The sequence below is a fragment of the Anolis carolinensis genome, chromosome 3 (genome assembly GCF_035594765.1).
Source record: "Anolis carolinensis isolate JA03-04 chromosome 3, rAnoCar3.1.pri, whole genome shotgun sequence".
NCBI lineage: Eukaryota > Metazoa > Chordata > Lepidosauria > Squamata > Dactyloidae > Anolis > Anolis carolinensis.
Window position 1 is genome coordinate 155,290,571 of NC_085843.1, and position 72,089 is coordinate 155,362,659.

A 72,089-nucleotide genomic window follows, 5' to 3' on the forward strand; every position below is an offset into this window, starting at 1 on the left:
CAGGGCTGCTGGTCACAGCTGATCTCCAGCTAGAGCACTCAAGGGCTTCCCAGTTTTAAGTGCCCATGCCACAGTTTTTAAGGTTAGCTCTAGGCCCATCTTTAAATCTCTTTTCCTGTCAACCAATATTCTGTTTTCTGTTCTTGAGGTGGGAGAATAGTAATTGCTTTGGGAGATGGTGATCAGGTATTTGGACAATGTGGCCAGTCCAGCGGAGTTGATGGCATAGGAGCATTGCTTCAGTGCTGGTGGTCTTTGCTTCTTCCAGCACGCTGACATTTGTCCGCCTGTCTTCCTAAGAGATTTGCAGAATTTTTCGGAGGCAACGCTGATGGAATCTTTGTAGACAGTCCACGTTTCACATACATACACACAACAGGGTTGGGAGGACAATAGCTTTATAAACAAGCACCTTGGTATCCCTATGGATGTCCTGATGCTCAAACATTCTCTGCTTCATTCTGAAAAATGCTGCACTCCCAGAGCTCAGGTGGTGTTGTATTTCAGTGTCAATGTTGACTTTTGTGGAGAGATGGCTGCCAAGGTAGCTGAAATTACACCATTAAGCTGGTTTTTTTTTGGCATTGCAGAGGGATTGGCTGGTAACTGCTAGAAGAGCATTTTTGTTTTCTTGATATTCAATGAGAGGCTGATCTTCTCGTATGCTTCTGCAAGGGTGTTTAGAGTGGCTTGTAGGTTTTCTTCTGAATGCGCACAGACTACATTATCATTGGCATACTAGAGTTCTATAACAGATGTTGTGACGTTGGTTTTGTCTTTCAGTCCTCTGAGGTTAAGTAGCTTACCATCTGTCTGATAGATGATTTCCACTCCGGTGGGAAGCTTCCTATCAATAAGATGTAGTAACATGGAGATGATGGAAAATAAGGTTGGGGCAATAACATAACCTTGTTTGACAGACACCTGATTCCACCTTAAATGGGTCACTTTGGGAGCCATTGCTGTCCAAGACTGTTGCCATCATGTCATCATGAAGGAGCTGCAGGGTGTATATTTGCCTTTTTCATTTTTATAAGTTGGAATTGCACAATTGCTTAATTTGGATGCGATGTGTTTTTATTTGAATATAGTCAAGAATGACAATATTACTCTTGAAATTAGCCCTGACATGTTTTGGCTACAAAATATTTGGATGGCCAAGGCATAGACTAAACAAATACAATAATACACACACACACACACACACAAACCAACACATCACATTAACTATATCAATCAATCAATTTAATTATTTCTGGGTAACAGAGAGGAAGCTCAGGGAATGGATCAAAGCCTATTTTTTAAACTACAGGAGTGAATTCCTGGTATTTGGATCTCCAGGCATGTGCACCACACAGTGGGATGGGAACAACTTGGAGAATGGGTTTTTCCTTCTGCCCTGTGCCCCTTTCATGTTCCCTGAAAAGCTCTGACAGCTAAACGAGTTGTCAGAATTTAAAAACAATCTATTGACCTATTGTTGTAGATCAACCTGAGACTGATGGGTTCACTGATATTTTAAAGGGGATTGTGGGATTGGTCTGTGGCATGAAGTGATGAAGATTTCAGTCAAGGGAACGATGCTTCTTTCAGTGAGAAAGCGGATTGGGAAAGTGCAGGCCTTCAAGGTCAGGCAGAACAGCCAGAGACATTAGATAAGGAAGAGTTGAGCGGGGAATCAATACAGGTCTTTGTTAACAGATCAGAGGCATCACAGGGCACAGCACTTGCAGGGTAAAATTGGGGAAAGATTTCAAGGGAGACAAAATGCTTTCATGGTCGGTTTTTAATTGGCAAGTTGTTTAATTTCAAGTTAGTTTAGGAAACGTAGCATATGGAGTAAGAAGCTAGGCCTGAGTTTCTGGTTAATGTTTCAAGTCAAGTCTTTTGGTTTTGGGATTCAATTATCTTGGGAGTTTCTTTTTTCCTGTTTTATATTCACGATCAAGTTTTACAAAGGATACCTTTTGCTTGTGGACTTAAGTGATTCTTGGCTATTCCTGGACTGTATTACCTTTGAATCTGTTTGAGATATTTGGATTCCTATTGGAATATTGCTTATTGCAAAACGTTTTTGGATATTGTATATCTTTTCTTTCTCTATTTCTGCATTTTTAAATACTTTTGATATATTTTACAATAAATTGTTTGTTATATTCTTGCGTGGTGCTGTGATCATAGGGGGTTCCCAGGCCTGGGGTGCAATGCATATCTCTTCTGGCAGGCCTACCCAGTCAGTTTTGAAGCATGAATTTTAAACAAGTGTCCTTTGTTTAATCTCTGTTTTGTGTATTTTAATATGTATTTTATAGAAATACATTTTAATATGTTTATATGTGATTTTTTTACAATGTTATGTGTTTTAATTAGTCTGTAGCCCATCTTGAGCCATGGGGAGAAGCAAGTAAGTAATAAATTATGATAATTATGATAATTATGATTATTAAGCTATAAGGGAGAAGACAGGAAGGAGATGCCTCACTGTACAAATTGATATCTACTTACGCAATCATGGTTGGGGCTCTTCTCAAGTTATTAAAAAAACAAACAAACAGCAACAGGATTCTGTTGTGCTCTTACGCACACACTTTGGCCTCAGACATTTAGAACAAGCAATACAACAGATTTTCATGCAGTTAACGGAAACATATTGTGTTTATAAACTCAAATACCTTTGTGGGAGTAGAGAAAGAGATCTAATTACAGGAAGATAGATGGTTGGAAACTCAAACTCATTTTTTATGCTTAGAATAGATTTTTGTCTTTATCCTGTGGAACTCAATTGCCAGGGTAAAAGACATCCTGATCTTTACTGAAAGATGTACACAGCTTTTCCACATCTGTTCTTCATAATCAGTCTGTCTCTTGAGAGGTTAGAAATTAGCACTACAATTACACTAAATTACTAATCCTAATTATACCAAAATTGCGGTATTGTGATATGAGAAGAATCTAGTACAGGTAGACTTCAGTTACAAAGATGCTTTTAAAAAATGAAGTATTTATTTAGATCTGCCAAACCGCCTTCTCTTTTGTGTAGCTGGAGGTTTTTTAAGCACAATTGAGATTGGGGATTGGTGAAGATTGGCAAAAACACAGTCTTTCAGGGTAAGCGTAAGCCCATCCAGAACTGAGTGACACACCTCCATCCCCAGATTAGAACCCCTGATGGCAAGCACCTCTGTTTTGTCTGGATTCAGTTTCAATTTGTTTTTCCTCATCCAGCCCATTACCTCCTCCAGAAATTCATTCAGAGACACGCTATCCTTAGCTGAAGCTGTTTTTGAAGGCATGGAGAAATATATTTGGGTGTCATTAGCATACTGACAACACCTTGCCCCCATTTCTATGGATGATCTCTCCTAGAGGCTTCATGTAAATATTAAAGAGCATTGGGGATAGAATGGTACCTTTTGGGGCACCACATAACAGCTCCTTTTTGGAGCAGCAGCTATCCCCAAGCACCACCATCTGGAACCTACCCGAGAAGTATATCTGAAACCACTGCAGCACAGTGCCTCTGATTCCCAGCCCCTGTAGGCGTTCCAGAAGGATACCAAGGTCAATGGTATCGAAGGCCATTAAGCGGTCTAAAAGTACCAACAAGGACATGCTCCCCCTGTCGATGTTGAGATTGAGATCATCAACTAAAGCAACCATAGCAGTCTCAACTCCGTATGCTGCTCTGAAGCTGGTTAGAAGTAAGTCAGGAAAGTGTGTGTCATCCAAGACTGCCTGGAGTTGGAGGGCAACTATCTTCTCAATCATCTTGCCAAAAAAAAGGAAGGTTAGACACTCGTCCACGGGACCCAGGGAGGGCTTCTTCCCCTCACTGAGAGATGCATTAATAATTGGTTGTATTTCAGATCAAATTGAATCTACTCCATGGACGACCAGCCAAGAAGGACAGGGATGAAGGAAGCAGGTTGTTCTCCTTAGCTGTCCAAGCAGTTTGTCCACATCAACAGTACTCACCAATTGAAACTGATCGGTGTAACCCCCACTCACAGAGTTGCTGGACACTTCATTGCTGGCTTCTGCTCCCATGACAACATTTAAATCGGCTCTTATGGAAGAGATTTTAATCTGTGAAATACATCTGTACATTGATGGTAGTTACCCTCCTGCTCTCTACACTCCTGATTTTCCCTCAGAGAAGAAGGAGAAAGCACCGACTGCATAGTATGCAGCCTCCTCTTCTTGGGTCCATGCCATGTCAGCAGAAGGGTGGCTAACTCTTCCAAGTTCCTTTGCCAGTCACATAGCACAGAACCAGAGATAAAGCACCATGTAATGGGTGCTTTATCTTTCTTATCTGGGAGAAATTAGGGCTGCAGAGAGGATGAAAACTGAATCCATACCCAATCCTGCAGAACCAGCTTTGGCATGGCCGGGCTGTTGAGCTGGTGCTCCATCACCGAGGCAGCTCAGAACATCCTTGCATGGCTTTAATGTGGCCCAAAACCGGGAATTTTTCATGTCACCCATGTGGACAATATTAGATTTTGAATTCTGGAATTTCAGATATGTAATGCTCAGCCTGTATAATTAACTGTATAACCTCTTCTTCCCTGTCCTCCTCAAACCTTCAGTGAACGTGTTCTCCAATTAGTGGGAAAATGCACCTCTTTTCCCCCATGAAGTAAATGTAGGTTGGAGGTGGGGGTGGCGCAATCATGGCAGTAACATCACAATCACAACTATACAGTCATTTATAAGTTGACCTCATTTGAAGGCAGATTTGGGGGCCAAAACAATGGATTTTGGCATGATCTACAGCTCTGTTGACGGTACAACTTCAGAGCTAATTACAGGACTCATCAAGATGAAAGATCGGTAAGGTCTTGAGCCGCTGCAGGGAGGAGGAAGGGGTCCAAGCCGAATTTTAAGTGTTGGTGCCGAGGGACCTTTTGCTGAAGGGAGATTGCTAATTTCTCATCTTTTGCCTGCCTTCTCCAGCTGCACTTTGCCAACCCCACCACCAAGTTGTTTGCAGCTAACTTCTCTTCTCTTCCTGGCCAACTCACTTCTCTTCTCCTCCTGTCTAACTTCTTTCAAGAAGCAAACAGACTGACTGTGAAGTTGAGCCAGAGAAGGCAGGCAGGCAGGCAGGCAAAAGATTAGAAATCTTTTGGGTGGATGTCAAATAATCCATTGGGGAGAACCTATTGTAACTGACCCCTCAGCTCTTTCTGCCAATAAAGGTTAGTTAATTTCAAAAAGCTCCTTCTGGCATTCAAAAAGGTCAGAAGTGGTGCTAGGGCACACATAGGTAGCATTTTAACCTGTATATAAGTCAAATACTGTTTTGGGAGACAATTCTTTGGCATTTTTTAAATTTATACATGAATATGTATGGTAAGAAGCAATTATGAATACAAAAGCTTACAAATGGGTAAGTCGCAGTAACAATTCCATATTCATGATTGAAAATGCCTAGAGAGGATTATTTTATTGCACCCGGGCAATCAAAGCACCCCCAATAAATGGTCATCCAGCCTCTGCTTAAAAGCCTCCAGAGAAGAAAACTCCGCCACCCTTCAAGATAGTATATTCCACTGCCAACAGCTCTTACCGTCAGAAAGTTCTTCTTAATGTTTAGCAGAATTTAATATTTAGATGATATGAAACAACTTGAACTCATTTCATTTCACAAGTGCATACTGTTGGCTTTCGGTTTTAAAATATTGAAAGATATTGAACTGCTCTTCCTTTTATGTGATTGGACCATATCCTTCTTTTTTTCACATTTATACCTGGCTCAAGTACTAAATTGTCTGCCTAGGAGCACAACTATTTGGTTAATTGTGATGTTCCTGTACTCAGATATGCTTGCTTTACTTCTGTGCTGTTCTTATGTTCTAAGAAATAAAAGACCTACTCTGTTAAGTGAGGTAAGTCTGTCATTTCTGCAACTGTCTGTTCTGTATATAGAACCTATAATTTGGTGTATAACTGTCAGAGTTTACTCCTTATCACATCCTTCAATCATTTCTCATGACAGTTCCTGGAAATAAACAACTTGGTATTTTTCTTCTTGACACTGAAGATCTTCTTTCCTCTGCCTTTAAAAGCAATTGCTTCAAAGAAAAGTTTACTAAAGGGAAATCACTTTTTCTAGATGTAACACTGCCTGTTCTGAGAATAAATCTGAACTTAGCATCTAGTATTGGAACTTTCTCTTTTACCAAGATGATTCACCAACAATATAGGTTTCACACCTTTTCCTGCTAGGTTTCTGGGTTTCTAACAGCTGAATGATAGGCAGTAGTTATTTCTGAGCTATATCTCTTCCTGTATTTAAAAACAGCACATCTTAACCTTTCCCATGAAGATTCTTGAAAGATACCTAATGTCAGATCAGATTTCTTTCCTTCATATAGCTCAGGGTGAGCAGCTTGTGACTCTCCAGATGGTCTAAAGCTCTCTTAAACACTACCCAGCATTATCATTGCTGAGGGGGAATGACAGTCATTAATAGGTTGGGATCCGACTATCTGTCAGTTTAATTTCCTTTGCATTTCTCAGAATCCCAACAAACTGTTATAGTTTGTATTAGAATAAAAGACTTCCCCCACAACTTACTACATAGATGTTTGTATATTTTAAGTCGTTTCTTCCCCAAGATGAATCCATTTTGGTATGCAAATGCAATATATTTCCCCCATTGATGGAAGTATGCTTATGCACATTTTAAAAATACATGTATTATGAGTTTTAAAATATGAACTTTTTTGCTTATTTTCTTTCCCTGTTGAAACACAAATTTCAGAAATGCAATTATCTTTAGGAAAAATAAACTCCTTCCCATTTTCAGTCTCTGGAAGTGCAAATTGGGCACTTTTCATAAAAAGGAATCCGACAAACCTCTTTTCTTTTCACAGTGAAGGTCAGAGCGGGGCATAATGTGGCCAGAGGCTGCATGCCCAGAGCCCTTCAGAGTCAACATCTTTTGCCCTAAAATACTGAACAGGAATTGACTTCTGCTCACAATTGCTTTTTCTGTCACCAAATCCACTCTTTTTATGATTTTTATTTGAGCAGTCAAACCTATGCTTCTTTTTACATGTTAGGGGCAGCTGATCAGGCAGGCTTATCCATTCTCCACCATTCACACATGCTCAGTATGGTTTCCGTGAGGTACACACTGCTTCTCTTGTCTGTTGTTGACAGGCACACATGGCTATAGACAGATTAGCTAGAGAATAATCACATTCTTTATCAGGCCAAACTTTATTTCTTTTTTACTATTGGCATGTTGCTACAACCCACCATCAAACATTTTATGCTTCATCATCTTCCCAATGCTGCTAAAAACACTTCTGCTGCACTGAGGATCAATAGGTGGGCTAGCAGAATAACAGGTCTTAAAAGAAAGGAGCTTAACTGTCAAAGCTCTGTTAGCTGAGGTATACTACTACCCTGTTTCCCTGAAAATAAGACATCCCCAAAAAATAAGACCTAGCAGAGGTTTTGTTGAATTGCTAAATATAAGGCCTCCCCCAAAAGTAAGACCTAGCAAAGTTTTTGTTTGGAAGCATGCCCGGTGCCCGCCAAACAAAACACCAGAACTTGCAGGATCGGTAAATGTACATACCAGTTGTACATGGAAATAATGGTAATAATATATTAAAATGTTATATTATTTATATTTATACAGTAGTAACAAGAAATTCTTGACAGGAGTCATAGTTTGTCTAGTTTGGTTATGTTGGTTTGTGATGACAACTACTGTACAGTATATAATAAATGTTCATTTTTTTGTTCAACAATAAATGTGAATTCTTCTTCATGGAAAAATAAGACATCCCCTAAAAATAAGACCTAGCACATCTTTGGGAGCAAAAAATAATATAAGACACTGTCTTATTTTTGGGGAAACACGGTAATTCAGAGATTCCCAAACTTATTTGATCTATCACCCCATTTTCCAAAAAAAAAAATAAAAAATCAGCCCCCCCCCCCCCCCCCGAAATATATATTTAGGTGAACAAATAGAAAGATGTAGTGACAAATTTGTCTTGGTATATCTATATTTCTACCGACATCCTACAACAGGGTAAAATGTTGTAAGTAAAATACCTTAAGCTTGCAATTATACATTTATTAAAATCAACCATAGTAATACAGAAAACTAAGTTAAAAAAGGATCATATTAAAACAAAAATTAAGAATAACATTTAAAATAATGCTAAATGAAAGGGATGGTCCTGATGTGCTGCTATCAATTTATTAATGTTTGGTTCTGTTTTTGTCAGCAGCATGAATTCTAATTCTAAATGCTTACTGCACTATTTTATTTTTAACTGCTTGTCACTCAATTCTAAAACAATCTAAATTAACTTTAATACATGTCACTTATTTGTACTTGTATAATGTTGTGAAAAAGACATTACATGCACCAATTCCTGCCGATACATACTGGACCTTCCGACAATGCACGAGCCACTTGCTGCCAAGTGAGCACTTACAACTTGCATTTTGTTAGTCCATTTGTAAAATAAAATGATCATTATGATTTTAACTCTGTTACATAACAGATGAAACATGTATGAATAGATTTTTAAAATGTTCCTTCTTTCTTTATGCAATCGTTGACCTCTTATTTTTCTATAAAGCTCTCCAATTACACCCCAGGCTACTAGAGTCACCCTGGATCTTTACTGCAGCTCCCAGGGGACAATATCACCCATTTTGAGAAGCAGTGCTCTAGTTATACAGGACAATGCTAAAATTCAGATTCACTAGCTAATGCGCATGACAAAGGAATCCTCCTAGCAGGTTGTAAGCAATTTAGCTCTGCCTGTGGAGCTCCACAAGTGGAAAGCTTCCACCAGTAGACTTCCCACTATTGACAATGAGTGAGAGAACTTTATCTAAAGCTCTCCATTCCCTGACAGACCAAGCTGGGACCTCATCATCTCACATAAACATTAAAATAAAAAGGATGCTTCTTAATAACATTTTCTACACACACACATCTTACTTTCCTTCCAGTCCAGTGCAAGCCATGGTTTCTTCCTATCCACGAGGACAGAAGGTGGGCCAAAGCTGGTATACAGGCTCTTCTTGGCACTGCAGAGTTGAAAAAAATGAAAGAGACAGTGAGCATGGTGGCTGGCAGTTGGTAATGTCAATGAAAAGGTACAAAGTAAGGATGGAAAGACTATTTGAAACTAGTTGAAAAACATGCTCTCAAGAAAAACATTGTTTTCAACTTTAAGAGTAATAATGATGAGAACATTCCAACTCTGAGGCTTTTTCTGCACAAAACATACTTTGTTTTGCACATTTTCTGCATTTTCTACACAGGAAACAGTCACACAGAGAGAGTAGGAAGATATTGTTTTGTTGTTGATTTGCACAGAATGAGTCCCAAGGTATAGTTAGGTTTAAAAAACTGAGTGCTTTGGGGGAATTCTCTCAATGGGAAGAAAATTGTTTAAATGATTAGTTGCTTCCTCTGAGAATATTAGTGAAGAACTACATCTGGAGTACAGGGTAAAGGATGGTCAGAAGAGGAAATTACCGTTTTGTGTGAAAGAAAAGGAAGTGAACCTACAGCTATGGTATCTCCTGAAACTGGCCTACAGCAGCTGAAAAAAGTGTTATACTTTCATTAAGTACATACAGTGTTGGCCTCATTACTATACTGTGGGTATCTTCTCTCATTCCTGCAATAACTGTGGAATAGAAAGGTTGGTAAGAAAAGGAAAGGACCTCCACCTCTAAGACTGGAAATATGCACATATTTCATGGAAGATAACTGGAAGACAGAACTCGCAGGTAGATTCCATGCTCTCTGCAAAATAATGTGAATCAGTATATAGAAGAATTTGGCATGCCTCTGAAAAACACAATGTCTGGAGTGTGTGTATGGGAAACTAATCTTCTTTAATTCTATCCTCTCCTATTATGGGGGAGCTAAGCGGGAGCCTTTGATTTTCTGGCTGATTATCTGTTGCTCTTCCTTTACTATTATAGTTATAGACTGCAAAGCAGCCCATCCACTAGCTCACACCTCCAGAAACAGTCCAAGGGCGCATGGGGCATTTAACTCACAGATCTTGTGTGGAAAGAAAACAAGGCAGAAACAGCAGATTTGAAAATACAGATGATCAGAAGTGGGTGCCCTCAAGGAACCAGTTTCAGCTGGTGTGTTTGGCAAGGTCTGGACTCCCTGAACCTTCTGCAAATGGGTCTGGGCAATCCAGAATGTTGCACACAACAGGCTTAGTTTTACAGTTACAAACATCTGACTTACAAATGAATCACAGTTAAGAATAGGGGTGAGACAACAGGAAGTGAGAGAAACCGACCTCTTGGAAGTGTGATGACTCATGGGCCATGTAGTCCCGTTCCTAACGCTGTTGTGACAGATGAAGAGGAAAACTTGGGTTTTCCACCATTTCAGCCAGAATTGGAACTTTCCCAGCCTGAATTGGAGCCCTTGCACCTGCAAGAGGTTTGTCTTCCAGAAATCTGCCAAACAAGCCCTGAGTCAAAATCTCCCCCATTTTCTCGCTGTAATTATTATCAACAACAAAAAGGAGTTCAACAGGCTAATCGCAGAAGCCTGAGAATCGCAGCCAGGCATTCAGCTGATTAAGACTGCTTTCATGAGAAAGTTTAGGGAGTCATGCATCTGGACACAGAGATTGACTTTCGGTTCTGGTTCCCCAGAGAAGTGTTCTTTGGTGGGAAAACGAGACCCTATTTAGGTTCTTTGCCCTGTAGGAATCTTGCGGAGTCAATTCGTCAGCTACCGGAGTAGGTTGTGTGTGGACAGCGCTACTCCCGTTTCCAAGCCTTCGTTCCTGTTTCCAGCCTTGTTTTGCTTCACGGACCTTGCCTTGCTACCTAGGACTCAGCCTTGCTTTCCAGGACCTTGCCTTGCTTCCCGGACCTTGCCAAGTATTTACCACGGATTTTGTCCCTGTTCCTCGTTCCTTGTTGCCTTGAATCAAGCTTTGTGTACCAAGAATCAAGTTATTTCCTTGCCTTGCCTAAGTTTCATGGACTAAAGGACCTTGTCATCTCCCCTCACTTTGCTTGGCAAAGTGAGTGTTTCGGTTACTGGATTACAACTTTGGACCTTACTATTTCATATTGGACATTGTTTTCCTGGACTATATTTGACCTTTCCTGAAAGGTCATCTTCTGAACTATATTCTACACTTATTTTTATTGCCTTTACTTATTTCCTTAATAAAGATATTAGATAGATTCTGGCCTCTGTGTATGGTTATTGGTGCTCTGCAGCCTGGGTCGTGACAGGAAGGGAAATTCACTCCTCAAAGAGTTATCATGGGGAAAAGGGGTCTCCACTGAAGCTTTGTCACCAAATTTGTCAAAATCCCATTATCACAGGGACAGAAAGTGAGGTGACATCTTTGGAACTGGGGCACAGACAGCAAAATAAACACCACAGGGGTGTTAACCCTTCTCTACCCTAGCCAAAGCTAAAGAAAACACACACACACACACACACACACACACACACACACACACACACACACAGGGGGGGGGGAGTTGGAGTTATATTTTAAACATGAGCCGGTTCCGATTTACAAACAAATTCAACTTAAGAACAAACCTACAGTAACTATCTTGTTTGTAACTTGGGGACTGCCTGTACTGTTGGTCCATAGCATGTTGAAACATATTTTAATATGTGTATTTTATAATGTTTATGATGATTATGAGTTTTTAGCTATTTTGTAACCCGTCTAAAGCCATGAGAGTAAGAAATAAAATTATTATGATTATTATTATCAAAATTATTATTATTGCACAATTTTTATTCTTGGGTTATACATGTCTTTTCTTAATTGGTTTTATCATAAAAGCATGGGAAACATGGAAAAAGTTTATTAAACTGAATAAAAATTGTTTTTGCAGGACATCCAGCAGCACAACTACTTTCAAAAGAAGTACCACATGATTAAACAGGAAATAACACTTTCATACCAGGAAGAGAAAAAAATCAATTTTTTTTACGAAGTGTTATTATATACAAATGTGTAATAAAATGGTGCCTGTTATATAAAATGGCAAAATCCTGCTTTTTTAGATTTTTGGGAGGACTACAGACAATCTTTTATCTGAAATGCTTGGGACCCGAATTGTTTTGGATTCTTTAAAAAAATAGTAATACCTGTATTTGCATAAAAATGAAATATATTCTATTCGATTTGATTTGTTGTTGATCCATTCCTTTGGGCTTCACACAAATCTTCCTTTTGCCAAAATATACGATCCTATGCTTTTCTTTTCCATTTCTGGCTGAATAACTCCATCGTATCTTGTCCACCAGCAGTTCGGTGCCCCTCCCTCAACTCCAACTACTACTCTGTGGCCACAGAGTAGAGAGGAGGCAGCCAGAAAGACACAGCTCCAGTGTGTCTCATCACCAACAGTTGATACTGAGCCCCAGAACTGAGGGAAGGACAAGTGGTTATATGGGCAAACTTCGGCCCTCTGGGTGTTTTGGACTTCAACTACCACAATTCCTAATAGCCAGTAGGCTGTTAGGAATTGTGGTAGTAGAAGTCCAAAATGCCCGGAGGGCCGAAGTTTGCCTAGGTCTGCTATAGGGTCACAAGGGCTAGCAACATGAATGACACTACCGCAAAATTAAATTGCTAAAATACCACAGTCAAAATATTACCCGAACAATTCCTGGAATAGAATATATTGTAATTTGTAATTTAAAAATCCCTAATAAGGTATCTTGTAATCCATAAATTTTAAAATACCTGTATTTATGTAAACACACCTAAGGAGATATCTTGGAGGGGATCCCGGTTTCAACGTCGAAATTCATGTATGCTTCAAGTACAGCTGATACACATTTTTTAATTGTTGTTTATTCATTCAGTCGCTTCTGACTCTTCGTGACCTCATGGCCCAGCCTACGCCAGAGCTTCCTGTTGGCCGTAGCCCCCCCCCAGCTCCTTCAAGGTCAAGCCACTTCGAGGATAACATCCATCCACCTTGCCCTTGGTTGGCCCCCTCTTCCTTTTTCCTTCCATTTTCCCCAGCATCATTATCTTCTCCAAGCTTTCCTGTCGTCTCATTATGTGGCCAAAGTACTTCATCTTTGCCTCTAATACCCTTCCCTTCAGTGAGCAGTTGGGCATTATTTCCTGGAGTATGGACTGGTTTGATCTTCTTGTGGTCCAAGGCACTCTCAGAAATTTCCTTCAACACCACAAAGTTTGAAATACTTTGGTACTTGAAACAAGGTTTGGGCACACCAGGAAGTGACAATATCACTAGGGCCCCTTCCACACAGCTGTATATAATCCACATTAAACTGGATTATATGGCAGTGTGGACTAAGGGCCCTTCCACACAGCCATATAACCCAGAATATCAAGGCAGAAAAACCCTCAGTATCTGCTTTGAACTGGGTTTTCTGAGTTCACACTGCCATATATGCCAGCTCAAAGCAGATAATTTGGGATTTTATTCAACTGTGTGGAAGGGGCTTCAGATAACCCATGGCCTTTCCAGTCAGGCCCTATATCCCAGGATTGGATCCCATGTTTTGTTTATCCCAGATTATCTGTTACTGCGGACTCATATAATTCAGTTTAAAGCAGAAAACCTGGGATCAGATACTGGGATAGAGAGCCTGTTTGGAAGCCCCCCCCACTTCAAAGCAGATATTGTGGATTATCTGCTTTGATATTCTGGGGCCCCTTCCACACAGCTGAATAAAATCCCCCATTTTCTGCTTTGAACTGGAATATATGGCAATGTGGACTCAAATAACCCAGTTCAAAGCAGATATTGTGGGATTTTTTACCTTGATATTCTGGGTGAGATGGCGGTGTGAAGGGCTCTAACATGGTTATCTGAGTCCACACTGCCATATACAGTAGAGTCTCACTTATCCAAGACTCGCTTATCCAAGCTTCTGGATTATCCAATGTATTTTTGTAGTCAATGTTTTCCATATATCGTGATATTTGGGTGCTAAATTCATAAATACAGTAATTACAACATAACATTACTGCATATTGAACTACTTTTTCTGTCAAATTTGTTGTATAACATGATGTTTTGGTGCTTAATTTGTAAAATCATAACCTAATTTGATGTTTAATAGGCTTTTCCTTAATCCCTCATTATCCAAGATATTTGCTTATCCAAGGTTCTGCCGGCCCGTTTAGCTTGGATAAGTGAGACTCTACTGTATTTCAATTCGAAGCAGAAAATGTGGGATTATCTACCTTGATATTCTGGGTTATTTGGCTGTGTGAAAGGGCCCTCAATTCAAAGCAGATATTGTGGATTATCTCCCTTGATAATTATCTCCCTTCCAGCCTGTATGGAAGGCTTAGCTCTGGGCATTTCCATCCAGCCCTACAACCCAGAATATCAAGGCAAAAAATCCCACAGTATTCTGCTTTGAACTAGATTCTCTGAGCCCAGTGCCATATATTCCAGTTAAAGGCGGAAAATGTGGGATTTTATTCAGCTGTGTGGAAGGAGCCCTAGTTCAAAGTAGATATTGTGGGGTTTTCTGCCTTGATATTCTGGGTGATATGGCTGTATGGAAGGGCCCCCAGTGAGTAAGTACAGTAGAGTCTCACTTATCCAACATAAATGGGCCAGCAGAATACTGGATAAGCGAATATGTTGGATAATAAGGAGGGATTAAGAAAAAGCCTATTAAACATCAAATTAGGTTATGATTTTACAAATTAAGCACCAAAACATCATGTTTAACAACAAATTTGACAGAAAAAGTAGTTCAATACACAGTAATGCTATGTAGTAATTATTGTATTTACGAATTTAGCACCAAAATATCACGATGTATTGAAAACATTGACTACAAAAATGCGTTGGATAATCCAGAACGTTGGATAAGTGAGACTCTACTGTATATAGGATGGCTTCATTCACAAAAAGGGCCTGTCGCGGTAGAGCAAAGCGGGACCTCGTCGTGTCCTCTGAGGGGGGCTCCGTCAGGGTCCAGTGGCGTCACGTGGCGTGCAGGCGCGCGCCGTCCTCGCGCAGCTGTAATTCCCGCCTTGGGCACGCGCGCGCCGCAGAAGGGTTCCCGACGCTCCCTCGCTCAGGGTTAGAGCCTCAAACTTTCCGGCCACTTCTTCTCTTTCGGGGGCGGGCGGAGCTTAAAGTTCTCCGGGGGGCGTGGCTATTGGGAAGGGAAGGACGCGATTGGCTGCCTCGCCGGGCTGAGTTGATAAATGTGGCGGCGGGGCGCGGAGGACGCTCACCGGCCGGGAGAGCTGCTCGTCGGAGCCCCCGGAGATGCGGCGCGCCAGCCGAGACTACTCCAAGTACCTGCGCGGCGCCGAAGAACTGGGCGGGGGCGGCCCCCACGAGAGCGCCCCGCCGACGCCCCCGGGCCCAGGCGGGGCGGCCCCGCAGCCCCACGCCGCGCCCGCCGCCTCCAGGACCCTCCTGGCCGCCTTGGCCGTGCTCGGGCTGGGACAGGTCGTCTGCAGCCTCGCCCTCTTCCTCTACTTCCGAGCCCAGGTAAGCGCGTCCCCCGCGAGAACGGGACTGACACCTGCTATTCGACTTCTATGGGATTGAAGTTATTCCACAGGTATACTATTTAATTTAGTCTTTTTTTGTGTCACGACAGGTATTAGACATGGTCAGGGTTTGGTTTTGTATTTTTGGAACATACATGTAGGACACCACAGTGCTCTCTGGGTGGGGGTGAACTACAACTCCCATCTTCTTCTGTCAGTCCTCCCAATTCCTGTATTTCATGGGTATGTCTCCAAGTTTGGTGGACATCCCATCACACTATGGAACGTTTGAAAATGTTTCTCTTCCTGATTTGAAGGTGTTATTTCCTGCTTAATTGTGTGGGAATGACTTTGAAAGTACAGTAGAGTCTCGCTTATCCAACGTTCTGGATTATCCAACGCATTTTTGTAGTCAATGTTTTCAATACATCCTGATATTTTGGTGCTAAATTCGTAAATACAGTAATTACTACATAGCATTACTGCGTATTGAACTACTTTTTCTGTTAAATTTGTTGTTAAACATGATGTTTTGGTGCTTAATTTGTAAAATCATAACCTAATTTGATGTGTAAGGCTTTTCCTTAATCCCTCCTTATCCAAGATATTTGCTTATCCAAGGTTCTGCCGGCCCGTTTATATTGGATAAGTGAGACTCTACTGTATTTGTTGTACTACTCCAGAAACTTTGTTTTTGTGGCTGCCGCAAACTAGGTTGAATTGGGTTGCTGTGAGTTTTCTGGGCTGTATGGCCATGTTCCAAAAGAATTCTTTCCTGAAGTTTCGCCTGCATCTATGGCAAGTATCCTAAGAGGTTGTGAGGTCTGTTGGAAACTAGGCAAGGGAGGTTTATATATCTGTGGAATCATCAGAGTGGGAGAAAGAACTTTTGTCTGATTGAGACAAGTGTGATTGTTGCAGTTGGCCACCTTGATTAGCATTGAAAAGCCTTGCAGCTTCAAAGCCTGGCTGCTTCTTGCCTGAAAGAATCCTTTGTCAGGAGGTGTTAGCTGGGCCTGATTGTTTCTTGTCTGGAATTCCCTTTTTTTAGTGTTGTTCTTTATTTACTGTCCTGATTTTAGAGTTTTTTTTAATACTGGTAGCCAGATTTTGTTCATTTTCATGGTTTCCTCCTGTCTGTTGAAATTGTCCACATGCTTGTGGATTTCGGTGGCTTCTCTGTGTGGTCTGACATGGTAGTTTTTAGAGTGGTCCAGCATTTCTGTGTTCTCCAATAATATACTGTGTCCAGGTTGGTTCATCAAGTGCTCTGTTATGGCTGACTTCTCTGGTTGAATTAGTCTGCAGTGCCTTGATATACCATGCAGCTGTGGACAAGTCTACATAGAGACCACCAAATGCAGCGCCCAAACACGAATCAAGGAACGGAAAGGAGAAAACCATGAAAATGAACAAAATCTGTCTTCTGATTTTAGAACTTCTAAAATCAAGACAGTAAATAAAGGACAACATTCGGAAAACGGGAATTCCAGACAAGAAATAATCAGGGCCAGCTAACATCTCCCAACAAAGGATTCCCCCAGGCAAGAATCAGCCAGGTTTTGAAACTACGAGGCCATTCAGTCCTAATCAAGGTGCAACATTCACACTTGCCTCCAGCAGACAAGAGTTCTTTCTCCCACCCTGGACTTTCCACAGATATATAAACACCACTTGACTAGTTTCCAACAGACCTCACAACCTCAGAGGATGCATGCCGTAGATGTGGGCAAAACGTCAGGAGAGAAGGCTTCTGAAACATGGCCATACAGCTTGGAGAACTCACAGCAACCCAATGATTCTGACCATGAAAGCCTTCGACAACACAATGCAAAAACCTTGTTTTTGCAGGACATCCTGCAGCACATTTTGCTACAGTTTTTCAATGAATATCTTGGTAGAGTCTTAACCCATTCAACATAGTTTGTGGCCGCCATAAAAATGAAATTTCTGGAGTATAACAACTACTTTCAAAGTAACTACCACACAATTAAACAGGAAATAACACTTTCAAATCAGAAACAGAGGTTTTTTTTTTTCAAATTTTGTTATATAGTGTTGTTTTTTTAGGTGTGGCCGGATTCCAGCCACAGTCTGTTGTTTATTGGAGTAGTAGAGTCTTGGCATCCCGGTTGTTTGGGCAGGTTTTTTGAACCAAATCAGTCACTGAGAGGCTCCAAATTAGTACAGAACTAAATGAGCACGCTGTAGTAGGTGGGCAACGGGCCATGTGCACGTGGCAACATTATTCAGCAGGTTCCCAAAACAAAAAAGTGTGTGAACTGCTGTGATTTCAATACAAGTGCTGCTTCCTTGTCTTCGTGTTAGTGAAATGATCATAAGGTTGGCTTTCTGCAGTGGATTCTTGGCTGTGCTTGAAGTTTGTGGGTTTGTTACAAATTCTTTGCTGTGCTTGAAGCCTACAAGTTTGAATCTTGTGTTTGTTTCTGACAGTATCTGGAAGATTGGCACAATAAGGGCAGAAGGTGGGCTGATTAAGTGTAACCACCACAGCGCTTGCCTTTTTAAGTACCTTCAGTTATGTGCTTTTGTAGATATGGCAATGCTGAGAATGTCATGGTTACGGACAATACCTGCGGAGGTTCGCTCCTTGTAGTATTGCATTTTTTTTTGTTTTATAATGCAGTTAACGGTAAGAAACTGCATCTCCATGGGGATTACGTTCCAGATACAGAGGGAATAACCTTAATACAAGAAATTGAGTGAATGCAATCCTTTGGGAAATACCTCTCATATATTTACTTTCTAGTAACATTTGTTTCCCGCCTTTCCTTTGGTGAGCTCAAGGTAGTGTGTATGGCTCTTTGTCTTCTCCATTTTGTCCTCATAACAACTCTGAGGTTTAGAGACAGAAAGCAACACACAATTGCTGCAAGATCCAAGGGGCTTGGCACATTCAATATCATACCAGACAGATTCTGAAGCTTTGTCTTGCAAACGTGGCAAAAAAAAAAACCCTCCTGAGATGCTGCTGCTTTTCTTGTTTGAGGGATGCCAACCATGTCGTGTTATCTCATTTTTGCAAAAGAAACCCCAAATCCAGCTGGCTATAAACATCACAGAGTGAAATAAGTTTTTGTTGGAGGCTTCACAACATATATTATATCTGAATTGCTGGGGCAGAGGATTGGAGGGAGGAGTCCGCCTGTAGTGTGGTTTATGCTTTGGGACTGAAAGGAATTGTTTTTTCCCTTGAAAATTACCCTGTTCATTGGCTGAGTTGGCTTTTGTTATTGCTTTGGTTAAGTGCTCTGAACTTTCTTAAAGGAAGCTGGAGACTTGCTTTTATTTCCCTTCCCCAAGAGATAAAAGCAAATTCTGGGGTTGGGTTTCTCTTTTTTAGATCTCTGTTTGAGAGAAAGAAATGCAGGCGGTAGAATACCATAGAAAAGTCTGCGTGTATTGCAGGAATATAAGCAGTTTGCTTTAATGGTATGAAAATACTGTAATGTGCTTGTTGATGTTAACAGAAGTAGACTGTAATGAATGAATAGCCACACTCTTAAATAAGCTAGTTTTACAGTCTTTTTGTAGACATCATGAAGCACTTTCATGTCCTCTTAATAATACAAGTATGTGTCCAATCTCATTCACTAAAAGTAGGTGTTATGATTGAGCCTCGTGGCTCTGTTTCTGACAGGCGTGGGCGTAAGACTCCTCGAGAGTCGGATACTCTCGAGGAGCGAGAGAGAAAAAGACTGCGAGACATATTTGCAGCACCCTCTGACGAAGAGTCTTTCGAAGGGTTCACGGAGAGAATGGAGGAAGGGCTGGTTAGCTCAGAGGAGGATGAGATGGATTGGACTCGGGTAAGGGAGGAATTGGGGGCCACTGGCCATGATGGGGCAGAAGATGAATGGGGACCTTCAGGATTAGACCCATGGCTTAGCTGGAGGGATGGGACGGGATCCACAGCTGGAGATGCTGTTGGGCGTAGTCAGAGGTGTTCCAGCTCTGACGAGGAAAGTGATGAGGAAACGCCCGGGTTAAGGAGGACAGCTGACAGTGATGAAGATTTGTAACTGGCATAAAATGGGGCTTGGGAGCAATTGCAAATTGCGTCGGGCAAGGTAATCTGGGCAAACGCTTGGGATTCGTGTGTGTGTGTGGGACGCTTCCCTGAAGACTTGTGTACTTTCCTGTGCTGAGACGTAAGTTGATTGGAATCCAGGGTCAGACGGCGGGAGGGATTGTGTGGGCATTTGTTTGTGCAAACCTGTGCTTACTCTTATTAGCTTGACCTTCCGTCGTCTTCTTGACGGACGCCATCTCCTGCTTTGAGAACTCGGATTGAACTGACCACGGCTTGTCTTCCCCCCTTCTTGGACTTGGAAAAACTACAAACGTCTGCTTCTGGCTTTGATCTACGGAACGGAACTGGTCTACTCTACTGCTAAAATCCCTGGCGGAATTGTTCGTGTTGGAATCCTGTCTGCTGTGTGTGTGGGAGCGACGCAAGTTACTCTAAACACAGTGTTGGCAGCAGAGAGGAATCTGCTGCCAATTAGTTGCATTCTTTGTATCTTTTGTTCCTTGGCTTTCGTTTTGTTTATACCCAGGCTGAAGACAGCAGTTTGTTTTTACCCGGATTAAACTCCGGTTTAATCCGGTTTATCTTTTGAACATTTACTTTTGCCCCTTTTTGCTCCTAAAGGCAAAAATTGCCTGGCCCTTGTGTTTTACGGGCATTTTTGAGTTCTGTAATCTAATAAACTCTGTTACTTTGAATCTTGTGGCGTTCTGTCCTTGACAGATTGCCCGACGCCCATAAAAGGTTTATTGCAGCAATAAACCCGTCAGGAAGACGATGGATGAGTTAAGGGTCAAATTAGATCAATTGCAAACGGCTTTTACCGTTAGCCAAACCGCTCATGCCGTGAAAGGACATGTTTTGACTCCTGAACGCTTTGACGGAACCAGGTGCAAGTTGCCAACCTTTTTGGCACAAGTGGAGCTTTATTTTTCTCAGCTCAGTGCTCATGCTTATCCTACAGACACTAGCAAGGTGGCCTTTATTTTGAGTTTGTTGACCGGTCCCGCAGGACAATGGGCCACTAATTTAATTTTGGGCAATGACCCAGTCAAGGACAATTTGAATGATTTCAGAAAGTTGTTAATTGATACTTTTGGGGATCCTCTCCGCACGGAGAACGCTGGGTGGGCTCTGTATCGGTTGAAACAGGGAAAGGGGACTGTTTTGGATTACTTAAATAAGTTTAACCTGTATCGCCACCAGCTGGATTGGGGGGAAAATGCATTCATGCTTTTATTTACTGCTGGGTTAAGTGATATGCTCCAGGATGAATTAGCACGTTTGGAGCCGGCTGAAAGTTGGGATACCTTAGTTGCTAAGGTGCTGCGCTTAGACGCCAGGTTCGAGGCTCGTAAGCACTCAAAAGCAATGTGTGCGCCACCCATGCATGTAACCAGGGCACCTGTGGTAATGGGGGAAGAGCCTATGGAGCTTGGGGTCTTTAAAAAGCTGTCTACCGAGGAAAAGAGCCGTAGGAGGCAGCTGAGCTTGTGTTTGTACTGTGGGAATGCTGGGCATTTTGCCAAAAATTGTAATGTGAAACCTTCCAAAACTTTCGGGAAAAGGCCAGCCCTAGTGCGACGTGAGACCAATGCACTAGGGCTCCTCAAGCAATCAACTGAGGGGAGGAAGCATGTTTTCGTACCCATTACATTATCTGTTGGGGGAAGGGAACTTGTTTCTACTTTGGCACTACTGGACTCAGGGGCTACGGTCTCTTATGTTGATACTGAGTTTGCTAAGAAGCATGGCATTCCTAGAGTGCGCAAGGCATGCGACGTGTGGGTGGAAGGAGCAGATGGGAGACTGCTGGAGACTGGGGTGGTTAACCATGAAACCTCAGCAGTAACGTGGGAGGTGCAGGGAGTAACGGGAACGTTTGTGTGGGATATTACGAGCTTGCCTAGATATGATGTGATCCTGGGGATGGATTGGCTAGCTGTAATAAACCCACAAGTAGATTGGGCAACACGTAAAGTGATTTTAAAGAGGCAGGACTGTTGCACTCTAAATGTTACTCATTCTGATATGGAGGGAGTGCCTGCTGAGTATGGGGAGTTCTCTGATGTATTTTGTAAAAAAGAAGCGGACAAATTACCACCGCACAGGCCATATGATTGCGCCATCAAGTTGGCAGAAGGTGCGAAACTGCCAGCAGGGAGGCTGTATGCCTTGACTGTACCGGAAAGGCAAGCTTTGCGGGAGTTTCTAGATGAAAATTTAGCCAAGGGGTTTATTCGCCCATCTAGTTCTCCAACTGCGGCACCAGTATTCTTTGTAGCCAAAAAGACTGGGGAACTTAGGCTGGTCTGCGACTATCGGATCCTAAACAAATACACCATTCGGGATAGGTACCCGCTCCCTTTAATCTCGGAACTGTTATCAAGGGTGCAAGGGGCTAAGGTCTTTACCAAGCTTGACCTGCGGGGGGCCTATAATTTAATCCGTATACGGGAAGGGGATGAATGGAAGACGGCATTTAACACGTGTTTCGGATGCCACGAGTTCCGAGTCATGCCTTTTGGGCTTTGTAATGCTCCTGCGGTCTTCCAGAGGTTCATGAACGATGTGTTCAGGGACCTAATTGACCAATTTTTAGTGATTTATTTGGATGATATCTTGATTTTTTCTAAGGACGAGAAAGAACATCGTCAACATGTCAAGCAGGTTCTGCACCGACTGCGGGCTAATGGGCTTTTCGCCAAGGCTTCCAAGTGCGTCTTTCATGTGCCTGAAGTGGAGTTCCTAGGTCATGTAGTGTCAGGTAGGGAACTTAAAATGGACCCACATAAGGTTGACGCCGTCAACTCATGGCAGGAGCTGAAGACTAAGAAGGATGTACAAAGGTTCTTAGGTTTCGCTAATTACTACCGGGAGTTTATTCCGAATTTTGCAAAGCTCACGGTACCTTTGACGCAGCTTCTGCGCAAGAAACAGCCATTTGTGTGGGGGCGGGAAGCTCACGAGGCATTTCTACAACTTAAGTCTAGTTTTCAATCGGACAACATACTAACCCATCCTGATGTTGACAAACCGTTCGTGGTAGAAGCGGACGCTTCTAGCTACGCGTTGGGGGCTGTATTGTCTCAGAAGGATTCCTCAGGGACCTTGCGTCCCTGTGGATTTTACTCGCGGCAACTAACACCCTTCGAGCAGAACTATACCATATGGGAGAAGGAGTTGTTGGCGATTAAGGTGGCGTTTGAGGTGTGGCGGCACTGGCTTGAAGGGGCACGGCACCAGATCGTGGTCAGGTCTGATCATAAGAACTTAGAGCACTTGCAAACAGCAAAGAAGTTAAACCAGCGTCAAATCCGCTGGGCTTTGTTTTTCTCCAGGTTTAACTTCAAGGTGCAGTTCGTGGAGGGGAAGGCAAACTTGCGGGCCGATGCTTTATCCCGCAAGCCAGAATTTAAGACCAATGAGCAGGTAGTATGTCAGACCATCTTGCCTACTGCCTCGCTGTGTGTTGTAGATAATGAGCTCGGGTTACATGACCAGATTCTTGAGGCTCAGAAAGATGATGTGTGGACTCAGGAGCAACTGATGTTGCTCTCAGCAGGTAACCGTACCATACTGCCGCATCTCCAAGATCAAGACGGGGTATTGGTGCGTAGGGGGCAGGTTTACGTACCTGTGGGGGCCCTCAGGTTGGAGGTGATTATTTCCGATAGGGCTCCGCAATTTGTATCACGCTTTTGGAAACACTTCCATGAGTGCTTGGGGACTAAGTTAAACGTGTCGTCCGCCTTCCATCCGCAAACGGATGGACAGTCGGAACGGGTTAATGGACTCTTAGAGCAGTATTTGCGTTGTTTTTGTTTAGATCAACCCACGGCTTGGGTGAAGTGGTTACCGGTGGCGGAATTTGCTTACAACAATGCGGTGCACACGTCTAGTCAGCATACGCCGTTTGAGCTTACTTATGGCTTTCACCCACGGGGAGGTGTGGCGCCGTCGACCAATGTGGTCTCTTCGGACCCTGTGTACCGCTCTACGGAAATGGCTGCATTGCATGATGTTGCCCGTCGCTTACTATTGGAAGCTAAGGCAACGCAGAAGACTCAGGCTGACCGCCACAGGCAGGCAGGGGAGGAGTTGGAAGAAGGGGATTTGGTGTGGTTATCTTCCAAACATATTAAACAGACTGGGGGAAAGTTTGCGCCTCGGTATTTGGGTCCCTTTCCTATCGTTAAAAAGATTTCTTCTGTTGCGTTTCGTTTGCGTTTACCGTCTAGTTTAAAGGTCCATCCAGTCTTTCATCGTTCGCTGTTGAAACTTGATACCTCTAGTCGTCGTGGTGCTATAGCGGAGGGTATCACTGCCACTTCTCCGCCATCGGGGGAGGAGGCCTTTGTGAGAGGGGATAGTGTTATGATTGAGCCTCGTGGCTCTGTTTCTGACAGGCGTGGGCGTAAGACTCCTCGAGAGTCGGATACTCTCGAGGAGCGAGAGAGAAAAAGACTGCGAGACATATTTGCAGCACCCTCTGACGAAGAGTCTTTCGAAGGGTTCACGGAGAGAATGGAGGAAGGGCTGGTTAGCTCAGAGGAGGATGAGATGGATTGGACTCGGGTAAGGGAGGAATTGGGGGCCACTGGCCATGATGGGGCAGAAGATGAATGGGGACCTTCAGGATTAGACCCATGGCTTAGCTGGAGGGATGGGACGGGATCCACAGCTGGAGATGCTGTTGGGCGTAGTCAGAGGTGTTCCAGCTCTGACGAGGAAAGTGATGAGGAAACGCCCGGGTTAAGGAGGACAGCTGACAGTGATGAAGATTTGTAACTGGCATAAAATGGGGCTTGGGAGCAATTGCAAATTGCGTCGGGCAAGGTAATCTGGGCAAACGCTTGGGATTCGTGTGTGTGTGTGGGACGCTTCCCTGAAGACTTGTGTACTTTCCTGTGCTGAGACGTAAGTTGATTGGAATCCAGGGTCAGACGGCGGGAGGGATTGTGTGGGCATTTGTTTGTGCAAACCTGTGCTTACTCTTATTAGCTTGACCTTCCGTCGTCTTCTTGACGGACGCCATCTCCTGCTTTGAGAACTCGGACTGAACTGACCACGGCTTGTCTTCCCCCCTTCTTGGACTTGGAAAAACTACAAACGTCTGCTTCTGGCTTTGATCTACGGAACGGAACTGGTCTACTCTACTGCTAAAATCCCTGGCGGAATTGTTCGTGTTGGAATCCTGTCTGCTGTGTGTGTGGGAGCGACGCAAGTTACTCTAAACACAGTGTTGGCAGCAGAGAGGAATCTGCTGCCAATTAGTTGCATTCTTTGTATCTTTTGTTCCTTGGCTTTCGTTTTGTTTATACCCAGGCTGAAGACAGCAGTTTGTTTTTACCCGGATTAAACTCCGGTTTAATCCGGTTTATCTTTTGAACATTTACTTTTGCCCCTTTTTGCTCCTAAAGGCAAAAATTGCCTGGCCCTTGTGTTTTACGGGCATTTTTGAGTTCTGTAATCTAATAAACTCTGTTACTTTGAATCTTGTGGCGTTCTGTCCTTGACAGTAGGGCATGTATGTGAGGAGCTGCTTAGCTTTGGCTGACTTGCATCCATTAGATGTTTTCCTTTTCATCAAATGTAACTATTGAAAAGTTCTAAATCCTGCTGGTTGGTCATGTGTGGCTGTGCCCTCTTCCAGCAAAGGCATACAAGATGTCCTTAAACCATCCAAGGGTGAGAAGCAAACCAGTTGTAGCTGTCCGCACTCTGAAAATCCAGATGAGCATCAGCTGCCACTGATGTAAATGTGAGAGTGAGCTCTGATTTTAATAGTCTGACCAGATCCATTTGTAATGCACCTTTTAAGTTTGAACATCAAATAACTTTCTTATAGTTTAATGCAGCCCTACACAGTTTGTAACCCATTAGGTAAAGGCAGGACATATGCTTTGGCTTGCCACAGACTTGCTAAGACACCAGGAAGACATCAAGAACTGGTAGATTATTGGGTGCCTAGTGAGCTGCATTTGGCTTGGCCAGACATAAAGTGTGATGGCTTGGACTAATTGCAGTGGCTTCCAGTTGCAGTGGAGCTCTCATGCAACTTACACAGTGATCAACATGTAGCTTGAGAAAAGATCTGTTCTTTTTTCCAAATTATTTGCATGCATTAATACCACATCCTTTAGAACTGTGACACTGACTTGCACAAAAAACATTAAACAAATTTTTCACTCACTTCGGTATTTTCTTTTTTCCCACTTTCAGAGCAGCAACTCTGAGAACAGCAAAGGACAACCAGCATAGTTCCGTTATATATAGAATATGGTGTGCTGTTTTGGTCACCTCATCAAATAAAAACAAGGAACTGAAAAAGATAGAGGAGGACAGCTAACAATGGTACACCTTGCCATGTAGAAATAGTGAGGAGTTTGAGTCCTTTTTGTTTCAAAAAAGAAAGGTATGAAAGAGCTAACTGTTCACAAAATTTTGCATGGTTGGAAAAAGTAGATAGTGTTTTCTGCCTATCAGTACAGGTGCTAACAGTGAAGTTGGATTGGCTTCTTGGTGTGGGCCATCCTGCTTCTGTTCAGAGATTTTGGGCCACAAAATAAAAGGATTACCTTTTTTTTCATTCCCTCTTCATAAGCAGAGGTATTGAGCTGCCAGTAGAAACAAACATTAGTTTGAAAGACCATGCTTTGTTTCTTTAATTTTCAATTTTATTGAGAGGAATCTATTGATAAAATTTCTGGAAAACAACAAATACATTTATGGCCCTTATATGACTGTAACTTCTTGTAGGGTTTCCTACTCTTAAGGTATAACTCAGATTCACCATCTAAACTACTCAGTCTTTCATACTGAAGTATTTAGGAATAAAATAGATATTTTAGGAAAAACCAGAATACTCTAGTTATTACTCCCCTTCTCCCTCTTTCTCAAACTAGATGGGAAATTATAGATCTCACAATCCAGGGTTCCCCTCTGCCAGCATGGTAATCTTTTGTGATTTCTAGACATGCAAAATTCTTCTTATGTGTCTTCCTCCTCATTTTAAATCCTATCTGCAAGACCAGAAACAAAAACTGTTGGAAAGCAAAGTAATTAATTTGCTTCTTGCTCTGAAACTAGTACTTCAATTTTGATTAAACACATCAGTAAAGAAGAACCAAAGGAGAAGGTTGTCCAGATGAGATTCGGGTTTTAATGCATTAACCCTGTCCACTAGTATCTACTGAGAGGGATACCTATGCTCTTGCTGTGCGGAGGTCTCTCTGTGTAAATACTGATAGTGTAAAATATGCCTTGGAGTGTCTACAACTCTCAAGGGTCAGAGGGGCTTCCTTCCATGTCAAGTTCTGTACATTGAACCCCAATTTTGTGTGCTGGTGCTGGTTTGCAAGCGTTATTCAGCTTTCTAAATTCCATTCTCTGTTTATCCACTTTCTAAGGCCATTTAAATTATTGATTGGTTGTTAATCGGAGAATTGTCCAATATTTCTACTAAATTGAGCATGGGATGAACGTGGATATGACTGCCACTGCACCTAAGTATATAGGCATGTTTCATCATGCCTTTTTACGCCAGTATCTTCCACTCATTTATTCTCATTGCCTGAGTCATTTCTCCTGTCTCCTACCTTCCAAGAAAAGGAAGATCTTCTTGAGCTTCCATCTGTAAAACTGCTTTGATTTGAATCAGTTTTGTGTGTAGGGTGTAGTGAAAAGTTTCACTCTGAATAGGTTTACCTTAATTTGCCCTCTTTAATAGTTATGTAATTAGTTCATGGTTTTGATTGATGGAAAGATATGGGAAAAACCCTGAATTTTTCAGTAACTCTTGTGTGAACCCCCCTCCCCCCGCTGGCTGTCTAGCTATCACTACTCATCCATTGTGCAGGGTATTTTACCACTCATTCCTGTAGTACCGTGTCATCATGAATGTGAGACTTCCTTTATTTCACACAGAACTCATAAGAATTTTTTGCGAAGCTAGGTGTGCTATTGAGATTTCAACATTTCAGTAGATTGTACATTTGGTTTTGTAATAATTGCACTACCTGTTCTAAACAATTTATTTACTCCTTATCTGGGTTTGACTACATGGACTAAAAATATTGTACTTACCTCATATGTGCTCTGACCCTGACACACAACACCGGTGTCAATGCATATCTTTGGGCTTTCATTTAAAAAACTGTGCCCCTTACCCTCAGATTTTGCAGAAAACCTGGATATTTAACTTTGTGGTTGGCTTTTCAGAAGATATTAATTAGTTCACTATGTAGTCGGTGGGAGGAGTTGGTGGTGGGAAGAACTGGGTGATGGGAGGTGAGGATTCCTGCCAGAAAGAGATTCTCTACCAGGTTGAATACCCTTTTTTAAAGGAGATGGCTCATATGTCTGAATATTTGCACATCAGTACAATAGTATTAGCTGACCTCCACTTAAAATAAAATATGTTTATTCACATTCATGATAGCAGGGAGGGGGGGAAAGGTGGAGCGTCCAATACTGTCTGACCAAAAATAATGATTAAAATGTGAACTGCACCCTAGCAGTAAGGTGAGTTGGGTAGTGGAAAATGTAGTGGTTGGTTACGACAATATCAGCACATATAAGTTTTAAACACATTTTAGTGTGTTTACTGTATTTTAATTCTGTTTTTACCACACTGTTAATATTTAATTGTTTTTTTAATTTTTATATTGCCTCTTTTAAACTTGTCTAGTGTGGAATGTTAGCCATCTTGAGTCTCCACAGGGAGAAAGGTGTGGTATAAAGATGATGATAATAACAATAATAATGGATGTTAACAGGGTCATTGCATAGTTGATGCGGATTGGTGAAAACGGTGTCAAACAGGGTTAATTCCCATCAATGTAGACAAGCCCTTGGTTGTCATCATAAGCAAAGTACATGGAAAGTGTGTCTGTAACTCAGTGACAATGGACTGCCATCCAAGCCAGCTCATAGTGATATCATCTACTTGCCCCTACTCTGCATTCCTTCCATAAGGAGCTCAAAACCTGGTGGTTTCAGCAGGTGTTCGAATGAATCCATTCTGGTTAGCCCACCGACTTTGACCCAATATATACTGCATAGTTTCATCTTTCCGGATTATGGACCATGTTTAATTTATGGGGTTATGAACCCCCCCCTGATTGGAACCTGTTGTGATTATCATTGATTGCTATTTTTAGTGTAACATTTTATTTTATGTAATAATCTGTTTTTATATTGTTGTGTATTGTATATATTTTGTATTGTATGCTGTGTATTACTGTTGTAAACCGCCCTGAGTCCCTTCTGGGAGATAGGGCAGTATATAAATAAAGTTGTTGTTGTTATTATTATTATTATTATTATTATTATTATTATTATTATTATTATATTGCTTCTCCCTCTAGTGACCAAGAATACAAGATGAGAGAATGTATTGAAATTATCCATAAAACTATCCATAAAACTTCTATGTTGAAGGCATACAGTTCAAATAATGCACACAAGACCTTTCCAGCCCAGTTCTAAAAAGTTTTGAAGACATCTCTTCTCCTCCCTTCCTAGTTTTGATCAATTTCAGCCTGTTGGATACAAAAAAAGTCTCTGAAAGAAAAAAGTTTTAGTTTTTAAAATTATGGAAGCAATAAAACAAAAGACTAAAGTGATTTTTGACTGTATTGTCACTTTGTTAAACTTCATCCATCGAATTATAGATTTGAAATGTTTATGATTGCCTCTCTACATTTCATCCAGGGTTAAATTGTATAGATCTAATGTACCAAACATGGCCACCCTAAAGCTGTTAAACTAACTCTGGAAGTTTTTCTTTTTCAATTTGGTGCTGATCATAATGCTGCAATCTTACTACTGGTGTTATTGATTGTTTTTTTCCAGGAAATCCTAACTAAAAAATAAAAAATGATAGATTCTGCCACCTTTCTGAAGAATGTTGATTTTAAAGAATGAATAATGTAAGATGCCATAGTTGCCAGTGTTTTGACAAAATAACATGCATGAACCTGATAATACGTATTTTGAATCACTTTGGAATAATTCTTGTGCTCATCCAGTCATGGGTTGTATATTTTACAATGTAGCCAAGCAAAAGACCACACAATATTAAATTTCCATGTAAGTAAAGATAATCAACGTAACTATGAGGAAATATATTTTGCCTAAAAGTTATGGGAATAATAGAATGTTTTTTGTTTAAAAAACCCCACATACTTAAAATATTTCAAAGGTGAAAGGGTATTTTAAATATTATGGACTTTTCTGCTTATTGTGTTAATAAAAATGTTGAACAGGACCACATCTTGTGTACTTGTAACTCTAGAAACACTAAACTTTGCCTCCATATTATTGAGGGGTAGACAATATACAGCAAAGTATTCTATTTGCCTTTACAAAACGAAAAAAAAAAATCAGATCCATCATTTCACCATTGCTACATTAGCTCTAGCAGTCTTCAGTCACGTATGGTAGAGAGGCTCCTACTTCGCTTAAAGAAGTTTGAGAGCCTTAAGTGTAGCGAAATACCTTAAACCTATTGGAAGATAGTTGAGGTCTCTTTTGTGGTGGTGGTGGAGGTGGGGATGACGATTGAGGGGCAGGGTAATCTTTTGAGGTCTGGTGGGAAGCGTGCCCCCCCCCCCCCAAGACATCTAGAAGCTGCCCAATGCTGTTTTGAAAGGAAGGACTGAAGTCTAGAAAGCTATACAAATTAAACAAGGTGTTGGCATTTTTAAAGCCAAAGAGCAAAGATAAAGATTGCCTCTTGACTGCAGGCAAGGTTTTTACCGTAATTTGCAGTTGTTGGCCTCTAACTCCGTATACAACATGCTACCTCTTCTGTTGCCTCCTATTCAGTGTCCCAGAGTTAGAAGGAGCCTCATGGGCCTTTGAGGCCCCATCTACACTGCCATATAATCCAGTTTCTGAATACAGATCATCTGCTTTGAACTCATAATTCAGTTCAAAGCAAATAATCTCCATTCAGAAACTCGGTTATACGGCAGTGTAGAGTCCAATTCCCTATGGAAGCTCTCTCGTGAAAGCACCTGCAGCAAGTCTATTTGAGCAGTTTAAGTTTAGGAACAAGGGCTAGCAGTAACATTTGTCGAGTTTGGTCAGCCACCTAAGTTGATAGATGCCAGGCAAACAGATGGTGAAGTCTTGGAAGACAAAGTTATGTGTTACACATGGTTTAACCTTAAACCAGCCTGTTGCTTTCTGATTTGGGGCAAAATGCCGATCCATTGAAATAAGATTTGTCACACACACACACACACACACACATCTATGAATATTTGAATGTGTAGTTTCATTAATGTTTTGAAATGTGATAGATATGCCTTTTCTCTAGTATTTTTGAAACACAGATTTTGCATTGATTTCCACCCTGGGCTAGAACTCAGTTTTGGGCCATTTTGTGTTTTGAGGTCATGGTTTATAATACTTTAACCACATGAGAAACCATACTTCGGAGTGAAAAGTGCTGCAGTAATCCAGAGCAGGAAGCAGAATGGCCCGGTGAATGTTACCCAGAGCGTGTGGTTGCTTGCCTGCCTGTTTTTGCATTATGCACGTGTGAGATTTCCTATTGTGCTAAAAAGAAGCGTTGCATGAAACTCTGAAGACAGATTCATTAGGTTACTGATGTTCAGTACTCGCCTCATGATGGTCTCGGGGAATATGAGTGCCTGTGACCTCATTGCAGTAGATGAAATGCATTTTCCATAGTCACTACTCCCCCCTTTTTTTCTTTTCTTTTTCTGGGTGTAATTGTACAAACATCTTCAAAAGGTTTCTGTGTAATTGTAGTTCATGTGCGGTCGCAAAGCATTGCTGTTTACTTGCATCAAACTGACTTTGATTTATGGTGATCCCATGAATCAGAGACCTCCAAGTCACCCCATCAACAGGTCTTCTCAATCCTGCAAATTCAGGGGCTTCCTTTATTGAGTCTATCCATCTGGAATGGAGGCTTTCTCTCTTTTTTTTAATGCCGTCCACTCTGGCAAGCATTATTATCTGATATGTCCAAAGTGCAATGGTCTCCGTTTAAGCCATCTCGACTTCTAAGTAGAGTTCAGGCTTGATGTACTATGACACTCATCTATTTGTCTTTCATGGCATCCATAGAACTTTTCTTCAGCACCACATTTCAATTCCAATTCTTCCTGTTCAGCTTTCACATCAATGCATAGAAACGGGAAATATGATGTCATGGACAATCCTAACTTTAGCATTGGATGATATATTTTTACACTTTAAGGTGTTGTCTAGAGCTGCCATACCAAGACCTAGTCTGCTTCTGATTTCTTCACTATAGACTCCAGTCTAATTCATGACTGAACCAATTTTGTTACATAGTGTAATCTATAAAGCACAGGCTGATTTTTTTCTGAAATTCTTTGGTGCACTCCCTTATTTGAACCTTGCAGCTGAAGATTCCATTGGTTATCTCAATTCAGTATGTGCAAATTTTCTTCTCCTACCTCTTGAATCTTTGTGTTCATTGGCTGTGCAGTTTACAGTCCTCTTGTTTCTGTGGCTTCCTCTTTCTACCCCTCAAATACTACCCAATCTTTTCTCTCTCTGGTCCCTATTGTGGTTTATCCTGTGAGTTCCCTTATTGATTGCTCTCTCTTCCAATCCCCCTTTTCTCGGTTTCCAGTCATTTTTATGTACATTTTTTTGGTCACAGCACCTCATTTTGCATGAACCTTTTTGTAATCTCACTCATGTCTAATCCTACTTTCAGTCCTCTTCAGTCATACTGTTTCCTAGCTCACAGGCTTAAGATTTCTGTTTTGCTGCCTTAGGCAGAGAGTGTATGTACTCTTCGCCAGCTGTTGTGGTGATTGTGGCCCTATCATGAAGTTTTCTTAGGATTAGTTCAGAATGAGAAAGCATGACTTTCACAGATCACTCAGTAGTTTTCCATGTTCAATTAGGGATTTGAAATCAGGTCTCCATAGTCAAAGTCCAATGCTTAAACCACTACACCAGTGGTTCTCAACCTTCGTAATGCTGCGATCTCTTAATCCAGTTCCTCATGTTGTGGTGATGCCCAACCATAAAATTATTTTCATTGCTACTTCATAACTGTAATTTTGCTACTGTTGTGAATCGTAAATATCTGATATGCAGGATGTATTTTCATTCACTGAACCAAATTTGGCACAAATACCCAATACGCCATGGGGTTGGGGGGATTGATTTTGTCATTTGGGAGTTGATGAAATTGAACCAAACGTGGCACACAGAACTCCCATGACCAAAATATTAGAAGGGTTTGGTGGGCATTGACCTTGAGTTTTGGAGTTGTAGTTCACCTACATCCAGAGAGCACTGTGGACTCAAACAATGATGGTTCTTGACAAAACTTGGCACACAGACCCAACATGGCCAATTGTGAATACTAGTGGGATTTGGGGAGGATTGACCCATGGTTTTTGGGGGTTGTAGTTCACCCATGTCCTTATGCATTTTCAAATGGGAGCATTAATAAAAAAAACAAAAGGAAAGACTGACTTTTTTCTAATAAATAGTGTTACAAATTACCTAAGCTGCTTCTGCTGCTGCTTCTCCTCCTGATACTACTGGGCCACCCTCAGTCCCACATTGTACTGGCTCTTTCCCCCTGCCTTGAAGGGACTTGACCATGGGCGCGAGCCTCCCTCCAGCCTCACGTGCTCTCCCTTACCCAGAAATGCACACCATGCTGCCATACGCCAAATATGCCTGCTGTCCCCTCACCTCTTGAAGTCTCAGAAACAACCCTCCCCTTGGCTGAGAGGCTGGCCAATCACAGCAGAGGAGGGCTTTTGGTGGGAGGATTCACTATGTGGTTCCAAAAAGGAAGAGAAGGACAGCCAGAGAGATCTTCAGCCTTCTTTGCCAAAGGGGTTCCTAAGACCATCAGAAATATGTGTTTTCTGATGGTCTTTGTCGAACCCCCTGAAACGTCCATTCAAGCCCCCCCAGGGGTCCCGGCCCACAAGTTGAGAGATGCTGCACTACACTATGCTTACCAGTTACTATCTACATAAAGCCAAGTTAGTTTAGCATTCGAAGTAGAAAATCCTATCACCTTTCCCCATATTTGGAAGTAAAACTGTAATTTGCTGTTCTCTGCAAAAATTACCATTTGCTGCCCTCTCATGACACTAAAAATTGCAAGCTGAGGTAACCATCTCACTCTGTGTATCTCTGTTTTATGATACTGCAGCCAGACTTTGTCTCAGCTTTCACAGCATCTTGCTTCTCCTTTCCCTTTCCTAGAAGTGCATGAATCAGGGTAGTAAGACATATGTGAGGCTTTCCTGGCCAATGAACTTAGGATTGTGCCCACCTGAAGAATTCTCGTCTATCCCCCCAAATGTAAATAATTGCCCTATTTTTGCATACCAGTTTTGAAAGACAGGTAGGAGATAAATCAGCTATAATATTGGTGCAGCTAAGTCTAATTTTCATCACACACAGTAAGGCAAGCCCCCACCCTGGTAGCATTTAGGGAGCACTTGAAAACCTGGTTCTTCAAACAGGCCTTTGGATAAGATTTTCTTATTGAGAATTAAGGCACAGTACTCAAATCGACCTGAGGAAAAGTCAACCCAATTCCTTGGGGTCAATTTGACCAAATTTCTGGACTCATGCAAGTATATATAGGGTAATCTATGAAAGCATATGCTGCCAACTTTGTTCCCACAGTTGGTCTTCAAGGTGCTATAAGATTATTTTGCATACCCATATCTTTCCAGTATGTGAGTCTTAATATAAATGAATTGCCTGGCAGAATTAGAAGACTAGATTAAGGGTGATTTCAGGGTAGGGATTAGGATTTTTGGTTTCTTTATGATAGTGTCTATTACCTTCTTTTAGTTAGCTGTGTTTTTATGATTTGTTTCAGATGGACCCTAACAGAATATCAGAAGAAGATACACACTGTTTGAGAACGTTTCTGAGGCTTCAAGGGAACATAGATCTGCAGGAAACAACCTTGGTGAATCAAGAAAGACTGATGTCTGAATCATGCAGAAGGATGAAACAAGCTTTTCAAGGAGCAATGCAAAAGGTCGGTTGATTCCAGCAGCTATAAAGTTTTACCTCTTCTTGAAGCTGCAGAGTTGTCCCAATGAAAAGTGGGCTAACCGTCACATAGCATAATAATACTGGAAGACTGCCTTGTACAGGTTTAGGCCTTATACAGGTTAAGACAAAAAAAGTCTTAAGTCCATTTCTCCACTTGTAGAGGCAGTTTCCTCAGCCACATTTGCTAGGATTCTTTATTTCGGAGTACTGTGTCTTGAGTCACACAAGGCCACAAACTCCATCACTAAGACCTAACTACATGGTACGTTAATCACATTTTTAATACAGTGTACTTACTGCGACTACTCTTTGAAAGGAAAGTTGCTATATAGACCAAAATCTGTGGCATGTTCCTACTGGGTTGCTTTCCCACAACAAATGCCTTTGCTTCCAGAGCTTTAAGGTCAGTCCATTCACATGCATTTTCCACAGTAAACCCGCCTATCTTATCAAAATATAAAGCCTTGGAGATACAAAGATGTTTCTTTAAATTTAAATAGAATTAAATCAGCAATTCAGTAAACATTCATCCAGTATTATCATGGAAAAATATTTTAATATGTGACAAATACACTTCAACATTAAAATGAAAAGGCCCAAATAACTTCCTGTGAAGATAATTCATACTCATAGTCCTGGTCTTCCTTCCTTACAGATCATGGCTAACATAATGATTCAGAGATACAGTGTCATTTCAGCAGGAAGTTAGGATTGCCAAACTAAAAACTGGATAAGGCTTTATACCTGTCATGGTTGTGTAGAAGAGGAAATGTTAGTAGATGGAGCTTGCTACCTGGATGCATGACAAGCAGCATCTACTGATATATCCTTTTCTACACAACCATTAAAAGTACAAGAGTTTTCTCACCAGTTTTCAGTCTGGCAAAACCATGGCTCCTTGACCTTCCAAAGGAAATCAGCAATAAGTGATGTTGTCAGGAAGTAGCAATATTGGTTTATTCTTCTTTTCTGGGCTCCAAGGCATTCTAAGTTCTTGTTGCTTTATTCCATACCTCCTCTGTAATGCTTCATAAACTACCATAAAGTCTTGCCCCTTATGTGTCATAGTATTAGATAGTAAATGTGATAGAGTACGAAGATTAAATGAGAGTACTAGAATATTGGGTGGGGCGAATTTCTGTATGGATATAGACAGATAATGGGAAATAAAGGGAGAAGTCCTGTGAGAGCAGCTTGCTGTTGCTTTCATTTTGCCTCTTCCTACAAATTTCTCAAGGTCCTGTGTACATAGCTCTTTTCTCCTTAGTTTACTGTTCCATCAGCTCTTTGTGGTAGGTTAGTTTGAGAGACATAGTTCTGTGGACTTGATGCTTTATTTCTAGCAGAGCACTATTTTCAGTTCCTTACCTTGGATTCTGAATTCACATCTTCCATTCAGACCTGGTTGCCAATTTGTAGTCCAGCCAGCTCTCTTCTTGGTGTCATCTACAAAATCCAAAGCAAACATGTAAGTATTTTAGTCAACAGCCATAATGAGGCAGTCACCTTAGACAGCTGAGTTTTGAGTGTCACGAAAGGGCATGCGATTGCTGCCTAATTTATTCTATTTTTACTGCCAGGGAAATGGAGATACAGTTGTGGGATTTTCTACTTCAGGTGCCAATTTTTATTCTGTTGTTTCCACTTATTGCTTTGTCTCAGACAGAAAAATGTCTTAGTTTGGGCCTAAGTGTTTAGACAAGAGGAAACAAGGAGCCAGGCAGATCAGGCATGGTCTCTGGGAAGTCTGGATGAGGATGGACAACGTCATACTTTATCTAGTTTTTAGAGAAGGAACTATGTAACCATGTGTAAAGAGATATGGCTTCCAGAAATTTTGAAACAACAAGAAAAACAAAATCTTCATCATTTTCCCTCCCTCACAGTCTTCCGGAAGCAATTAAAAACATGCCTGTTCCGTTGTGCTTTTGAGTAGACAAGTCCATTATAACCTGGCCCATATCCACATTGAAACTTGCCCTGTCACTTTATAATTTGATTTCCATTCAGATTTATCTTCCCTACTTGTGTGTACTTGATGTATGTTCTATTCTGTAATAGACACTCCCTTCATCCGTTTGACTGTCACCCAGACTGTGGTCCTATATTGGACCTTTTAACACCTTGGATTATTGTTTAATATTTTAATTATGCCTATTTTAAACTATGACTTTTAAATTTTGTTTTTAAATGTGTTGCTTGATGTCTTAATTGTTGATTTTATGATATTATATGATTGTATAGGGCTTGTCCCCGTGTGAGCCGCTCTGAGTCCCCGTTGGGGAGATGGAGGCGGCATACAAAAATAAAGTTGTTGTTGTTGTTGAAAAAACACAGAGTTTCAGAAGAGTGCTGAATATAGTGGGACTATTATTTTCTTGACTTGGGAACTATTTTTCTGTTAATACAGATTAAGATAGCAGTTGTCTTCTTTGCTGCAGCCTCACACTGTTGGTTCATTTTCAATTTAGGATCAACAATAATCCCAAGGCCCTTTTCACATTTTATACTGCTGAGCCATTTATTCCCCCATTCACATTTGGTTTTTGTGATCTTAAAAAATGTAGAATTTTGCATTTCTTTCTGTTAAATGCTGTTCATTTTCAGGACCCAATTCAAGGTGCAAGTAATCACCTACAAAGCCCTAAACAGTTTGGGACCCACCTGCCTTCGTGACCTCATTTCCCCTTCGAACCTGCACGATCTCTTCGTTCATCGGGGGAGGCCCTCCTCTCGCTCCCGCCTCTATCGCAAGCGTGGTTGGTGGGGACGAGGGAGAGGGCCTTCTCCGTGGTGGCCCCTCGGCTCTGGAACTTGCTCCCCGGGGAAATTAGGAAAGTTACCACCTTGGCTGCGTTTAGGAAGAGCCTTAAAACCTGGCTATTCACACAGACCTTTGGATAAGAACTGCCCATCTGTATGATAAATATTGGTTCGGTGTCCACCTTCTGACTGGTTGCACTTTTGTCTTATTTTGTCTCCCCTTCGGGGAGATGGAGGTGGGGTATATGAATAAAGATGATGATGATGATCATTATTATTAAATTTCATTTTATCAATTTCACCCAAGTTTTCTAGTTTATCAAGGTCCTTTTAAATTTTGTTTTATTTTCCAATGTGTTAACTATTCCACCCAGTTTTATATTATCTGGAAATTGGATAGGGATTCCCTTTACCTAAGTATCCAAATCATTGATAAAAGTAGAGAGGGATGCTGGCTCCAGGACAGTGCCCTGCAGCACTCCATTTGAGACCACTTTCTAGTTTGAAGCACAGCTACTGATCACAATTTTTGAGTACAGTTTTCCAACCATTTATCGATCAATTTTCCATCTATTCCATATTTAGTCAGTTTGCTAATCAAAATATTGTGGAGGACCTTATCAGAGTTGAAGGAGATTTTCTGAAAAGCATCTTCATGCCAAAAGATTGTTTGCTTGGGACATAGGTGGGAAAATGTTGATACCAGCTTATCTCCAAGCATAAACCTTCGTGTGTATGTTCAGAAGTGTTACAGTCCCTTTCACGTCCCACCCTGATTGTAGCCTCTCACTGTCGGGTGGAGAATTGAGCTTTTGAAACATAGCAAGTGCTGAAAAACTTAAACATAAGGTTATCCTTGTTTTATATGAAATGGTATAGCAGCAAGGTTGATCCAAATGTCCCAGGGATGGATTTGCTAACTTCCAAGGGGTCTATAGAGTGTTGGTTTCTTATGCATCACTGCATATTAAGCTCTATTTAAATGTAATTACAGCCTCATCTAGGGCTGTTTAAAAGCTGACAGACTACTATGTGCTTGATATGTATTCTTTTTCCGATTAGCCCCTTGCGCAGGAATCTCTTGGTCCATTTCCTCTTGATTGCCTTTCAGGAATTCTAATGTCTTAATGCTTCTGCTAATAAAAATTATGGCAACAGGTTTAATTGGAGTAAGTCAAAGTTTAAAGAGAAATCTTGCCTGAATTGCACTAGAGACAGGTGGTCTTTAACACGCTTACTTGTAGCCGTGTCTGTGTTCTTGTCCAAGTGGGATTTGGCTTCTGTGTTTTGCGAAAGACACAGTAATGTGCATATCTAGCATATTACACTGGGTTTGCATAGAATGACTTCAAAGTGGCATTTGGTTGTGATAATAGTGGACAAGTTGACCTCATGTTGTGATAGTAAAATGTTTTGACTGTGCTTCTTGTCCCTTTTCTAAACACCTGAATATGCCAGTAGGTTCTTGCATTACCCCAGTTTTAAATATCCTAAGTCATGAAAATGGACTATTTAAACATGTGCTCCATCTCTGAGCTGTGACTTCACTTGTGCTGGGATAAATTTGCTTTGTGTCCAGTATAAAATAGGATGGATGTAGTTTACTTTATTTGTAGGAATTACAAGGATAAGGAAGTGCTAGAAAATGGGTAGGGGGCGTTGCTGCAGTTCATATGATTATATTGATAGTAACAGGTCCAGGATGGACCATCTCATGCTTGACAAAATATATTGCTATAAAGGTACAATGGATCTGTTTCTACATTTTGCTTCTGAATGTTTTGAACCATTCAGTTTCCTTCCTGACTTGCACAAATGCAAACCAGTGGATTTCCGGCAAGATCATGATTCTGATTTTTTCTCAATGTTAGTCACATAACCATTTCCTAGCCTACATATCTGGGTTATGCCCGGATTACGTGGAACGTCACATATCATAACATATATAAGTGTATTCATGTGTGACTTATTGGCATAAGACTTGTTTGCGAAGGGGGGGGGGGCAGTTTTAAACTCATTCCCCAATTGCACCATTTCCTTCCATAGAAAATATATAGGATACTGTGGAGAAAATCCAGAAGTCTGGAATTTGAATTGTAATTTCTTTAAAGTTATCTTAGCTGCAAAATATGTTAATGGTTTTAGGACTTGGACTTGGATCATGTGAAATAGGGATGAAGGAGAAGTGTTTCTAGTGAAACTTAGCATTGAAGAGAAGGGCTTCCAAATCTGGAGGTGGTATTGCCAGGCCAGTGAGAACCCTGGCATTTCCTACCTTGAAAATGGAGCAGTGCTGTAGGTTTGCAGCAAACTTCCTTGCATTGTGAGCCTGCAAAACTAAGCATCCTTGTCTTATTTTCAGGAAGTCCAGCGTATTATCATTGGGAAGGACCAGTCAAGATCAGAAAAATGTAAGTAATAGGCAATTTATTACTGGGGAACTTTAAGCCATGTGCTTTTACCAGTGATTTTAATGAGATGTTTCATCTATAGCTATAATGGGAGCATCCTGGTTGGATTTACCCAAGATAAACAAACCTGACAACCCACCATTTGCCCATCTTATCATTGATGGCAATAAAATCCCAGCTGGTAAGTTCATTTTTAAATTATATTTAGAAGTTTAATTAGGTCAGTGGCATTTTACTGTCACTGTCATGTCTGGTGTTATAAGTTATCATGCTACACAATGGTTAAAATAAATATAATTGAAGTTTGATGTGATCTTAAAGTAAATTATGGTCTGGAGTTGTATGGCAAACCAGAATAAGAGAAATCAATGCTTGAAAATAACTTGATTTGCATTCATTATGACTTGGTGAGATATCTAAATTGATAAATGATAATTTTGACCATTTTGACAATTGGAGATTCTTGCAACCATGCTGTTCTATTTAGTAAATGAAAGTAGACAAGGAGCTCTAAGCTGTATCTTTTTTATAGATACAGAGAACTCAAAACTATTGTTTAGCGCAAAGGTTCTCAAACTTTTAAAACCACAGAGCCCTTTTCAAAGGAAAAGTTTATTATGGAGCCCCAAGAAACTTTTGGACACAGGGGCCACATTACATTTTAAAATTTGACAGATGGGCTGGGCTAGTGGCAGATGGATGGAGAATGTTTGTGTAAACTTATTGGAAAAAAATGAACAAATTCCTATGCACACTGCACATATCTTGTTTGTAGTGCAAAGAAAGAAAGAAAGAACAATAGAATATTTAAAATGAAGAACAATTTTAACCAACATCTTAACAATCTTAAATAATCACCCTGAGTCCCCTCGGGTGAGAAGGGCGGGGTATAAATAATTGAAATAAATAAATAAACAGTATTTCAGTGGAAGACCCCAGTGACCATCCAGTCCAACCTCCTTCTGGCATGCAGAAAAAGCACAGTCAAAGCACCCCCAATAGATGGCCATCCATCCCTTACAGTACTACTAATAATAATAATAGGAGCAGCCCTGAGGTCATCCAGTCCAATCTCCTTCTGCCTTGCGGGAAAAGCACAGTTAAAGCACACCCAATAGATGGCTATTCAGCTTTTGCAATAATAATAATAATAATAATAATAATAATAATAATAATAATAGGAGCATCCCCGTGAAACCCCTGACTGTGCTTCATGAAACCCTAAGGGCTCTGCGGAGCACAGTTTGAGAACCGCTGGTTTAGAGGTTTACAATTCTTCTGTTTCGTCCAAACTCTTGTGAGGTTGTGGGTTTCGTAGAATGAAAAATTCAATTTGAGATGCCCCATCCCCTCCTTTCTCAAGTAAAATATTTAAAACAAGATGCTTAATATGTATTGTGAGAGTAGCTGTCTGAGTTAATCCAGAAATGTAAGATATGCCATTATTGAAATTAAAATCTGATAGATGGGACAATCATGTTTTCTCAGTTATGGAATTCTCTAAAACTATGGAAAAAATATGGAGCAAAACTTTGTTTTACAGCCTAGTTATATCCTCAAATATAGCTATCAAAATGCTATAATCATTTTATCATCTTGCTTGATTAGATTATTTATTTTTTCATCAATCCCAGCCAGATCTCTTGCATCTACAATGGTTAGGATAGTATATTCCAGCCTTGAATAGATTCAAAGGATAAATTCGTTACAAGTAACAAACTAATCAATGCACAACAATTTTGCACTGATAGAAATTAAAATATTGCTAACATTTTGTCATCCTCAATGAGAAAGTTTGTCTGATGACATATTGAGAGGAGTTTCCCTTTTACTTTTTTTCTTTCTTTGTGACATTTTGTTGCTTTCTGCAGCTACTCATTTACACAAAATCTGGTTTTGTGCAAAATGAAACCTATAAAAATGCAATTATATGAAATATATTCCTTTTTACATGAATGAAATGGTTGTAAAGAAACCAACAAATGCTAGAAGTCTCCGAAATGCATGAAAATGCTCAATTGCATGCAACAGTTTTGAAATTTTTCATTGAGATGTTCAAGAACAAAATAAGTGGAGGAGATGTATGTTCCTATACTGTGCACTCATACTACATAAATGTAGCATTATGATTACAAGGAGCCTCCGCTGACATAATGTGTTAAACCCAGTGCTGCTGACTGACAGGTTGACGGTTCAAATCTAGGGAGAGCAGGTGAGCTCCCTCTGTCAGCTCCAGCTCCTCATGTGGGGACATGAAAGAAGCCTCCCACAAGGATGGTCAAACATCAAACATCAAGTGTCCCTGGGCAACATCCTTGCAGATGACCAATTGTCTCACACCAGATTTGCAGTTTCTCAAGTCGCTCCTGACACGGAAAAAAAAAAAAATCTAATTTAACTGCCATCATATAGAGTCCTGGGATTTTTTTTGTCTAAACCCTTCTACCTCAATTATTTGTTCAAGGATTCCATATGCTGGAACAAATGGAAGTTAGTGGAATAACAACAGCACTATAATTCTGAAGTCCAAATGGGACTGAAATTGCTAATGACATGCTTCTGAGACTCTTATGATGTTAGGAGTTTGTTTTTTTTATAATGAATGAAAACAAAAACAGCAATTAATGATGGCTTTCTAATAATTGTAGTTTTTATTGCTAAAGTGGCCACTCATCTTGTAGATTTTTTAGTAACTCTGAGAGGCCATTATTCAGATTTTTGGTAATACAGATTTTCACTGTGTCATAGCACCTGTATTTCTGAGACCCTGTATGGCGAGGCTTATAACCACATGACAGAAGCCTAGAGACAAGTATCTCTAGTTATAAATAGGACCATTGTGTGGCTATCTGATTTTGCTTCTCCAGGCATAACTAGAAGGTTCCTTCAAGGGAACACCAAACTATATTCAAGAGATGAACCACTGATTTATATGTTGCATTGACTGTAGCTTGTAAAGATTTCAGATGGCAATATTTGGAATGTAAGCTTTTCCCGCCTACTCATTATACCCTACACATGCAATATTTTAGTGGTATGCATTATGCTATAGTTGTGGTTGGCATGCTATATAGTTATACTGAGAACGATTCCACAGAGTAGTTGTGGCAGAGAAACAGAGGAAGTTTGAGGTCCGAGCAACTTCACATGAAAGTTGGATCAAAGACTCTGGTCTCCCTAAATTGACTATAGCACGCTAGATGGGAGGAAGAGGAGCAAGGTCATCAGGGCAACACATTCTTGGTAGTTGATTTTCTTCCATGAAGATGCAGTAGACTTGGGTTCAGACTCAAATAAGTAATGGCAGAAGCAACATTGATCTTAATGCCCTTTTTAAATTCTTTTTATATGTGGGATTATTTGGAGGATAATGGAACGCCCTTTACATTTTCTTGGCTGCCAAAACTATTGTAGATTATTTATATATTGCAGAATTTATGTGTAATATTGAACCTAAATAAAAAATAACTGTTATCTCAACCTGTTTTTCTTTTAGGCACTGGTAAAGTGAACCTTACCTCTTGGCATCATGACAAAGGCTGGGCAAACGTAGTGAATATGACATTCAGTGATGGAAAATTAATAGCGAATCATGATGGCTTTTACTATTTGTATGCCAATGTATGCTTTAGACACCATGAAGCAGTGGGGAATCTAACTGGACAAACTCTGCAGTTGATGGTGTATGTGAGAAAAACCGATGTCAAAAGGAAAAACCCTGTGGTCCTGATGAAGGGAGGGAGTACAAAGAATTGGTCGGGAGATTCAGAATTTCATTTTTATTCTGTAAATGTCGGGGGCTTTTTCAAACTGAAATCTGGTGAAGTAGTAAGTATCCAGGTATCACACCCTTCTTTACTGGATCGGTCCCCAGAAGGAACTTACTTTGGGGCCTTTAAAGTAAGGGACATTGATTGAGACTAGCTTGTCAGTTTTTCAAAGGGGGAAAATAATGTTTATTCAGCTGGATTAGAATAAACCTGATCTGAGAGAGATGGTTAACAGCTTGTGGGGTCCAGTTGTCCATGAATGAGAATTTCTCCCAGGCAGCCTTACCCACAGCTCCCTTTACAGTCTTAGGATTGCTCAGTTTCAATACTTAATTCCTGTGCTTTATTCCCATCTTAGTTGTGGCAGTCTGGTTTGTGGATTGGGATATTGGCAGCCCGTCCAGAATGGCATCTAAACTTTTGGTAGTAAAAGCATATTATAATCCAAATACATTTTTGTGTTTATGCTGGCCAGAAAATAAAGGCGTCCTTCCAAACCAAGTGAGCCATATGTAGACGGTATGAAAACTAATGTGGAATGTTAACTTGCACCTATCAAATCAGTGGTTCTCAACCTGTGGGTCCCCAGATGTTTTGGCCTTCAACTCAAATCCTAACAGCTGGGAAACTGGCTGGGATTTCTGGGAGTTGTAGGCCAGAATACCTGGGGATCCACAGGTTGAGAACCACTGCATTAAATCAAAGGGTATAAGTGAAGCAAATGTAAAGCACGATCTAAACATATCTACTCAGAGGTAAGGTCCACTGAGTTCAGGGAGACCTATTTCCAAGAGTGTATGTGTCTTGTGTTGAGTTTAAATATGCTAACCAAGGCTCTGTACCAGCCTCCAAGTAGGTAGACATGCTTAGGATTCTAGACCCAATCCACACTATATTTCTTTATGTTATTACAACAGAAATCCACAATTTTGATGGGAGATTTTGAGGTATACACTTTCAGATTATGTTTTGTGTGCAACTTTGCAACATACCCTCATAGCACTGTTTAAAGAAACATTGAATAAGCACTGGCAACCAAAATACTGGTCAGTGTATTGGGTCCTAGAGACTGAATTCAAGGTGAAATGTTAGAATCTTTGATTAGCATTGCAATTGTCAATTGTTTTTTTTTTTACAAATATTTTTCATGATGAAAATATTACCCCTCCCCCTTTTTTCTGCAGGCAGAATTGCATTTGATGTGTGTTAAATTTTATACCTATGTACCTACAATGAGTTTAGTTATCTCCTCCTCATTCCCTGGTTAAGTTGTATACGGGACTGTAAGTTGTAGGGCTGAATTTCTCCCTGTCTGCTTATTGGACATGATGTGTCCTACTGACTACCTAATGAAGGTGCCTTTTCTGTAAGGGGGCAAATCCCATCTGGATAACTCGCCCCCTTAATTGGGCTAATTGACTCCATGGCAATGTAATAATACTGATAATGTAACACAATGTAACACAATTTGAAAAAAAAACTGTTCCTGGTTTTTGAAAGTATTTCCTGTTTCATTGTGTGGTACTTACTTAGAAAGTAGTTGTTATACTCCAGAAAATTGGTTTTTGTGGCTGCCACAAAGTATGTTGAATGGGTTGAGAGTCTATCAAGATAATCATTGAAAAACGATAGCAAAATGTGTTGCAGGATGTCCCACAAAAACAAAGTTTTTACAATTTAATACATTTTCCCCATGTTTTTATGATAGACCTCAGGAAAAAAGTTGTGTTACAAAGTGTAATTGATTCACATTTCATTCATGATTTTATTTCATTACTTACATTTATATTCGACCTTACCTCCAATAAGCTCAAGGTAGTCTCCTCTTTGCTATTTTATCTTCACAACAACTTTGTGAGATATATAATTTTTAAAATTCAAGGTTATGAATAGGCAATTGTGGCCCATCAGTATATTTTGAACTAATTCCTGCAGAACCATTTGTCTTCACTTGGGATGATGAGACATATTGACAAAAAACATCTTGAGATTACAGATGTCAGCTCTTGGTTTAGATTGGGAACATTGGGACAAGTCACTCGTGGTATTGTTCCTCCTATTGTTCCTATAAAACCAGGAGTTAAAAAACGTGGTTTGAACAAGCTACAACTTTTTATATTCAGATGCAACAGCAAGCTGGAATTTTGAAAATGAGTATTTGAATCTTTAATTTTCATTGCCTTATGAATGCAGTGTGAAGAATTTGAATATTCACTCCTAAATACCATGTTGGTGCATTCCAGTTATACCCAGCTTAGTTAGGCTGCTGGTCCATTTAACTCAGAAATGTTTATTCTGCTTGTGGTTTGTTAACGTCTCAGCAGAAATGTCATTCTCATTCCCACTGCCTCTGCTTTAAATAGGAGATGACAGGGATTGAGTCTGGGATCTTGTGTATGCAAAGCATGTGTCCTAGCTTTCATATTTTCTCTCTCTCTCCCTCTTTTTGCCTTATTGAAAGGTTTTTCTGCCTTTTCATGGAATTGATGTGCACAATATACCCTGTATTCTGTCCTCTGTTTAGAATAAATTTCTTTCTCATCAGTTAATAAAATCATGGTGTTTTAAGCTGTTGATTAAGTCCATCTTTTGATAGCTTTCTCTCTGTTGGTTTCAAAAGAGAGATGTAATTAACAGCTTAAAATATCATGCCAAGTTCACTGCAGATGGAGGCTGCAAGTCCCGTATGTTAACTCTCAAAGCTTACAATTAAGTGCTCTTAATAGATTCTCAGCATTGTTTCATTGCCAGATCATGCAAATGCATTGTTTCCAAAAAGGTAAAATGGGTATTTTTGTATTCTGTAATATCAAGTTATATTTCAGATGTAATTTTTATTTGAAAAGTTCTGTAATTTATAAACTGTTTGATACAAATATTTAAAATTTCACTGTATGTATATTTAATGTTTAAAATTGTTTGTACAGACATGGATTACTACTGCACTTTCTTAATCCCAGTGGGGTAAAAACAGCAGCTATAATGACCATTTGCCACTAGCAAATGTGATGTATTTCTTTGTATTTTCTTAATTTAATAGCTTTTGGTTGATCTTATCAGTGTTACTGAGGAGTCAGGGATCATACACATTATCAGATGACAACTGTTGATAATTTCAGGTGCTTTTCACATCTAAGCTTTACTCTAGAAGTCACTTGTTCTAGGGTAGTGGTTCTCAACCTGTGGGTTCCCAGATGTTTTGGCTTTCAACTCCCAAGAAATCCTAACAGCTGGTAAACTGGCTGGGATTTTTGGGAGTTGTAGGCCAAAACACCTGGGGACCCACAGGTTGAGAACCTCTGTTCTAGGGCATTCTTTCCTAAGTCAGTCTGTAAAGCCCAGAAAGAAAATCACAAGGCTCTGGCATGTGAAAGAATGATCTACAGTTAGCAATACAGATCTTCAAGATGTGGCTTTGGGAGGAAAATAACCAAATGTAGCTGGTATTGTGGAAGAATATGCAAGGGACCAAAGAGATTTGTTATGCGTATTTATGCAATTATTCAACAGACGTTTTATCATACTATAAATGTTGCAAATCTGTAAGTGCTCTTATACATTTCTGCAGAACAACCTCTTCTCAACAAATACTTACAGGCCCATGTTACAATTATTTTATACTGTACAACAGGCATTGCTTTTGAACATTATGAGTTTTTTTTTTTACAAAAAATAAACACATTTCTAAGAAAAGAGAGGTTGTGGTTTGCATTTCTCTCCTGTTCCCACATCCTTTCTCTGCAGATTCAGCTCTGCTGACTATGAATAGCATTACCCGCATGACACTATGGAGGTGCAAAGGTTCGTAACAAAGTCGTATTCATTCAGAGCACATTGCAAAGCAGAACAGTTAATGTGCCTGCATTCACTGTGAGCAAACTAAATCCAAACTGTACAACAGCAGCCCTGTTTTCTTTCACGTAATGAATTTGTAGATCTTCACAATCAACATTTTGATATGTTTACTGCTTTCCGCCTCAGCACTACAAATACACAAATTGCAGAACTGAACAAGATTGCTAGAAGCATCCAGTCCAACCCTGTGCCAGACAGGAAAACACAATAAAAAGACCCCTGACAGAAGGCACGAGCAAATGAGTGGATGCACTATGGTTATTCAGTTCTGACCAGGCTTTGACTCTTATAATTCACTACTTGATAGACTTGAGTTATTTTTAGGAGGTGTGAAGCTGTACACTGAATTCTTATATCTCTACGTTCCTGCTACCTGTCATTACCAGCCTATTTACAGATACCAAAGTCATCAAAGTCTCCCAGGTACCACTCTGGGCTAGTTTTTAGTTATTTATAAAAAAAATAAAAATAAAAATAAAGAGGTGAAAGGTAGGTGGGTTGTGCTGTGTATCTCAAAACAGGCACAAGAGATGGTGGACAGGCATTAAATAGCTTTCAGTTCTGCCCCAGTTATGTGCAATGCCCTGGCCCTATAGACCTTCTGGCTTCTACCTATGGAAACTATCAAGACTGTGTTGTCGAAGTTTTTCATGGCTGGAATCACTGGGTAATTGTGCATTTTCCGGGTTGTATGGCCATGTTCCAGAAGTATTCTCTCCTGACATTTTACCCACATCTATGGCAGGCATCCTCATAAGTATGAGGTATATTTTCAAATATACTTCATACCTCTGAGGATGCCTGCTATGGATGTGGATGAAACACCAGGAGAGAATACTTCTGGAACATGGCCATACAGCCCGGAAAATGCACAACAACCCTATCAAGACTGTGTACCCTCTCTGGCATTTGTGTTTGTTGCACAAATCCAAATACCTATTCCTTGCACCTTTAAAAAAATGTATGCATTTTCTCTCATTCATTAAAATATGTTTTAAAACTGCATGCATTCTTCATGCATCCAGTTTTCCAATGTATGCATTTTTGTCCACTGAATGATATCAACTGCAAATTATGTTCAGGTCCAAGAGGTTCAAATTAGATAAGTTGTGGCCCAAAATGCATTGAAATTGATTTCTTACCCATCTCTAGTCTCTGTCCTGCAGCAAAAACAAATTGCAGATAAGTATTCTGAACGGAGCACAGGTTTATTATTACATCTGTGGTTTATTATCATCACAGGCTGTGAAAGAAATGGTGACTGGATGCAAAGCTTAATGCACAGAGTGAAACAACTGTAATAAATCGTTCAAAATGATCCTTGTGCTTTTAGGTGGGTTATCTGCTTTGGAGTGGTGTGGCGCTGAAAACGCCATATCCTTACTTGTTTTACCATTGCCAGCTCAACAGAAAACTGCAGGGTTCTTTGTCTCCACTTGGCAATATAAATGATTCCCAATCCTTTCCACTCACTACTCTTTAGGTTGCTGTTCAGACACCAGATCCAGATCCCCAATCCATTTTCTACTCAACCTTGAAATTCTAGCATTTTTGTAGGTAAGCAAAACAGTTGATGAAAGGCATCTACCCAGGACAAGTGGACTCACAAATATAGTTCAGAAAGCAAGAATATCTAGAGATTCCTTATTAAGACAGAATTTGTTCTTTTATTTTTTAAACTATTTATTTTTGATAGTATTTATGCCCCATCCTTCATTCAAAAGAGCCCCAGAGCAGTTTAACGAATTATTTTCTCTCAGACCCCATCTACACTGCCATGTAAAATCCAGATAATTTGCTTTGAACTGGATTATATGGCAGTGTAGACTAATATAATCCGTTTACTTTCCGGTCCCAATTCAAGGTGCAGACCTTCACCTATAAAGCCCTAAATCAGGGGTCCTCAAACTTTTTAAGCCGAGGGCCAGTCCACAATCCTTCAGACTGTTGAGGGGCCGGATTATCATTTGAAAAAAAAATACAAACAAATTCCGATACACACTGCACATGTCTTATTTGTAGTGCAAAAACAACAACAACAATGAAAGAACAATACATTATTTAAAAATAAAAACAATTTTAACCAACATACATTTATCAGGATTTCAATGGGAAATGTGCTCCTGCTTCTGGCCAATGAGATAGTCAAGTTAATTAGGGTTGTTGTTGTTGTTGTTGTTGTTGTTGTTGTTGTTGTGTGCCTTCAAGTCATTTCAGACTTTGGGCGAGCCTAAGTTTAAAATTTATTTATTTATTATTTATTTACTGCATTTATTTACTACATTTGTATCACACCCTTCTCACCCCAAAGGGGACTCAGAGTGGCTTACAAATTATATGTACATACAATATATTATATTATTAGCATAGCACAATATTAGCATTATATATTACTATATTGAACTATACCACTATACTGTAATATTATTAGTAATATTATATGTAATATAGAATATATAATTAATATTATATGGTATTATTATTAGTGTTATATTGTATTACATTATAATATTATTATCAATATTATATGTATATACAATATATTATATTATAAAACTGAGGGCGGGGGCCAGGTAAATGACCTCAGAGGGCCGCATCCAGCCCCCGGGCCTTAGTTTGGGGACCCCTGCCCTAAATGGTTTGGGACCCACCTACCTTCGTGACCGTATCTCCTATCACAAACCTGCCCGATCCCTTCAATCGTCAGGGGAGGCTCTCTTGTCGCCACTGCCGATATCTCAGGCCCGCCTTGTGGGAACAAGGGAGAGGGCCTTCTCTGCTGTGGCCCCCCGATTGTGGAACTCACTGCCGCTGAGATTAGGCAAGCCTCCACATTAGCAGCCTTTAAGAAAGACCTGAAAACATGGCTCTTCTGTTGTGCTTTTGGAGAGTAATTACTACATACATCCCCTCTGCTGCTCTCCTCCAATATCTGTCTGCCAAATTGCACCACTACTTTATGACCCTGTTCTCTGTGGTTTTTACTCTTAATCCTTTTCTCACCCCGAGTTTTAACTTAGTGTTCATGCGGCCCGCCCTGTTTTATTGTTCTTCTGATTTTGCGTAATATAGTGTATTATTATCATTTATTGTATTGTTCAATGTGTTATGATTTGTTGTTCTATTTATATTCTGTTATATTGTATTGTTCTGGGCATGGCCCCATGTAAACCGCCCCGAGTCCCCGTTGGGGAGATGGTGGCGGGGTATAAATAAAGTTTATTATTATGATTATTATTATTATTATTATTATCAACACAACGATGTTGTATGGCACAGCAAACAAGATAGATATGCTGGATTTCGTTTCGCAAAACCACAAGTCGAACACTTCCCAAGTGTCTAGGACTGTGTTATGTATTTTCTGATGATGTGTGCAGATCCCAGTTGGGTGGCCTTTTGCAGTTGGCAGATGGTGATTTTGTCAATGTCTATTGTTTCCAAATGCCGGCTGAGATCTTTTGGCACGGCACCCAGTGTGCCCATCACCACCGGGACCACCTGCAACTGGTTTCTGCCAGAGTCTTTGAAGTTCAATTTTGAGGTCCTGATAGCGGCTGAGTTTTTCCTGTTGTTTTTCATCTATGCGACTGTCACCTGGGATAGCAACATCAATGATCCAAACCTTGTTCTTTTCCACAACTGTGATGTCTGGTGTGTTGTGTTCCAGAACTTTGTCAGTCTGGATTCGGAAGTCCCACAGTATCTTTGCATGCTCATTTTCCAATACTTTTGCAGGTTTGTGATCCCACCAGTTCTTTGCTGCTGGCAGGTGGTACTTGAGGCATAAGTTCCAATGAATCATTTGGGCCACATAGTTGTGCCTCTGTTTGTAGTCTGTCTGTGCAATTTTCTTACAGCAGCTGAGGATATGATCAATGGTTTCGTCGGTTTCCTTGCACAGTCTGCATTTTGGGTCATCGGCTGATTTTTCAATCTTGGCCTTAATTGCATTTGTTCTGATGGCTTGCTCCTGGGCTGCAAGGATCAGGCCTTCTGTCTCCTTCTTCAGGGTCCCATTCGTGAGCCAGAGCCAGGTCTTCTCCTTATGAGCTTTTCCTTCAATTTTGTCAAGGAACTTTCCATGCAGTGTTTTGTTGTGCCAGCTGTCAGCTCTAGTTTGTAGTGCGGTTTTCTTGTACTGGTTTTTTGTCTGCTGTGTTTTGAGGAGTTTCTGATTTTTGACTTCAGTCAAAGCAGGTTCTTCACTTTGCTTGACATATTCTACCAGGACATGTTCTTCTTCTTTGACTGCTTGTTTTACTTGTAAGAGTCCTCTGCCCCCTGATCTTCTAGGCAGATATAGCCGGTCAACATCACTGCGAGGGTGCAGGGAATGATGAATGGTCATGAGTTTTCTTGTTTTTCTGTCCAAATTGTCCAGTTCCACCTGTGTCCAATTTATAATGCCAGCAGTATATCTTATGACAGGTATGGCCCAGGTGTTTATGGCCTTGATGGTGTTGCCTCCATTGAGCTTGCTTTTGAGAATTTTTCTGACCCTTTGTGTGTATTCTTTGCTGACCACAGTTTTCACATGTTCATGCTTGATGTTGTCCAGCTGTAGTATGCCCAGATATTTATAGGCCTCTGGCTGGTGACACTTTATTGTTTGGCCATTAGGCATATTTATGCCCTCACTTTCAATGATTTTTCCCTTCTTCAATGCCACTGTCGAACATTTGTCCAAGCCAAACTCCATGTTGATATCAGTGCTAAAAATTCGGACAGTGTTAGTCAGAGACTGGATTTCAGTTTCTGTTTTCCCATATAGCTTCAGGTCATCCATGTACATCAAATGTGAAATTTTGTGAGAATTCTTAGATGTTTGGTAGCCGAGATTTGTTTTTTGTAAGATTGTTGACAGAGGGATCATGGCGATAATGAAAAGCAGAGGGGACAATGAATCTCCCTGGAAAATTCCTCTCCTGATGTTGACAAGTCCATAGCTTTCATTTCCAACAAACAGTTCAGTTTTCCAGTGCTCCATCATGTTTTCAATGAAGGTGGCAACGGTTTTACAAATCCCGATGGCGTCCAGGCACTTGATGATCCAGCTGTGTGCGAGTGAGTCAAAGGCCTTTTTGTAGTCAATCCACGTCATGTGAAGATTAGCTTTTCAGCTCTTACAGTTCTCCAGAATCATTTTGTCAATCAATAACTGGTCTTTTGTGCCCCTGCTTTTCCATTTGTTGCCTTTCTGTTCATCTGGCAAGATGTTTTTTTCTTCAAGATAGTCTTGAATTCTGTCAGCTATGATGCCAGTCAGTAGTTTAAACATGGTGGGCAGACACGTTATTGGCCTGTAGTTTCCTGGTGCTGCTCCTTTTGCTGGATCCTTTTGTATCAGGTATGTTCTTCCAGTTGTTAGCCATTCACTGATACTTCCTTTCTGCAGCATCTCATTGAATTGTTGGGCCATTTTTCCATGTAAACTAATCAGATGTTTGAGCCAAAATCCATGAAGTTGATCACTACCAGGCGATGTCCAGTTCTTGACTTTTTGCACTCGTTTGCTGATCATTTCAGTTGTTATTTCCATCTGTTCCATTTTGTTCTGTGAGAATTTTCCTTCAAACTCCTTTATCCACCCAGCGTTTTTGTTGCAGTTTTTATTATTTTCCCAAAGTTCTTTCCAGAACTTTGTTGTTGCAGTTTTCTCTGGCTTTATGGTTACTGTGTCTGTTGTTTGGTTCAGACTCTGGTAGAACCGTCTTTGGTCTGATTGAAACAATTGATTTTGTCTGTACTGGATGATTCTGGCTTCATACCTTTCAATTTTTCTGGCTGTTGCTGTAATTTGTTCTTTCACGATTTCCAAAGCTTCTTCAATTTTTCTGGTGTTCAGCCAGTACTTTTGGATCAGGTATTGCTTGATTTTGTCATTCTTCAGTTTCCTCTCTTTCATATTTTTCAGGTTATTTGCATCTGATCTAAGTTTCTTGATTTTCAACTCTAGCCTGACCTTCCACTTCCACATCATCATCATCATCATCATCATCATCATCATCATCATTATTATTATTATTATTATATGGCATTGTAGATGGGGCCCCAGGCTAACAAACTAAGTGTGATAGGATACACAAAGAAAGGGGATGCAATGAGGGAAGGGATTGAGTCCAGCAGATGCTGGTTGCTCTTCTCTCCCTCAAAGGCCAGAACACTTGTACATTTAAGGTAAAGTTATTGGGGCCAAGGCATGATGGAGCTCTGCCTGGTCCTAAATAGGAACTATCTTTCAAGGTCCTTCTTAAAGAATTAGAAGCCATGGTTTTTGGAACAGCTGGCAATTGTGCCCCTTTTTTCTCCACCATTTCTCTCTCACTTCTTTTCCATTCTTGCTTCTAGGCATTTCCCTTCTTTCTATTTTTGTAATTTCCCTAACTCTTAGGGCAGGTGGTGGCCACCCAACCCAGCAGATTTAGCCAGATTAGCAGCAGAGGAAGGAAAATGCAGAACCATCTGTTTTCTTTCTTGGCATGAAGCATTCCTTGCCTTTAACCCACTTGTAAATAGGAGCCTCCGGTGACCTAGGGGATAAAAGCCTTGTGAACTTGAAGGTTGGGTTGCTGACCTGAAGGCTGCCAGGTTCGAATCCCACCCGGGGAGAGCAAGGATGAGCTCCCTCTATCAGCTCCAGCTCCATGCGGGGACATGAGAGAAACCTCCCACAAGGATGGTAAAACATCAAAACATCCAGGCATCCCCTGGGCAACATCCTTGCAGACGGCCAATTCTCTCACTCCAGAAGCAACTCCGGTTGCTCCTGACACACAAAAAACCAACACTTGTACATAGTTGTTGTGCCTTGATATTTTTTGATATATCCTTCAAACATAATGCACTATTTTCTTTTATCAACTATTGTCTATAGACTCTCTTGCTTGCTAACCAGCTTTGAGTGAGATTTGCGGCTTATTAATGAAAATTCGGATAGAGTTTGGAAGTGTCAGAGCAGGGGAGCCAGCGATAGGTGAGGCTGTTTGACACAGATCTCTGTGGTTTACTTTGATGCAATCTCCAAAAATGCATGTAATCTACTGTGGGATCTTGGTATGTTTTCTGTCCTCACTCAGCCTACGTCACCCCAGAATTAAATTGGCAAGAAGATGTGTGATGAGCAAAATGAAGGTGCCATCTCAAAGTCATCAGAAGTGGGAAGGAGTTTGCTGGTGGAAATACTGGGGAAGTGTAGATAGGGATTTACAGGTTTATACAGACTTCAGTGGTTATTCCATCCAGCTGCTACAAGTGACCTGAAATGTCATGTACTGTGATGAAGAGAAAATGTCTTTTCAACAAGAAATAAAATGGAGGATGAAAAATGACACTTATCTGGATTTCCGCAGTGATCCCTGTCATTCACTCTTACCACAGCCAAAAGGTCATTTTCAAAATGTAAATTTAATCAACACTTATCATAAGAGCATGACAGTCTTTCAGGATTAGCTGCTCTTTTGTAACAGACTAAATGACTACATCAGCTAGATGTTAAAAAATGGATGCACGTCAAGGCAAGGAGACATCTTTGAACTGAATTTAGATTGCAACATTGGAATTTTTATTACCTACCAGTGACAAGGCTTATAATTAAACACTGATGTATAATCAAACAGAATTAGGGTGCAGGAGACCCTCCCCAAAATGTATTTTGCATAGAGACCCACAATAAACACTGGTACTGTGAAGATATGGGAAAGAATTGTGTGGAATATATTTTAGATGAAATACCGTAGAAGATAAGTTGTGCAGATCCAAGCAGATTAATCTCTGTTAGGGGGTAGAAGACACCAAAGACTACGGTAAGCACATAAAAATTCAATAGGAGACAGAACAAATACACAAATTACTAGGGGCCCTGCCACATAGCCATATAATCCAGAATATCGAGGCAGAAAATCCCACAATATCCGCTTTGAACTGGGTTACCTGCATCCACATTGCCATATATTCCAGTTCAAAGCAGATAATGTAGGATTTTATTCAGTTGTGTGAAAGAGGCCTAGTTCTCAATCTTCCATACTGAACAAATTGTATTGTTCTGCTACTTATATTTTGGTAACTATTTCTATATTTGCATACATTTGACACAAACATTTTGCACAATATTTTAACTCTTTTTATAAGTGCCGACGTTGTACAGGCAGTCCCAAGTTACAAACAAGATAGGTTCTGTAGGTTTGTTCTTAAGCTGAATTTATACGTAAGTTGGAACAGGTACATTTTTAAAGTGTATCTCCAGCCATAACTATATCTTTTAAAGCTTTGGATAGCATAGGGATGGGTCAACACCCTTGTAACATTTGTTTTGTTACCTGTGCCCCTTTTGAGAAGATAGCACCTCACTTCCTATCTTTGTGATAACTGGATTTTGAACATTTTGGCTTGTTATGGAAGCGAGGATTGGTGAGAAAGCTTCAGTTGAGACACCTTTTCCCCATGATAACTCTTTCAGGAGTGAATTTTCCTTCCTGGGGTAGATTTCTCTCACTTCCTGTTGTCTCACCACCATTCTTAACTAGGAGACATTTGTAAGTCAGATGTTTGTAACTCGGAGACTGCCTGCATATGAGAAAGATTTATACATAGATTATGCCACTGTTTGAAGAATTATTTGCACAATCAATTGAACATGTGAGAGCGTGTCACAACTACAAATGTGGCACCTCTTGTGCAACTGGAAATGTTGTCGAGCAAATTTAGGGTTCGTCCCTGGAGCAGGGACAAACCGATGCCCTCTGACCACAGGATTCGATCCTGGCCAGCGGGGGCACTGCAAATTAAAACCCTATTTCCCACAATAATCTCACCCAAATCTTGAAGAGAGAGAACCGAGTTGTCTTTATTTCGAGTCAGCTGACGCAGATGTCAAGACGCAATCATTTGCAGTGATGACATGTCACATAATACAGTGCAGCAATTTTTATAAGCAAAAAGACAGGCGGAGCAATTCAAATCTCCCTCCCCGCCTTTCCCCGCCCAGTTCCACTCTGATTGGCTCTTTGACTGGGTGGCTCGAAATCCCCCCAATCAGATGGCTTCCTACAGTCTACCAATCAGGGACAAGGGGCGGGCTGAGCAGCGATTAATGGACAGCCAAGCAGATTATGAAAAGGATGGATGAGTCAATATGTCCAATCTACATATATGTCTGACACGCTGGTCTGGTTTATTGACAAAGGGAGAGCTGTTTCCTGAATAATTGTGTGGATGAAGGGTGAGCTATTTTTCCTTCTGATGGCCTGCTCCGAACTCAGAAGGGGGAACAGCCCAAATAATTGTCCATGCAAGGGTAGGTGATAATCTCCTCTGGGCAGGGTACTCCAGCCCATTGGGGGGGGGGGGGGGCGGGTGAGGGCTGTCTGCACATAGCTGAGTCAAACCTCAGTCACTCTATTTTTTCATATATGAGGCATTTTGGGAAGGGAAACATAGGAATACATTCATAGAATCAGAAATCATATTGCCCACTCCCAGCCACCCAAAGGTCTAGAGTTCATAAAGTTTCATACGAAAGTCCGGAATCCAAAGGAAAAGATTGTAAAGCATGTGGCTTAAAACTGGCTTTTTTCCTTTGCTAACTCCTTTGTCTGGGTAACCAAAAGGGAGTGCTTTTGTCACTGGTTAAGGAAAGGATTAAGGAAGTTGTTATCTCTTGCCTCAGGCTAAAAGGTCAAACACCTTTTGTGCAGAGATTTTTAGCAAACCACAGTAAACTCCAGTAAAAAATCTCAATCACCTTCTGCTATAAATATATGAAATATAGGACATAAAGTCTTGATTTTTGAACTATCTTTTACAAAGTCCTGGGGGGGGGGGTCACCTCGATCACAGAAATACCAAAGAAATTGCTACCATGTAATTGTTTTCCTATATTGTATTTAGCTTGGATTTCATCCATAAGATTGTTTTTAAAATGTGCTTCTTAACTCCAATGTCCAATGGCAAAATAGCCAGCAAACGAATTAGCAAAAACTCCATTTGTTATATAGGTACATTCTAGCCATAAAACTGTAGGGTACTCCAAAATCTCATCTCCTCTGAGGATGCCTGCCATAGATCTGGGCAAAACGTCAGGAGAGAATACTTCTGGAACATGCCCACATAGCCCGAAAGACATACAACAACCCTCAGATATGGGATGCCCTGGTTAAAGCCCTGTTCCTAAGTGTGTGTTTAATTCCCATTTTAAATTATTAGGTAGATTATCTTGTATTAACTTGAATGGTTTCAGAGATATGCCATATCTACTTGTGGTGCAAACACATTGTACATGCAGATCCAGCAAAAAGGAAAATTCAGCAAAAAGGAAAAGACAACTCTTAAATTTTGATGTGCCTGTTAGTTTAAAGAACCTATTTTGAAATGTGCAAGTTGGATTAATTATCCTTGAAATCTGCAAAAAAACCAAAAATAAAACAAACAAATTTGATCTTATCTCTTAATGGCTATGGTACTAATAAGGTGTTTTGTACATTAGACATCCACTGGAATAAATTTACCTCTACAGAGGAATAGCAAGTATTTTTTTAGATGGAGAAAGGTTTGTATAAATTCTACTTGAAATGGAATTGAGCCTATGGGTGCATGCTTGCTATCTACCCACATGCTAGAAACGGGATTATCTCACTTTCAAAGAAGGAAATGGAGGTAAGTCACACTTGTGAAGAAGACACAAACTCAAAAGATCATTTCTGAAAGCAATTCCATTGGAATCTGAGCAAAGAATTATGAGAAGATGCAAGTTTGGAGGTTGAGAGGAAACGTGATAGCAATGTATGAATATTTGAAAGGATGTCATAATGAAGAGGGAGCACGCTTGTTTTCTGATGCCCTTGAAACTAGGACTCAGAGCAATGGGTTCAAATTACAAGAAAGGAGATTCCACCTGAACCTTTGGAAGAATTTCCTGACCGTAAGAGCTGTTCAGCAGTGCAATTCTCTGCCCCGGAGTGAAGTGGAGGCTGCTTCTTTGGAGACTTAAAAAGTGGCTGGATGGCCATCTGTCGGGGGTGCTTTGATTGTGCTTTTCCTGCATGGCAGGGGGTTGGACTGAGTGACCCTTGTGGTCTCTTCCATCTCTATGATTCTATGATTCTGTGTAGAGTACATTTAAATTAATTGGATATGGCTTAACTAGCTGAAGTGCCTTGATTTGAGTAAATCTATTTTATGTAGAGCTGACATTGGATTTAGTTCTCTTTTTTTACCTGCAGATTTCATTCAACCCTGCTATAAAATTCGATGCCAGGATCGAAAAGTCATCAATTTGCATAAATCCTATCTTAGTTTGAATATGGGCTGGGCTGTATGAAAAATAAGGCAATGGAGAACCCAACTCAGCATTATCTAGCTACTTCTGTATACAAGACATTGAACCAATTGACTTTGGTCATCTTAGGCTAGGAAGGAAATAAATTTGGTCAAGTGTGGTTTTGTTACCAACATGAGACAGTCTGCATCAACAATGGGAATGGGACCGTTACCAAAGAAACTGGAGGACCTTGAGCTCATTTTGTCCCCTTGAGAGGGGACAAAATAACAAATATTTGTAAGCCACTTAAATAAGCATTACCAAGAATTTGTTATGAAATTTCTTCCATTTGAATGCTATTATAGTTAACAGCTGCCTCCTTGTTGGCAGTAATCATTTTGGCACTTAAAGGCAAATTCCTTTTATAGGGTGAACACAAGAAGATTGCACACACATTTTGCACACAGGGCAAATTGTATTACAGTACTTGGTATAAACAGTATCCTTGGTTACAACTAAACCACAGATAGGCACTTTGAAACCCCACTCATTTTTAAAATAATTTTTATTGAAAGAATTTTTAACTATTAACAGTAAAACAGAGAAATATAAAAATATCAACATAAGAGAAAAAAAGGAGGGGGGAAGAAGGGGAGAGAGGGAAAAAGAAGAAGATAAAGAAAAAGAAAAGAAAAAAAAACAAATAAAAAAGGGGGAGAGGGAGAAGGGATGTTCTTGACTTCCGTTCTTCTTTCTTCCGTTCTGTTTCTTCTTGATTTTAAACTAAATCTTTGAAAAGAAATGTTCTTTCCCTCTTACATCACTCTTACATCTTAACATCTCCTGCAAAAGTTGACCAGTCAGTCATTTCTATTCCTCTACCGGTATTTTCCCTCAGTAAAATGTTGATCTGTCCATGACCTTTATTTCATTGACTTTATTCAGCCAATCTTCCTTACTAGGTATTGTATCTAGTTTCCAACATTTTGCAAATACCAATCTTGCTGCTATAATAAAGTAAGTAAATAACTTTTCTTTGTTTGGGTCAGCAAAAAGTTCTGAGTCAAACATTCCCAACAGGTAATATTATTTATTTATTTATTATTTTATTTATAGTATTTATATTCCGCCCTTCTCACCCCGAAGGGAACTCAGGGTGGATCACATTGTACACATATAAAGCAAACATTCAATGCCATAGAACATAGAACAGAGACAGAGACAGACGCAGAGGCAATTTAAACCTTCTCCAGCTTCCAGCTTCCTGAGGGTATGCTTGATTCCAGCCACAGGGGGAGCAGCTGCTTCATCATCCACTGCGACGGCAACTTCCTCATTCCAACGGCGGCTGGATTATTTGTATGGTGTCGTAAATTAGCCTCCCCACATATAAGTGGTACCTAAATTTCCTACTTGATAGATGCAACTATCTTTTGGGTTGCTTAGGTCAGCAACGAGCAGGGTCTATATTTTATTTTTAATTTTCGGGTGCTCACCCCGACACAGGCTGGCCTCGAACTCATGACCTCTTGGTCAGAGTGATTTATTGCAGCTGACTGCTAACCAGCCTGCGCCACAGCCCGGCTGGTTTCATAGTAAAATCTCTTTTTAAAATTAGTTGCCTGTCTTAATGTCTAACTTTCCAATAGTCCCTGTTTTCTCACAAGTCCACCACATGTGGTAAAATGACCCTTTGATCTACACTTCCAACATTTATTATCTAAGTTCTTATACATTTGTCCTAATTTCTTAGGCGTCATGAACCAGTGGTGGAGCATCCTTAAACAGTTTTCCTTTAAGTCTGAAGCATATGTAAATTTTAATCCTTTCGTCCAAATTTCTTCCCACTCTTATTTATTATTATTTATTTATTATTTATTTCCATCATTTCTATCCCGCCCTTCTCACCTGAGGGGACTCAGGGCGGCTTACAGATCTGGCAGAATTTGATGCCAACACACCACAGTACAATAAAATAAAACAATAAAACAGTTAAAAGCAGTTAAACGAAATAACAATATACAATATACAAAATTTAAAACAACAAAGTACTTGAACCATTATTTGAATTGATCTGCCTATGTTTCTAGCCCATTTTATCACTGAGTTCTTAATTTCTTCTGTTTCAGTAGCCCATCCAAGCAGTTTATTATAAATCTTAGTTATGAGCTTTTTCTCTAACTGTAGTAGTTTATCCCAAAAGTCCTCTTTCTCACTAAAGTCCAACTTCTTATCTAAGTTAAAATGTTCTTTAATCTGTAGGTATGAAACCATGAAACCTCTTTACAACTTCTTTGAATCTCTTCTTGTGATCTTAAATAAACAGTGTCCTTTGTACCAATGAGCAACTCTTTATAAGTCAGCCATCTCACCCACCCCAACAGTCTCCTCTGATTGGCTTCTAATGGGGAGACCCACATTGGTGTTTTTAAATAAAAATTTCTTTTGTGTTTCTCCCATACCCATATCAAGGAGGACCTCATGAAATGGTTCCCAAACCTTTTCTCAATACTGGTTTTCCCATACCAGATGTATGAGTGCCATCCTTTTCTCAGATCAAAGCCCCCCCCAGTGTTAATATTTTTAATCAGTCGGAAATCCCATTGATTGTAATGAGAAAGTTAAGTACAGACAGTCCCCAAGTTATGAACAAGATAGGTTCTGTAGGCTTGTTCTTAAGTAGAATTTGGAACAGGTTGGAGCAGATACATTTTTAAGGGTAACTCTAGCCTATATATATAAGCTTTGAACAGCACAGGGAAGGGTTAACACCCTTGTGGGGTTTGTTTTGCTGTCTGCCCCTGTTCAGAAGATTTCACCTTATTTCTATCCCTGTTATAATTGGATTTTGAAAAATTTGGCTTGTTGTGGAAACAAGGATTAGAGCTAAAACTTCAGTGGAGACTCCTTTTCCCCATGATAACTTTTTCAGGAGTGAATTTCCCTTCCAAGAGATAGATTTCACTCACTTTCTGTTGTTTCACCCCTGTTCTTAACTATGAGTCATTCGTAAATCGGATGTTTGTAACTTGGAGACTGCCTGTAGTCAGTTCTTCAATATGGAAATTAATGGCTTTTGTAAGAGCTGACACTTGGCTAGATCTTGTATACAGAGTTGTAAAATTTGTTATTTATTCATTTTGGCTTGGAAAAATATAACTAACCCCTGATCTAGAATTCTGAAATCCAAAACACTAAAAAATTCTTCCATTCTCCCCAGCATCATGATCTTTTCCGAGCTTTCCGGTCTTCTCATGATGTGGCCAAAGTACTTCATCTTTGCCTCTAATATCCTTCCCTCCAGTGAGTAGCCGGGCCTTATTTCCTGGAGTATGGACTGGTTGGATCTTCTTGCGGTCCAAGGGACTCCAATACCACAGTTCAAAAGCATCTATCTTCCTTCGCTCAGCCTTCCTTATGGTCTAGCTCTTGCATCCATAGGTTACTATGGGGAATACATTGCTTTAACTATGCGGACCTTCGTTGCCAGTGTAATGTCTCTGATCTTCACTATTTTATTGAGGTTGGCCATTGTTCTCCTCCCAAGAAGTTCTCCTCCCAAGAAGTAGACATCTTCTGATTTCCTGACTGCAGTCTGCATCTGCAGTGATCTTCGCTCCTAGAAATAAGAAGTCTGTCACTGCCTCCACGTTTTCTCTCTCTATTTGCCAGTTATCAATCAGTCTGGTTGCCATGATCTTGGTTTTCTTGACGTTTAACTACAACCCAGCTTTTGCACTTTCTTCTTTCACCTTGATGATAAGGCTCCTCAGCTCCTCCTCACTTTCAGTCATCAGAGTAGTATCATCTACATTTCTGAGGTTGTTAATGTTTCTTCCAGCAATTTTAACTCCAGCCTTGGATTCGTCAAGCCCCACATGTGTTCTGTCTACAAGCTGAATAGGAAGAGTGAGAGTATACAGCCCTGCCAATCTTTCCCAATCTTGAACCAGTCTGATGTTCCGTGGTCTGTTCTTACTGTTGCGACTTGGTTGTTATACAGATTTCTCAGGAGACAGACAAGGTGACACCTTCATTCTTTTTTGGTTCAGCTTACACAACCTTTATTTCATGCACAAAACTATAACAATATTGTGGGTAAAATTACCTTCAGGCTATGTGTATAAGGTATCTGTGAAACAGATATACAGAGGTGAGAAGAATAGAAAATGCCTTTCTAGGTCAAATGCACCCAATCTGCTAAAAAGTAACTCATTGGGGGGCTGATAAATCACCTGTTTTTTTCTTCTTGCTTGAGGTTTCAAAAATGGAAGGGGAAAATGTTGTAGGTTCTGGACCAACCATGATACAAGCTGCCCCAAGCTGTTGTGTTCAGCTTGGAGGAGAGGTATCAAATTTTATTTATTTACAGCATTTATATTTACAGCATTTATATTCCGCCCTTCTCACCCCGAAGGGGACTCAGGACGGATCACATTGCACACATAAAGGCAAACATTCAATGCCATAACATAGAACAGAGACAGAGGCACGGGCTGGCCTCGAACTCATGACCTCTTGGTCAGAGTGATTTGTTGCAGCTGGCTTGCTTTCCAGCCTGCGCCACAGCCCGGCCCGTTATAGTTATAGTTGGGCTTCAACCCCTAGTTGCCATGTCAATATAGCCCAGGTTAGGAATGCCAGAGCAGTGGCAGGCCGCGATCTACAATGCAATATAAAATCCAGATTATCTGCTCTGAAATGGATTAGATGAGTCTACACTGCCCTATAAACCAGTTCAAAGCAGATAATCTGGATTTCAAATTAAACAAAGCTGACACAGAGGCAAAGAAAAGTGCCTTGTCAATGTACAATATTGGAAGTCTATGTCCTGAACATCAGAGCAAGGGTCTTTTTTAGACTGCCATACTAGAATCCTCCAGCTACTATGGATACAGTACTTCAGTAATATTTCCAAGCTCCAAGAAACACCATCTCACATCACTGCACATCTTCTAAACTTCTGCACTTTCTTTAAGTACTATGGTTAACAGCTGTCCAGACAACTGAATTTTTAAAAAATTGCCTTCAGAAAAAATGAAGCCCTTTTCTCTTGCACATTCCTTATTTGAAAATGCGAAATAAAGTTCTTTTAAAAGTTCAACCTGGCTTCAATGAGAGAATGGGTCATTACCCACCATTAGTCATTTATATAGTCATTGTTGCTTAATCTGAACTTGTCTTTGAGTTTCTTGATCTAGATTTAATCATAGTTCAAGAAACCTTAGTTCAAATTTGGTCTTCTTCCCTCTTAGTGCTTAGAAATGATACCGCTTGTGGGTGGCAACTTAACCCAATGCTTTTTAAATGGGAATTCTTCTTTGGTGCCTTCTTATAATTGCTTTGGGATATATTGTAGTTTTCCTTTCATTATGCAAGCTGACAATTTCTGTTCTGTTGTGCATTGTCCACCACTCCTTCCTACTCAGGTTTGGCCTTTCCAGAGCATTTATCTTTAAAGTTTTTTTTGGTAGAATTGCAAAGTTTGGGCTGTTATTATAAGACTCCTGCATTATACACACACACACACACACACACACAATACTAGTGAACAGAGCATAATGTGACATTATTTTTAAGTGTACCATAAAGTCCTCTCTGTCTATTCACTACACGTTGACTGGCCTAGCGCAGCGTGGGATCTGGGAAGGAGAGAGGAGGAAAGGAATACCCACTAACATCATATGGACAGGACACCCCAATATTGGAAATACAGTAGGAGAGAACTATCAAATCTGGGGCAGTAATGGAAAAGCAGTTGTATTGGGAGTTAGTACTGGGTGTTTCCCATTAATGAAAAGATACATCTCAATAACTGCTGGAATGCACACTAGTGACAGAAGAGTCATGTCATGTTGTAAGAAATGGCTACAGACGCTACTATACAGCTGTAATCATGCTGTACCAGCCTTGTGTGATAAAGTTCCATGTACAGTAGAGTCTCACTTATCCAACGTTCTGGATTATCCAACTCATTTTTGTAGTCAATGTTTTCAATATATCGTGATATTTTGGTGCTAAATTCGTAAATACAGTAATTACTACATAGCATTACTGTGTATTGAACTACTTTTTCTGTCAAATTTGTTGTATAACATGGTGATTTGGTGCTTAATTTGTAAAATCATAACCTAATTTGATTTTTAATAGGCTTCTCCTTCATCTCTCCTTATTATCCAACATATTCACTTATCCAACGTTCTGCTGGCCTGTTTATGTTGGATAAGTGAGACTCTACTGTATTTATTAAAAGTAACATCTCACTGCAAAACGTTATTTAATGTTAAAAATGCAAAAATGTTATTTAAATGTAGGATTCTTACATAACAATATGCAACGAAATTTTAAAAAATTCTGTTCCTGGTTTGAAAACATTATTTACTGTTTAATTGTGTGGTACTTACTGGGAAAGTAGTTGCTATACTCTGGGAACTTTGTTTTTGTGGCTGCCACAGACTTTGTTGAATTGGTTGAGAGACTCTGAGATATTTATTGAAAAACTATAGTAAAATGTGCTGCAGGATGTCCAGCCGTTTTAACAGTTTGATAATTTTTTACATGTTTTTATGATAGAACAAATTAGAAAATGACATTTATAACCCAGGAACAAAAATCGGGTTACATACTGTAATCAGGCCAATCTGTGGTCTGAAACAAATTCCTGTGGATTTCAGATTTCTTTATAAGAACATCACCCAGCTCTTAAGTTTGTGATTCAAGACTATGGGCCTTTATTTTAAAGCTTTGCCCCGGTGGCGAAGTGTGTTAAAGCACTGAGCTGCTGAACTTGCAGACCGAAAGGTCGCAGGTTCAAATCCCGGGAGTGGAGTTAGCGCCCGCTGTTAGCTCCAGCTTTTGCCAACCTAGCAGTTCGAAAATATGCCAATGTGAGTAGATCAATAGGTACCGCTCCAGCGGGAAGGTAACGGTGCTCCATGCAGTCATGCCGGCCACATGACCTTGGAGGTGTTTACGGACAACGCTGGCTCTTCGGCTTAGAAATGGAGATGAACACCAACCCCCAAATTCTGTCACGACTGGACTTAACGTCAGGGGAAACCTTTACCTTTAACCTATAGAGCTTTCATTCTATATCATCTCTGCACCGTGTGCCTTTGCTCTTTATAAAATACAGTTACATCCCTGTTTCCTTGTTAAATTCAGCTCCCCTTTGAATGTGTTGCTATTGATAATATTATCATGGGCATACAATTTTAATTTTCGCGTAGAATCTATTTGCTTGATACAAACCTTGAAGAGCGTCTGCAAAATTATTCTTTGGCCATGTTACTCATGCGAACTAGCTTCAGAAGTGGCAGGTTTCAGGGCTGATGGACAGAATCCGATAGTATCTTATAGAAACAGGATCTTGTCACTCTAAATGCCATTCTTTCTTATTAAACACCCTTCATAGAAAGCAAAAATAAACACTTGCAACTTAGGAGTGTGTTTTTTTATTTTAGTTTTGCAGTTGGGTTACATCCAAACAACAGTGAGCAGAAAGATGAAGAGGGTAGCTTTGTTCCATCATTTGCAACGAATTACAGTATGACCCCATTACTCAAGGATCCAGTTTCCACAGCATCATTTACCTGTATCCCCCTGGAAGTGTTTGTGGGCCTCTAGGTTCTCCACTGTATTTCTATGCTATGATTCCAGCTCTCCTATAATCAGATTATCAGGTTCACTATCATCCATAGTTTCAGATATCCATGGGGCCTTGGAATATATTTCTTAGGGATACAGGGTCATACAGAAATATGTTCTATAGCCAATATGACATTTCTATTTGTACAAGTGAGAGAATGTTCTTTGGATTCAGTTTCTGTTTTTTCATAACTCTCTAACCCAAAGTATTAAGCAGCACTTCTATGAGCAGAAGACACCTTACAAAGGCATTAAGGCACCTTGAGTCTAATTCAGTGGCTCAAATTTAGGCAGATTTAGTAACCACCTTCAATGCTGTCAGCTATTGATCTTGAGCTATTTAAGATTTCAGCAGGCTGCAGTGTGGCACCAGGAATTTGAAATCATTTGATTGTTTGAGTGCTTTGAATAAAGTTTTAGAATTAAATTGGAAATATGGTACCTGATCTGAAATTTAAACTTAGCTATGAAATTCACTGCCTTTGACAATTTACTTGTTTGACAGATTTACATCAAAGTGGTTGCAATTAGACAGTGACACCACAACATGAATGTAACTTTGATGACCTCAACAAATGTAGTCTTGTTTGAGTCTTCTAACCATTTTTCCATGCTGCCGAAATGTAGCTCTATGGAGTCCATCACATGGCGCTGGGCAACTTATGGCAGGACTTCATGGGGCTCTGTTTCAACAGTGTGGAGAAATGGACCTCAGGGTGCCTTTGGAGGAGTTGGATGTTACTTCGACTCCTAATGGCATAAAGCAGAGAAACGTGGATATGGGATGACAGAAGATGGACCTGGACAGGAGGTCTCGGAGCAAGACAGTTCCCTATGCTATCCCACACCTTCTCCCTGCCTATCTGATGAGGTCCTGGATTCTTTGGCGTAAGATGAATATAACATTTGATAGATATATGATCTCAGCATCTATTAATATTTTATTCTGGGAAAAGGTGCCAGCAATTATCTATTTTTGTTTAAACTGTCAACTAGATGCATCTATAAAATTGTCAAATACATTAATGCTCCATGGTTTTCCACTTACAAACTTGCAAATATGTGTTTCTTTTAAAATAATAATGGGTGATGTAAAGCTTGCTGCATGAAATTGGAAACAAGGAAATTAATGAAGTCTTGCTTGTGATTAGTTTACGACCGTGTTTTTGTGGCAGGGGCAGGAATTCTGAAATTAGAATTCTATGAACCATTCTTCAGGTTTACTAAATCATAATTATAACACTGTCTAATTCAAAGAATAAAAGAAAGATTAAACCAGCATTCTCAGTTGACAAAAATCAGTGTCAACTGACCAAAACAGTTTTGTCATGCTGACATCTCTGTGTGGAAAACACTCGATCACAACTAATTATTTAAATTTTTACTTGGAGCCCTTCAACCCAGGCCCAAAGTCTGTGATAAGTAATAGGTTTACCTGAGACATCCAAACAATGCCTCAGGTAGACCCAGATTAATTCAAAGTAACCCGGGTTTTCCCAGTTTAGGTAAAGGTAAAGGTTTTCCCTGACTTTAAGTCCAGTCGTGTCTGACTCTGGGGGTTGGTGCTCATCTCCATTTCTAAGCCGAAGACCTAGCGTTGTCCGTAGACACCTCCAAGGTCATGTGGCCGGCATGACTGCATGGAATGCCGTTACCTTCCCACCGGAGCAGTACCTATTGATCTACTCACATTAGTATGTTTTCAAACTGCTAGGTTGGCAGAACCTGGAGCTTACAGCAGAAGCTCACTCGGCTCCCCGGATTTGAACCTGGGACCTTTCGGTCTGCAAGTTCAACAGCTCAACGCTTTAACACACTGAGCCACCAGTTTACTTTGGATTAATTAAGCCCCTAAATATTTCCGGACCTTACTGAAAGGTCCGGGTCTGTTGAGTTGCTGGGCCTGTGAGTATTGACTTCCGGGACCTCTTTCTGCGATCCCAGTGGTCAATCCCAATTGCCATCCCAGTTCTTTGGGTTCCTGGAGTCTGAAGAAGTGGAAGGGCACCCTCTCTTTACAAGCTACTCATTCCTCCCTCAAAAGTTACCAGAGGAGCCTTCAGGCAATGCAGGCCCCTGTGTACAGTCCTCCTGATGCTTGGAAATGATGAGTCAGGGGTGCCAGGAGGTTTCTCTCCTTCCCACTCCTGCACTGCTGACAGGCCCTCTCGGGCAAGTTTTGAGGGAGGAATGGGTGGCTGGAGGGTAGCTGGATGCCATCATGTGTAACTTGAGATGGCATCTAACTATCCCCCAAGGAAAACCCGGGGTTGTGGGAGTGGGTGGGAACTTAAATCCAGGAGGAATTGAGTTATTTTAACCCAATTCTTCCCAGGTTTTAGCTAAGTGTAGAAGGGTCCTTGGTTTAAACAGAGCCTCTTAATTTCAGGTAATAAGTGAGCATCTGAAAATGCCAGTCTCATTATTGCTTACATAGCATTCTGTGAACAGATTTGTTCAAACAATGTGGTTATGTGTATATGTTTACATATGTGTGAATCTACCTACTGCAGTGCATAAAGGTATTTAATGACACTGTAAACTCTTGAATTTTGCCGTCCTGCTATGACAAATGGAGAGCCAGTGTGGTACAGTGGTTTGAGAACTGGGCTACAGCAGAGGAAGGTAGGATTTGAATCTTTGTTTAGCTGTGGAAACATGCTGGGTGACTTTTGGTTGGGTCAGGCTGTCTCAGACCATGGCCCCGTCTACACCAATGATTTAATGCAGCTTCAAGCAATCTCTACGACATGGTGGCAAGATTATGCATGTTTCAAAAATGTGTTGCCACAGGCTTTAAGCCCAGCTATCCAACCCCAGCAAAGTGTCTGTGGGATCCAAAATGAAGCCTATAATGCACTCCGGTGTGCTGTAGTATAAACCACATTATATGTTGAAATTGGCTCTGCGGAATGTGAATCACTGTGGTGATACCCAAAGTACTCGACTGATATGCACATGCATATTCTGGTGTGTGTGTGTGTTTTAAACAACCTCCTCATTTTCCATGACTATCAAACCATGGAGCCTGGATCCAGTTGGAGGCTATCCTCTCTCTCTGTGTAAACACCATCCATGATGTATTGTAACCAGTTCCAGGGTTAACATTCTAATCATCTACACAACAGAATGGTATTCTTCAGTAGTCATTTCAAATTGACCTAAGTGGTTAGAGTGGATATGAGCTTAAAGAAAGGCAAATCTTGCCTAAAGATTCTAGGTAAGTTGTTATTAACTGAAGTTGTATTTAAGACACACAACAACAAATCATGGATAGAAAGGAGTACTCTCAGGACTCAGAAAAGGAATAACAGAGAAAGCAAGAAATGAAAAAGGCAAAACATCAGAATCAGAATAACATGTGAAGCAAGGGTTTTTAGGAAACTAGAAGTTAGAAAAGTAGTTCAGAAGAAGGAGTTTAGGAACAGATAGAAAAATTTAGCAAATTGATAGTAAAGTGAGCAAGGTTTGAATTGATCTGCAAATGCAGGGATTTTATGGATCTGACTGTAGAGAACTCCCTTCCTGTTCATTGCTCATTTTATAGTGGTTTTGCCAGTTTTCACTTGTTGTGTTTTTTGGAGATGTGCGTATGTGTGTGTGTCAGGAAAGTGCCATTCAGTTTTGCTCTTTCTTCTGTGTGTTTGAGCTGCCTTAAATGTGCTTCCCCCTTTCCATACAATCACATGTGACAAGAGATGCACAGGTTCAGAGATTTACGACTGTATGAACATGTTAGATATTGTTACTTAAATATTGTGCTAGATCCTTTTTTTGAAAAACCAAATACATTAAGCTATAAATTGAAACCTTAATCATTCAAACTGATACTGTGCGTGTGGCAGAGATTTCTTTAACTTGAGAGACATGATTACATCCTAAGTCAAATGAGTTGACCTCAAGTAAATAAATCCAGGTTGCAGGGACCATGGATACACCAAGTGGATCATGTCGGAATTGTAAAAAAGAGATGATGGTACAGTAGAGTCTTGCTTATCCAACGTAAACAGGCTGGCAGAACATTGGATAAGCGAATATGTTGGATAATAAGGAGAGATTAAGGAAAAGCTTATTAAACATCAAATTAGGTTATGATTTTACAAATTAAGCACCAAAACATTGTTATACAACAAATTTGACAGAACAAGTAGTTCAATACACAGTAATGCTATGTAGTAATTACTGTATTTATGAATTTAGCACCAAAATGTCATGATGTATTGAAAACATTGACTACAAAAATGCATTGGATAATCCAGAATGTTGGATAAGCGAGTGTTGGATAAGTGAGACTCTACTGTAGTTTAGAATAAAGGGGAAGGATTCCTTTTCTAGAAGGCAGGTAATGCTTTTCTGTATGTGTTAGCTGTTACAAGGTGGTAATCTTTTGATGGCAGTTTAAATCCACTGAAACACAAAAGGGGAAGGAACAATAAATAACAACTCACACAAAGCTCAAACAAGCATAGCCACAGAACCTCAAAATATAAAATCTCTGGAGCCATGCATTGTATTATTTCCAGCCCTTGCAATTTAGTGCAGCGATTCAAGGAGCCAAATCACTTTGAAACCACATATTTAAGCATCTAGATTTCCATTTTAGTCACTGCTAATTAATGTGGATTAGCACCCTTCCAGCTTCATGAGGGTTTAAATTCATGGATATGGATTGGAGAGCAAGGGTGCATGCTTTCTTTTCCAGCATTATATCTGCCTTCATCTTTTGTGTGCAGATGTCTTGGTTAGGGATTGCCTATGTACTTTCTCTGCAGCGGCTTCCTTTGATTGGTTTCTTGGTCAGTTCATCAATTTGGGTCTTTAATGTTGAACCTTCATGTCAATGTAATTTCTATAGATCTGTCCACGCACAGGCCCATTATTTTTCAAAGTCTGTGAAAGGTACAATTACATAGCTTTTCTCTATCTCTATCTCTATCTCTATCTCTATCTCTATCTCTATCTCTATCTGGTATTTCACAGTTGTATCAAAAGCAATACAACTTCTTGTTTTTCTTGACATGTATGAATATGAACCTACTGCATTCTGTAACCAGTAAGGCTTGCAAAATATTGCCATGCATTCAATATTCTGCCCAATCAGTTATGCTTTCCCTGCCCAGTACTCAATTCTCATCTCAGTTTTACTCTATTTGACATCAGCTGTCCTTTCTAACAGTCACCATTCCACACTGACTATGCATGTTCAGTCTTCCAGGGGCCGTTTTGGAGAATATGTTTTTTGAGTCACTCTGCCCCCATTTTTATTGCACTTCTGTTAACTTTTTGGAAGTCAGCTGATACATTCCCAATTGTAGAATTATTTCTTTATTTCTATAGGGAATTATGTGCGCCTCCATATGATGTAGCCAGCATTGTCAGTGGTGAGGTATGCAGGAAGTCCTAGTCCCACAACACCTGGAGAAATGCAAGATTCCCATTCCTGACACATGTATTTCTGTGTGTAATAGAGTGTAATAGACACACTAACATAAATTGATTTTGGGTCCAGCACTTGACTGAAATTGCTGGTGTGCAGGAGAATAAAATGTAGAACAAAATGAAACTCCACAGCCTCCTATTAAAGAGAATTGATTTCCGAATCAAAGCTGGAAGCTCTACAATTGAAGAGATAGAATGATGATGACTGGGTGACAGAAAGATGAGGAGAAAATATAGTGGTATGGATGGGAATGGGGACATTTAATCTTTACTGATATTATTTTTGCTGGAAAGTTTTTAAAGGAGGATCCCCTC

General features: G+C 40.3%; 1 protein-coding gene across 1 annotated transcript; it reads left to right on the plus strand.

Moving 5' to 3' along the window:
- The first annotated feature begins 15,180 nt into the window (after positions 1-15,180).
- On the plus strand, positions 15,181-47,269 carry tnfsf11 (TNF superfamily member 11). The gene is made up of 5 exons (XM_003218629.3): positions 15,181-15,516; positions 34,451-34,615; positions 39,758-39,806; positions 39,889-39,987; positions 43,303-47,269. The coding sequence occupies exons 1-5, from the start codon at positions 15,289-15,291 to the stop codon at positions 43,722-43,724; spliced, it is 963 nt and encodes a 320-aa protein (XP_003218677.1). The 5' UTR covers positions 15,181-15,288; the 3' UTR covers positions 43,725-47,269.
- The last annotated feature ends 24,820 nt before the right edge of the window (positions 47,270-72,089 follow it).

Coding starts and splice junctions, on each gene's coding strand:
- tnfsf11 (XM_003218629.3), top strand. CDS start 15,289: ATGCGGCGCGCCAGCCGAGACTACTCCAAGTACCTGCGCGGCGCCGAA. Junction 15,517..34,450: donor TCCTCTACTTCCGAGCCCAG/GTAAGCGCGTCC, acceptor GATTTGTTTCAG/ATGGACCCTAACAGAATATC. Junction 39,807..39,888: donor CCAGTCAAGATCAGAAAAAT/GTAAGTAATAGG, acceptor TTTCATCTATAG/CTATAATGGGAGCATCCTGG.